The 72,089-nt window shown below is 31.5% G+C and overlaps 5 protein-coding genes across 6 annotated transcripts; 2 read left to right on the forward strand and 3 right to left on the reverse strand.

Annotated features, from left to right (window-relative positions):
• Positions 1-5,230: 5,230 nt before the first annotated feature.
• On the reverse strand, positions 5,231-8,466 carry LOC107947589 (cyclin-J18). The gene is made up of 9 exons (XM_016882191.2): positions 8,266-8,466; positions 8,098-8,174; positions 7,910-8,012; positions 7,740-7,838; positions 7,546-7,563; positions 7,248-7,318; positions 7,021-7,147; positions 6,716-6,776; positions 5,231-5,655 (listed from the first exon to the last, which is right to left on the reverse strand). The coding sequence occupies exons 1-9, from the start codon at positions 8,350-8,352 to the stop codon at positions 5,570-5,572; spliced, it is 729 nt and encodes a 242-aa protein (XP_016737680.1). The 5' UTR covers positions 8,353-8,466; the 3' UTR covers positions 5,231-5,569.
• A 1,902-nt stretch (positions 8,467-10,368) lies between these two features.
• LOC107946310 (anthranilate synthase beta subunit 2, chloroplastic) lies at positions 10,369-17,950 on the forward strand. Its single transcript, XM_016880571.2, has 8 exons — positions 10,369-10,680; positions 10,756-10,919; positions 11,884-11,954; positions 12,101-12,138; positions 12,236-12,346; positions 12,528-12,627; positions 15,258-15,393; positions 17,658-17,950. The coding sequence occupies exons 1-8, from the start codon at positions 10,566-10,568 to the stop codon at positions 17,763-17,765; spliced, it is 843 nt and encodes a 280-aa protein (XP_016736060.1). The 5' UTR covers positions 10,369-10,565; the 3' UTR covers positions 17,766-17,950.
• Positions 17,951-18,149: 199 nt separating this feature from the next.
• Positions 18,150-21,522, reverse strand: LOC107946311 (receptor protein kinase TMK1). The gene is made up of 2 exons (XM_016880572.2): positions 19,017-21,522; positions 18,150-18,857 (listed from the first exon to the last, which is right to left on the reverse strand). The coding sequence occupies exons 1-2, from the start codon at positions 21,283-21,285 to the stop codon at positions 18,340-18,342; spliced, it is 2,787 nt and encodes a 928-aa protein (XP_016736061.2). The 5' UTR covers positions 21,286-21,522; the 3' UTR covers positions 18,150-18,339.
• Positions 21,523-26,034: 4,512 nt separating this feature from the next.
• On the reverse strand, positions 26,035-32,770 carry LOC107918097 (histidine kinase 4). 2 transcript variants are annotated; one of them, XM_041106945.1, is made up of 12 exons: positions 32,666-32,770; positions 31,505-32,010; positions 30,849-31,082; positions 30,579-30,748; positions 29,947-30,165; positions 29,670-29,856; positions 29,534-29,585; positions 29,199-29,428; positions 28,845-28,943; positions 27,748-28,460; positions 26,808-27,314; positions 26,035-26,681 (listed from the first exon to the last, which is right to left on the reverse strand). In XM_041106945.1, the coding sequence occupies exons 2-12, from the start codon at positions 31,850-31,852 to the stop codon at positions 26,420-26,422; spliced, it is 3,021 nt and encodes a 1,006-aa protein (XP_040962879.1). In that variant the 5' UTR covers positions 31,853-32,010; positions 32,666-32,770; the 3' UTR covers positions 26,035-26,419. The 2 variants fall into 2 exon arrangements, with proteins under 2 accessions (XP_040962879.1, XP_040962878.1); XM_041106944.1 differs by having other exon boundaries at positions 32,576-32,711.
• Positions 32,771-56,232: 23,462 nt separating this feature from the next.
• LOC107946313 (G-type lectin S-receptor-like serine/threonine-protein kinase At1g34300) lies at positions 56,233-59,016 on the forward strand. The gene has a single exon (XM_016880578.2). It carries the CDS (start codon positions 56,476-56,478, stop codon positions 58,846-58,848), a length of 2,373 nt encoding a protein of 790 aa, XP_016736067.1. The 5' UTR covers positions 56,233-56,475; the 3' UTR covers positions 58,849-59,016.
• Positions 59,017-72,089: the final 13,073 nt, after the last annotated feature.

Below are 72,089 nucleotides of genomic sequence, written 5' to 3' on the forward strand. Positions count from 1 at the left end.
GATGAGTGAAGAACGAAACAAGAACAAGCCACAGAATATCAAGAACACAAGAGAGAAAGAATTTTGAGTGAATACTCTCAAGAACTCTTATTACTCCTCAAAACTCAAGTGATTTACAAATGAGGGGAGAGGCCTCTATTTATAGTAGAGCCTCCCCAAATCCAACGGTACAGATCAAGTACATCAACGGCTAAGACCGAAAGGTATCTACAAATCAAATCTCAAAGATTACAAAATTATATCTTCTAAGATTACACATTATATCTACGATTGTATATCCTTGAAGATTATGTTTCCATATGTGACAAGCTTGTAGATAGGCCTTCAATCTCTTCAAGCAATCGGTCAGTCTGATCGGGCCAAATGACCTCCATCCCACTTGATGGATCGCACGAATGTGTCATGGTTGCGGGCTCCCATGCGCAACCCATGACATTAGAGCGTGCTTTCAACCACATAAGTTAAAAACGTGTCCAGCAGGATGCATTTTCATTTTTTCTCTCCAAAATTGGCCTATTTCCTTACATGTCACAGAAACCAGCCTAAATCTCTAATTTTTTTTTAAAAAGATATTTTTTTTATAAAATTTAGCTTATGGTGGTTATATCTTTGGCTTATTCAATTTTAATGACACTTATTGCAAGTATTTCTGACAATAGTTGAAGTATTTGCCACACTAATTTTATTTGAAATAAATTTTCACCAAGACAAAGGGCTTTGTTAGAAATTTCACATAAATGAGTGTAAAAGTTAAAAAAGAAAAGTTTATTCTTCATTCATTCCTAAAAATTCAAACTTGGAAGTAAGGATGTGAGGTTTGGACATGTAGACTGATGTATTTCTTGAATGTTGATTTTAGAGAATTACCTGAACATCTTTAGTGAATTCACACAGAGAAAAAATTTTGAATTATTCAATGACAACATAATTGCATATTACATTAAGAGCTTTTTAATTCCAAATTGGCAACCCTTTTCTTCCTCAATATTGTAGTTACTTTTTTGTCTTGTCTTAGGAATCACTAGAGTTGTAAAGCCCCAAAAATGTATATTATTTGTTTGTAAAAATATGATATAAATATTTTTCTGCTCCAGTGGTTAAGTGTTCTAGGTGTGTGTATGAGATCCCAAGTTTAAGTCATGCCTTTGGCGAAATTTTGGATTTTTTTCTAATTAAAGCTTTATCCTAGTTCAGTGGGCTTAAGTTTAATTATTTGTAAAATCATATTAGAATGAGCTTGCTGGTTCAAGTGGTAAGGGAGTTGGAGTGTTGGAGGTTCTGTGTTCGAAACTCTGTACGAGCGAAAATGTTAATCTTTTTACTCGGTTTCCTGGAAAAGTTGTGCAGAAGATGGATTCTGAGTAGTGGATTGTTAGTGAGTAGTTAATTGAGAGAAGATAGGGGAGTTGGGATTTGGGGAGCTACCAGGATTATTTTTGTTTCTCTCTCTTTCTCTCCAGAATTCTGACGTCAGCTTTCTTCTTCACTATTCTTCTTCGATTTTTCGCGGCTTCCTATTGGATTTTTAGCAGTCAATCATCGCTCTTGCGTTTGTGACCCTTTTTCATCTGGTAAGTGATCTCTTTTGGCATTCTTCCTTTGATTTGGAATCTAGCAATGTTAGTTTATGGTACTTAATCGATGCATCCTATGTTTATGAGAAGATCAAGGGGTTGGGGTTTCCCAGTCGGTGCTTTAAACGTGCGGATTAACGTTGCTCGTCCTAAAGTAAGATTTTAGTCGATTTAAGTGGGTTGTCCATCACTTTTGATTACATTTAATGTCATTCTAAGTGTTTGATTTCGGGTTCATTTGGTCAATTTTAGGTATTGGAGTGCTCGGGAGTGTTTTTGCAACGAAATAAAACCAGGTGTGTACCCGGAACACAAAAATAAGAGATTCGGCGAAAAGCCGAAATTACTTGCTGTTTAGACAACAGCAGTAGGCTAACTTTGAAAAATCACCATAATTTGTGAAAAATGAATTAGAGGATTAGAAAAATATGGGATTAAATATATTTGAGTCTAGTTTCTCATAGAAGAAACGAAGTAGCAAAATAATTTCATATTATGGGATATTTGAATTTTAGTGAGATAGGATTAGAATGATTTCAGAATCCTCTGTCCTAACTTTGGAAAATTATTAAAAATTGTATAAAAATAATTATAGAATATAATTTATATTTTTAAAATTCTGAATGAGTCTATTTTTAAGAGAAACAAACGGGAACATCATCCAAATTCTGTACGAAAAGATAATTAAGTTTTAGTGCAGAAAGGTCAAAACTATCAGACAACAAAATAGGGGAAACTTTAAAGAATAAACTGTACTTACTGGCTAAACCAAAAATTCTAAAAATTTTATGATAAGAAGATATGTGAGTATAGTTTCAGTGAAATTTTGCGGATCTTAATTCAAAATTCTGTAGCTTAAGATACAAATAATTTAGTAACAGTGACTCAAGTAGACAGCTTTGAAGGATCATATAAGTAAATAGTGGACATATGGATAATTATCTAGTACAGGTTACAATAAAATGGATCACGAGGCCAATGCCAATTTGGGCCATGCGGGTCACACGAGCGTGTGGACCCGCACGGGCGAACATCATGGGCTTGTAGGCTCATTTTCACTATTTTATTGCTAAGGTTGCACGGGTCGCCTGAGTCAACTGTGGACCTACTATAGGGTCGGTAAGCTTACCTAGACCCCTAATTGACTGAAATCACTGTATGACTGATATGATTAAGCCTGATGATGTCCCACTGATTTGATATTGTATACCCTGTTTACATGCATGATATTATGTTATAGCATGTCATATATGTATATTGCATTGCATTTGGTTAGGGGATTATAATGTTTGGAGGAAGTGTACTGAAAGGCCTCGAGCCTAATTTACTGGCAGCTTAGCTGCAAACTACTGTCTAGTGCCGCATTCGGTACTACTTAGAGTGTAGGGATGGGTGGGTTGATTATATCCCCACATGGAATGTAGGGTAGAGGCTGGATGGGTAGAATTTTTGTGACTGCATATTTGTTACTGCTACTAATGCTGTGATGGGCTAAAGCCCTACTGCATGACTGTTTTTTTACTGAGATGGGCTAAGGCCCAAACTGGACTGATACTAATACTGAAAAGAGCTTAAACTCAGACTGTAATTATCTGTTTACTATTTGTTCATTTGTATGGGGATTACACACTGTGTTTACGTAAACTCACCCCCTTTTATTTAATCTATACAGGTAATCCCCAGATTTAGGCAGATCGGTGAGCAGAGGACTCAGTGATGGCCACACGACTTCTTTTACACTGTTTACTACCTATTTATGATTTTACTTTAGTTGGGGATATTTTGCTGTAATTGTGGCTTTTACGAATTTTGGTTTAAAATTTGGATTTTATACGGTTTTATGATTTAAATCTGTTAATGTTAGGTAAAACTTGGGTTTCAAATGAAATTAATGTTTTATCAAAATACCACGAATAAGCAAACTATTTAAAAGCTTCCGCAATAAAAAAAACGTTTTGAAATTGAATAACGATTCGTAAATGAATAATGTTTTGAAAACGAACGACACGATTTAAAGTTAACATAAGATAATAAAAAAATTGTGAAATAGAAAAGAAGATTCAGCGACGACATATTTTTTCGAAAAACACTACCATGTGACATCGTCAGATTCAGCCATTACGTCTAGGCCGGGTTTAAAGTGTTACAAGAGTAATAAATGTAAGTTAAGTCCAAACATTGCCTTTCATCAATTGACTTGATAAAATCCTCCTATTCGATTTCCAATAGGTATAATTTGCCACTCAATTCAACAAGGGTGGATGTTTGATGGTGCTACCTTCCACGCCTTCATGGATGTAAACTAGACTCTAGATTTCACCAAATACATTTGGGGTCAAGCTCTTATACCAATTGAAAGTGCACACATCTGATTTGTATGAAACTATTTTAATGAACTGTCAAAATAGATATTATAATAGTTGTTTCAATACTGAGTTTCGAGAATTAAGAACAGTGAAATATAAGTAAAGAATGAACAAAAAGGAATCCATGAAATCGATTATGCAATTCAGTTCAACAACCTAAATCTATAAAGCATTACCTGGAGAATAAATCCAATACGCAGACTTTCACAATATAACCTTAGATAACCAATCCAATCTACCTAAGCTCACCAAAGATTATTGTACCCTCAAAGTTGCACAATTTCTGTGTACTCACTCTCCACTCAAACAACCCTTCCCGGAAAAGGAAATAATCAATTAAACAAAAAGTGAAAGTAACAAAACAATATGCTCTCAGTATATTCCAATTCAAGAAGATATTCTCACAAGATCAGTGCTTATAATAGAGGATGCCAAGCTCTTTTTATAGGCAGACTTGTACTAGTTTTAATGCATCTCAAACTCTTCAAAGTTATACTCGAAAAAATAGCAGATATTATCTTCTTAATAGAACTCTTATCTGCGTTATCATATCCCTTTATCAAGTCTTCAAAGTCAATCAGCTATCACCTTCAAAAGTTTCCAGTTTTAAAGCTCTAACCATGAAGCAAGTGATGATCTTTATAGTACAAGGACTCTTAAGAGATAAACTAGTTTCCTTGTGGCATAATGATCCTTTATTTGTTACTTTACACGTGATTAAAGATGAAAGTTATTACAAATCAAAATTGTCAACTTAAAACAAGTAACATCACTGTCATGACAAGCTGGTGAATTTAGAATTGCAACAATTTGTTTGGACAGTTCAGACAATCAATATTGTTCTAATCAACACAAGAATCATACATGAATATTCACTTCTTTTTTTAAATGAAAAGTCAAAACATAGCAGAAAAGTTAAAATGGTTTTAGGTTGATCCAATATTTTTACCTAAGCTACCTATCTAACTTCTTTAGTAAATTATATAGTTAATGCATTCATTAAATTATCAAGAAAACTTGCACAGTTTAAAATTTTGTTTTTATCATTAAAGGGATAATCAATCATCAAAATTATTTACTGTCAGTTGAGTGGAGACATACTATAAAGCTGCTTTGACTATAGAAACTATTGAAGTAATGGTCAGCATGCAGCAACCAAGACCATCGAAGGCACAACATGCAGAAGTTGCTGGTTCATCTAGTCAGCAAGCTGTTTATGTTTCATTTTGTAATTTTAAGTTAGAGTAATGTAACTTAGTTGCTTTATAACTATGTTAGGTTTATGCTTGATGTAATTTTGATGTTGATTGAGCTGATAAATCAGCTTTGTTTATTTGTTCAAGCTAATTAGCACAAGTTACTATGTGTATTAGTGGTAGTAGGTGAAGTTTAGGTCAACCTACTGTTTTGTCAAGATTGTAAACTTGTTTATGTATTGGCTTTGTGCCATTTTTGAGTTTAAGGAATGAATTCAACAAGTTTTCATCCATATGCTCTCCATTCTTAGTTTTACTTAAAAATCCATTTGAGTTTTTCTGCTTTGTTTCTCCTACAAGTCACGAGACTTGCCAAACAAGCATTCTGCTGAAGCTTGCTGCTGCTGCCTCTTGCTCCAACAGAAACCATTGGCTAGCTATGGGGCTCAAACACATGCGTAAGAATGTCCTTGACCTTTTCAACAATGTCCTCTTCTTTGTATGAGGTTACAAATTTCACTGTAAGAAAACAAAGAAAAAAAAACATTTCTTAGTGCTAAAATTTTAATAGCATAATGCTAATTCAAAAACTGAATGCCTTTGGTTTACATTATAAAATACTTTTAAGAAGAATTCAATCAAGCAATAATATCTTGGAAGTTCATTATTGGCATGACTGAAAATCTGAAATGGTCTTGGTAAAAGAAATTTTTAAAGAGTCTACAGCGCCATTTAACAAGTATCAATTCAAATTCCAGCATTTTTTTCACTTAATCTTAAGTTGCAATCTCTTTGTACCAAAAGAAACTAGTAAATTTTAATCATGCTCTAGCGGGTATATAAAATCATGATTATGCTCATACATGATCAAAATTTAATGAAGATAAGATTGTTCTATCAAATAAAGTGCCAAGATTTAAGTTCATGGTAAACTAGGTCACACGTCTTTTTATGGTGAAAGTAGACGACATTAACGAAGGGCTTTCTGTTTACATATGGCAATTTTCCATGGTAAATTTAAATGTTAAATTTAGTTGAGTTTACGCTTGAGACTGACATGCTTTTTACTCATTGGACATGAGTGAAAAGGGAGAAGGGTTGGAGTAATAATCTAAAGTATACTACATCAATGTAAATCTATAATAGGACTAACTAGTTTTAACTGTGATTAAAGCCAACTTTTTTAGTTACTGAATCTAGAAAAACAGTTGTCTCATTTTATGCAAAATTCGAAATCTAAATTCTAATGCTTGACCAATCGCCTTTCTACTTGATGGTAGATGGTATTTCACATTTGAACTTCGCTAGGTTTAAGGCCATGATCCCCTACCAAATCCCCCTCCCCTAGAATACCGCGATTCAAATGGCAGCATTAACCTAGCTATGGCCTTATTAATATGACGCCAGTATCTAATACAAGGGGACTTATTGTAGGCATGTTCATACAAATGAAACCCCTAGGCCCTAGTTACCTTATCCCTAAAAAAAGATAAACATTGAATCTGAAAATGATTTAAATACATGCGGATAAAGAATAAAAAAAACTTGTGCAGTGCACGAGAGAAAACTGAAAAATTACCCCAGGGAAGAACTGGAAATTCCCACTGTTGTTTAGGGACCGTGACCACATATGAAGCAACCTACAAAAGGCCAACAAGCAGCAGCACAAATGAACGGTTTTAGTATATTTTGTTTGGATTGGGGTGAATACCAGATATTATGCGTCTGGCACGGATATGTTTTAACTCTTTTTTTTTTCCAAATTTTTCATATATTTGAAAGATCAAGAGTAACAATGTAACATAGGTTTTATCATTTTCTTCTTAAAGCACAAAATTGAAGACTGAAAGAAAATTATTGATTTATTTTACTATGAAAACATGCCAAGATTGATGCAGCCAGAGAACGTGGAGCACTAAAAAGAAGTGATGTCTCCTCCTTTTCGTAAAGAAGATCCATCACATCCATGCATGCTTCAAAGCTCACCAACCCCCCAACCTTTGCAACTCCCCTATAAGCAAAATCCAAAAAGATTTGATACTAAGATGATAGAACTTTTCAAGTGCTTCAAATGACTAGAACTGGATACTGGAAAGGAACCAGAATATTACTTGAACTGAATAAAAAACTCCTCAAGGAATATGAAAGCTACATTTGAAATCCCAATTTCAAAATTCAACACCTATACATTAAAAAGAAAAAGAAACGGAAAACATAACAAGAAAAAGAGAAAAGATCATGTTTAGTGAATTTGATAGCTACTCAAAAAATAATAAAATATAAACAACTTATTTTAATGTTTTAATTAGTAATTCAATTCAAGTCAACCCTAATTTTAAAACAGCTTATTTAATACCTAGCCCGTATAAACCAGAACAAATAACCTTATATTAAAGCCATAGATTTTACCTGAAGGAAGACCACCTCCTGCAAAATGTTTTACTACGTTAATAAATTTATTACAAATGATACCAGATATCATTCAAAGTTTGCAATCACGAGATTATTTCAACTTTGGTTAATAATTTTTTTAAAAGTTAAATCATCAAACGAAAAGTATTGAGAGATAAATCGTAAAATTAACCATGAAGTAAATAACTTACAGCTTCCACGAAATCTCTAATGGTAAAATGCTGATCCTTAATGAATTCGTCTCCCAACGATTTTAAACATTTTACGGAGAGAGCACGAGAATCGTGTATCTACAATAACAAGCGGGGAAAAAATTACTTCTAAAAAGAAGAATAGCGAGCATGAAATCTAGAAACTCAACTTTACTTGAAATCCATATTGAAATAAGTGAAAATAACTGCAGATTGCTCTCTTCCATGGATCGTAAAAGCCAGCTTCCAATCTTATTCCTCATTTTTATTAAACTGTAAAGGAAACAAAAGAATCAAACAAAATTTAATCTTTAAGAAGAAAACAATGAAAATGAAATCGAGGAAAAAGAAGATTTACGTGGTGAGAGAAGGGAGAAATCGATCAGCGAAGAGAGATAAGGCACTGTATTTCACTATCGGAGAAGCTCGCAGTTGCTTTCAAATCACAACAGCAAAATGAAGTTAATAATGAAGTAATTTTAGCTTTGTTCTAATCTTTACAGATATAATTAATTAGATTTCTTACATGAGAAGATCGAATCAGAAACTCCACCGATTTCTTTCGGAGTGGCTCCATTTCATTGGAGGAATCAGTTTGGCGGGAGACTTCCATTTGAACAAAAGGGAACAGAGGCGGAATGGCTTCTATTGAAAGTTCAAAACCAAACCTTCAATAGAGTCTTGCAGCAAGACCGGAATGGCTTCTATTCTTCCAGCTGCTATACCGCAGTTCAATCAACCTTACAAAATAATTAAAATTATTGTTATTTTACATTTTATTAAAAATATGAATTACTATTGAGAAATTATTTCTAATTATTTAATGACATTTTAATAAAAATTTTCCATATTAACATATACTTTTGCTAATTTTTTATCTCGAGCCCGATTCCAGAACTTTAAACTTTGAATTCCTGAACTTGAACTTGAAATTCAAAACTCGAACCCTAAACTATTCAGGGTTCAAGATTCAAAGTAAAAAAGTTATCAAAATTATGTATTAATGAAATAAAAAAAATTACTGAAATGTCATTAAATAATTAAAAAGAAACCATGGATGAGGCGATGAGAAGGTCTATAAAAATTATTGTTTTATCTTAAACATTGTTTTTAATTAATTTTTTGAAATTTTAAAATTTTTTTAATATGTTTTCTTTTTCCCTATAAAATTAAACAGTTTAATATTTAAAAATGAATATTACAAAAAAAATGTATATAAAAAAAAGTCTATGTGAGGTAGTTTATACACCACTGCATTTGACGCACCAATATATGTTGCATTATTATTGCGAGTTTAAGAAAAATATAATAAATTACCATAAACACAAATCATTAAGGAAAATCTTAACGTAGAATCTTGAAGAAATATTTAAGAATTTCCTACAAGGTAGATTTTTAGAAGAATTTATATTCTGAGCAATGATTGATAGCGCAATGATATAAACATATAATGGGCAATCATGTTCAAGAAATTTGTTAATCTAATAATTAAATAATCAAACGAGTGGATGAAGTTCAGAAAAATATATTTATTGTAAAGGAGTTGTATGAATTATATAACAAATATAGTCCTACAACATTATTTTTTTATGTAATTTGATTTTGTAAATTTGATCAATAAATTAAAATAAACGTATCTTTTATATATTAGATTTTTTGCATAAATTTTTCGTTTTTAAAAAATGAAATGAAATGAAAGTAAAGAAAGAAATTATCATTATCAGAATTATTATTTATTTTACATCCTTATATTTTCAATCATTTTAATTTATAATTAATTTATTTATTTTATCTAATTATTTAATATCTTATTTTTTTAATTTTCATCACTTTTAAAATTTTAATTATTTTTCAAAATTAATATTTTTTTATTATAAATTAGATCAATCCTAATTTAATTAGTAAAAATATTTTTTTTGAAATTGTATTAATATATATTTTATAATGAATTAAAAATATATACATCAAAATTATGCACAACACACACAGGATATTAGAAACTAGTATTATTATTCTAAAAAAAAAACGAGAAACTAATATTATTGAAGTGCCAGAATAGCCCAAGTGATAGTAGATGGGCAGAGGCCAAGACAAGAGGTTTTAAACCCACTTCCCTAAATATCAAAATAAAATTCTGTACTGGATCTAAAAGCAGAAGTGGTGAAGGTCACCTTTCACTTAAGCCTCAGTCATTAGTGTGTAGATCCCCCATTTCCGCCGGAAATAAGAGTTAAAACAAAAGGAGGTAAAAGAAAACCGTTTAATCGCAACAAAAAAAGGAGCACAAGCTCCCTGAGTTGCATACTATTCATGTGAGGTTTGGCGTCCAACTTCAACATCAGACCGGATTTCAAAAGTTGCATAGTCAAGATAGTGTATTTGATTTTGCATTGATTTTGTCTGATGCATACAGTTTTATTAATAAATTAACAGTGTTAATACAGAGATATCAACTTATTAATTGACAGAACATAAATTCAGTAACTAATTAGGTCAAAAAAAACTTAGAACCTAATTAAATACAAATCAACAAGTTGAAGACCAAATTATATATTATCCAAGTAAACACATTTAAAATTCAAAATAAACATCTAAATAAATTAGAAAGAAACAAAAACGTGTACGTTACACGCGGTTCATTTAGGCCCTAGTTGCAATTTGCAATGTCTTTGATGACACCTATTTAAGCAGAGAAAAAAAACGCAGGACTTGGAAGTTTTAGAGCAGATTCTCTTTGGAAGACTGAAACAACTGTACTCTACTCTACTCAACTCAACTCAACTCAACTCAGCGCCATCTTTGCTCTATTTTCTCACCACAAGAAAAATGGCAGCTAATATTATAACCCAATCATCTCTGCTTCAACCAAAACCCGCACTTTCTGCTAAAACCCTTCAAATCCCATCTCTGCATCGCTTATCCGGCCTCCCTCCTCCATCAAGTTTGTTTCTCTCTCTTTTTTTGGATCTTTTGTTGGTGTAAAAACTATCAAATGATTTATTCGTTGGTTTTACAGGGGTTGGTTTTTTGCTGGAAAAGAAAACGGGGATTGTTGGAAAAGCTGTATTAACATCGGCTGTATCGGACTCAACCTCGTCAGTTTTGGAGAACAAGAAAAACAGCAAGAATCCCATTGTCGTCATTGACAATTACGACAGTTTCACTTACAATCTTTGCCAGGTTTACTTGATTGCTTTTTAATTTTTTTTTATCATTTTCTTTGGTTAATCTGTTGCTTTCTTTCAGTTTTGTTTATGGTTTAAGACTTATTCTGAATTGATGTTTGGTTGGTTACAAATCTGTTGGAAAACAATAGAAAACAAAATAACAGGATATGATTATTGTACTTGCATGTGAGATTATGTATCTTGATTGATAGGGAAGACTTGATAATTTAATTGAAGTTAAGAAACCCGATTAAACGCAGTATAATAGGAAGAAAATGTCGTGCTTAGATTTGTTTCTTCTGATAAGAAGGTAAGATACATGCATACATTCATATGTATGCATGTATGTATATGGTCTAGAGAAAATTTATTGTTTTTGCTATAATTCTCCAGTTCTTTCTTTGCGAGGGAAGGATTCAGATTTCAATTGAGGTGCTTAATCATAAATGTAACATTTTTATGGCTATGATTGTCAAATGAAAGCAAATGTGAAGAAATATGATATATAAAAAGTGATATTCCTGCTGAATAATCTTATGGTGGGAGGAGTCCAATAGCATCTTTGATACCAGTGGTTACTCGGTTTGATGATATTGACCTATGAAAGTTAATAGCAGGCGACAATTTTTTATATTTATGGTACAGCAAATTCTTTGATCAGAGATTATTACCATGCGATCAAAAGCGATTTGTCTCCCGACAAGAATAACCACTGAGAAACTGTCCATTAGGGAATACAGTGACATCTGGCATTGAATATAGGGAATTGACTTCATTTGGCTCTTATCTTTCCCCGTTTAAGCAGCAGACAGGGCAGATTTGATTGTCGCCTTAATTAAAGATTTTTCTGGCACCAAATGCTTTATTCTTCTTTATTCTAAAGTTTTATATTTTGTATGATTAATCTCTTACTACTTTCCGAGTTGTATTCTTGACTACGAGCAGAATGTCCTCTCAATTTACCTGTAATTTTGTAGTATATTGGAGAGCTTGGATGTTACTTCGAGGTTTTTCGAAATGACGAATTAACTGTAGAAGACTTAAAAATGTAAGAATTAACCTTTTGACAAGAGCGACATTGTTTATTAATTTAGCTGTGTTACATGATAATCTCTCAGGTGGTTAAAGGTTATTTTATTAACAAATCTCTAAAGATTTGGTTCAATAAATGACAACTTTTTCTTTATATTGTAGGAAAAACCCTAGGGGAGTGCTTATCTCTCCTGGTCCAGGTAATAGTTTGCTATATAACATTTTAAACTATAAACAAATGAGGCATAAGAACCTGTCATATTTAAGCATGTTATACACTTTATATCCTTTTTATAGGAACACCCCAAGATTCCGGAATATCACTGCAGACTGTTTTGGAACTCGGACCTACTGTACCTTTGTTTGGTGTTTGTATGGGTTTGCAGTGCATTGGTGAGGCTTTTGGAGGTGAGTGTTCTAGGATGCGATAAGTTATTTTTATTCCCTTTTTTTTTTACATTATGTCAATGTTTATTCTAAGAAAGTTAGATTGGAGATTAATTCTTATTTGTAAATGTTTATCTCGGAACCTCAGCTGCTTGCTGGTGGGATTTTAAAATAATCTGTTTGACTTCATTGCGAAATGCAGGAAAGATAGTGCGGTCTCCCTATGGTGTTATGCATGGCAAAAGTTCTCCTGTATATTATGACGAAAAGGGGGAAGACGGTTTGTTAACTGGATTGTCAAAGTATATATTACTTCTTCAGACATGATTTCCCTTTTAAAATTCTTCGCGTGCTTAATTTATGTGCCATCTTTGGTCAAACTATCAATTTGCTCACTTTTCTTTTTCTTGAGATCTCTTTTACCTTTTTTAGGATCAATTTTCCTTAACAGCATTTTTCTCATAATAAATTTCAACCTTGAGGAAATTTTATGTACTTTATAGGCAAAATAGTAGACAAGGCATCAAGATCATCCTCAAAGGAAAAAGAAGCGGGAGGAAGAGATAAAAGGCTTAAGAATCCGATGGGTAGGATAGTCTGGACAAATAAAATCTATGAATATTCTAGTTTTAACTTCAAAGAGTTTCAAATTCCACTATTTCTTCCAGTACCTCTCTAATAACATAATCTTAGGATTTGAAAGATTCAAGTATATTTGTTATTATCTTTTAGGGGAGTCATGTCATATGCCTTCGTCTAAGACATGGTTTTTGATCTTGGTGTCTACTTTTTTTTACCCTTTTGCTCAAATGAACATATTCTTGGATCTTCATATAGCTCCAACTATTTACTTTTTTTCCTTTGAAACAATGTCAACTCGTGCTCACCAAAGCCAACTAAACAGCTTTCTTAATTACCAGCCAATCATCGGCTCATGTCTACTAGTTCAAAGTGGTGAGGTTCATGCTCAAATACATCACGATTTGCATAGTATCCAAAATCACAATGCTCCCAATTTAGTTGATAATATTCCTGATTTAGTTCTTCTCTGCCGTAACTCATAAGAGCTCACCATCACAACATTCTCATTGGAAAACTTCACCTTTTTCCCTTCATTTGTTAGCATTTTTTTTATCATCATCGATCCAAGATTGCTGCTCAACCAACCATCTATTTTGCAGGGGCCTAATGATCTTAGGATTTGAAAGATTCAAATATATTTGTTATTATCTTTTATCCTAGTTTTGAATTATTGTTTTATCTTATCTTTATTCTAAATGTAATCATTTAGAATTTTTCCCAAGATTGTTGCTCAAGATTGTTGTTTTCCCATCAATCCTTAGCATTTTTCTTGTCATCATTGATCCAAGATTGCTGCTCAACTAACTATCAAATTTGCAGGGTTCTAATGATCTTAGGATTTGAAAGATTCAAATATATTTGTTATTATCTTTTATCCTAGCTTTGAATTGTTGTTTTATCTTATCTTTATTCTAAATGTAATCATTTAGAATTTTTCCCAAGATTGTTGGTCAAGATTGTTGTTTTCCCATCAATCCTTAGCATTTTTCTTGTCATCATTGATCCAAGATTGTTGCTCAACCAACCAGTAATCTTGCGCTTAGGATTTGAAAGATTCAAATATATTTGTTATCATCTTTTATCCTAGTTTTGAATTATTGTTTTATCTATCTTTATTTTAAATGTATTATCTTTACCTCTTGTGGAGTCATTTCATAAGCCTCCCTTTACTTCTATATGAGATAAACAATCTTGACTCCTTGACAAAAGCAGTTTAGAGCCTCTAAGCTTTTCTTTCATCAATGTTTTAGATCTCTGGTTCAACTGTTTAGGACTCAAAAAGGTCAATGGAGCTCTTTATATAGCACGTTAGATATGTTGTTCATGCAATACCGCATGCTGCACATAACATGCATAGTTAAATAATATGTACTTATTGTTTTCCTATATTATTTGTGGCCATTGAAATAACGAGAGATATAAAAGAAATCTGATCTTCATTAAAACCTCATATAGCAAAAGGAATGTGTGAAAGGTAAGGAACAGCATTTATTTATTACTAAATTTTATGTTTGTCATGAAAATCATCATGCTGCTTCCTGGCCTTGGTCTAGCATTATAGGTATGAGATTGGCAAGGCAAGGCAAGGGGTGTTTGAGAGTGGGGAGTCAATAAAGCTACAGACAAAGAAGGCCAATCATTAAAGTTCATATAGTGTCTTTAGAGTGTAAATGAGACACTAGTACTTGCAAGCTATTTGAGTTTGACTCAAAAAAATTTTGAGCTCGATTTGGTAATTTTTGAGCCGAGCTCAAGCAGCTCGAGTTAATCGAGCTGAATTCGAGCTTAGTAATACTTGACTCGAACAGCTCGCGAGCCTTATCGAACTTTTCATATTTTTATATTATTAAATTATGTTATTGCCCTTAGTATATATTATTAACCCTAAGCTTAATTATTGAGTCGAGCTCGAGTTCGAGCTTGAGTACAAAAATTGGTAAACAAGCTTAATCGAGCTCGAGCTCAAGTGGCTCGATTATATCTCGAGCTTAAAAATAGATGTTCAATCGAGCTCAAGCCGAGTATTGAGCTTTGAATTTCAAATCGAGCAAAAGCTCAGCTTGACAGTATTCGGGATCGCCTCGGCTTGATTACACCTCTAATTGAGCATTTTGCACTGCTCATATTAAGAAAATAATCATCACAAATAGCTCCTCACTGTGTCCCCTAGTGCCCATATGAATGTAATGCATTGATCAAAACCTACCTTTTCTTTTATGTTATTATCCTTTTTTGCTAGACACTTGTGAAGCATCTGTCAAATTACTTTATAAGTTAAAACAATTTCCAAGTTATTTTCATTAATTACACCATGTTATTCTCTGTTCTTACTATTATTGCACCTTTCCAGCCCTTTCAATGCCGGCAGATATCACAGCCTCGTGATTGAAAAGGACAGTTTCCCTGAGGAAGCACTTGAGGTTACTGCTTGGACAGAAGATGGACTGATAATGGCTGCTAGGCACAAAGTTTATAAGCATCTGCAGGTAAGATTGCCTTCTCTTTTACTTGTAACAAGTTAGCACTATGATTTGCTGAATTAGAAGGTCTGCCTTCCATCAATTTGGTTACTAAACAGGTTGGCTGGTCAGAATTTATTTGCTGCAATAGAACCGATTTCTTCATTTAAATTAGTTGCAGTCATAACTGCAAAAAATTACTGTGATTAAACTGTAACTACCCTGTGTCTAGAATAATTGGAGTATGTTATTGGTCTAATTATGAATTTCATTCTTCTACTTTATGAAAACTGAAAAGTTAAGTCTCTTTATTTTAATTTGTCAATTTTTGGTCCTCATACTTCTATGAAAACTAAAAAAGTTAGTCTAATTAGATAATACTACTTAACCTTGTCATTAACTTGCTAACCAAAAACTCAAAAATTTATATGTGAAGAATTAGTTAAATCAGCATTTCAACGATTTATGTGCTACAAATTAACAAAAATCGGCAATTTAAGTTCTGGTGTTTACTTACAACTGGACTAACATTCTAGTCTTTCTAAAGTACAAGAATCAAATTCTGACAAATTTAAGTAGAGGGACTAACTTCTCGGTTTTCATAAAGTAGAGGGATGGTATTCAGAATTAGACCTATATTATTCTGTATGATAACCTAGGTATAAATTCCCAATTTGCTCTCATTCTTCAATTTTTTTTTTTGAAGCATTCGTGTTCGAAAGACATGAATATGGGAATGTAGGAAATGTAACCATAACCCTGTTAAATACATATCCGTATCTGGCATTCATATCTGAGTTAAAGTAACAGCCTGTGAGCATAATTTATCTTGGAGAATCATAGTATTGGAACTATGTAATTGATTTAAGAATGCTTGAATCAGAGTCTTGAATTCTTATCCTTTCTGCAATGTGTTCTAATCTTCTGTGTTTTTTTTTTAAGTTTATCAAGTGATATTTGATACCAAACATTTGTCTTTGGTATTGAATTTTTAATGATGTCATGTTGTGCATGTTGAGCATTTGCACCTTTTAAACTTTACGAGAACTATTAGTACTAAAATGCTAAATTAACTACCTGTTTAATGTTAAGAAATCAAATTAATTTCCGTTTTTTAGGCTTCTCTTCCTTTTATTTCTCTCAAATTCTCTTCCTTCTCTCTTTGTCTTCAGCGTCCTCTCATAACAATGTCACCACCCTTTTCCTTTTCTGTTCGGGACAGTTATATTCCTCTCCAATAAAGGCCCTTTTTTTTCATCAGTTCCATTCATATCCTCTTTGTTATTGTGCCTTGGTGAAGCCCTAAAAGGTGTCAACATATACCAGGTCTTCATGCCTGTCACAAGTTTCTGTATTTATCCAAAAGTTCATGTAGTAAAGGCTAGTTCTCATCTCCTTAGTGTCCTCTGTTCCAACAAAACCCCAAAAATTATCTTTAATGCCATAATGGGAATGATCTTTACAATTTCAGTGCCTTAAAAATAACACCATCAACACCCGTGTTTTCAGCGTACATGGAAACTAGCATAACTATTTTTACATCTTCAACCCCCCATCGCTACTAGGATTTTTGTTGCCTACCTAACCTCGTTTTCACAAGACAGCCAATAACGTTGTTTACAATTATATCTTCACATCTTCCACCAACATTCCAAATGTTATTGCCAATATCATGTGCATTTCATCGTCCAATTTTAGCATATGCTGGTGTCATTCTATTTTGAATGCCATATTACCATCTAAAAAGGCACTGGGAAAACAAACACTTTTAAATGCGTTCAAGCCACCCAAAAGATGCCATCAAGAATCTATAAATTGATTAAATCTACGTTTTAGTGTATTCTTGTATCAACACCATCTTATGAAAGAAGAAACTCCGTACAAACTTGGCCCTTTGTGGCTGTGGTAAAACATGTAAACTCCAACAGGCTTCCTTGGATATGATACTTTTATACTATGTTGCTACGACTCTTCATTTTGATTGGAGTATCCTTGTTTGACACGTGTATCAAACACCTAATTGGACATGGATATGGGGGTATGATTCTCCAAATATATGAAAAAAGGAAAAATTAAGTATACCCGTGTCTTATCAATATCTGATACTCACCCTTGGATCCAAGTAGCATAGCTTTTAATTTATGTCTTCCCTGATTGTTATGGTTTTTTGCTGCTTACCATGTCTTTTGAATCTTTAAGATAACTGTTTTTATCAGATATTTTGATTATTTTTGGTTCTTCTACGTTCTTTGCTAATTAACTTTGATGTACAAATTGATTGAAACCTGTAGGGTGTTCAATTCCATCCAGAGAGCATCATAACCTCTGAAGGAAAAACAATTGTTCGGAATTTCATCAAACTAATCGAGAGAAAGGAGGTGACAGGAACCAAGAATTAGAGGTCTTCTTCTGCATATAGAAATACTTGAGTTGTGAATGTCGCATATCAGCATGGCAACATAACCTGGAATCCTTTCTCCATTTCCTTTTCTTTCAGTCATATAAGTGTAGAACTTGAAACTCGGTGGCTTCATATTCATGTTTTGAAAAAATTTCAGAATGCATCTCCTTTTCTTTGTGGAAATCATCTTCCAGATGTCTATGCTTTTGGACTATCATTTATGTTTCTTACAGTTCCTTTTTTTTAGGAAAAAATAAAATAGAAGAAAAGAAAATCTTAGTCAGCCACTTCTTATCGATCTTAGTATTATATGAATAACTCGCTATTTGCTCCAACTAACAATCATTAACTTACACCTGAAATAAAGTGTTTGAAACTTAAATATAATAATTAAACCATTTCTTATTGATTTTGAGTTAATTTAAGATCTGCCATTTTTCTGAATTCATTTTGAAAACTTAAACAACAAATCAGAAAACTTAGAAACTGTTTCAGACTACAGAGATATAGCAAAAGAGAGCAAATCTTACAACTAGAAATGAACAATTCCAAAAATCAGAAATTGTGTTCTTTTATCGAGCGTCAGCTGATGTAAACGAATCTGCAAACCCGGAAGGCAGGCCTGTTATACTGGTCTGTGTAGTGCCTGCACTATCTAGCAATGACGAAGAGTCATCCAAATTGCTATTCTCAAATACTTGCCATTTTTTCATTGCTTGTGGTAATGTCAGTTCAAGGTTGACCCCATATACCGAATTGGGAGTTTCTGGTTTCCATAGCTCGGCTAGCGATGACAACACATTGACCACATGACTCATATCCGGCCTCTGGTAGGGCTCCCTTGCACAGCAGTGGCAAGCTAGTTCGGACACTGTTCTAATACTGGTAAGTTTTCCATCATCGAGATGAATGGTTTTGTCGATGACCTTCTGGAATGTGTCATTGTTTATGTACTTCCGACGAAACCATGTCACAAGGTGCAAACTCTCCTCAGGCTGAGTTTCATCTAGCGCCTTACGGCCTGAGATCAACTCCATGAGGATCACACCAAAACTAAATACATCCACCTTCGTGGTCACGCGTCCGGTAACTGTCAAAGTGTGAGCAATGTCAGTTCTAATGCTTTAGCTTTGTAAATTTGAAGCCTCAATGGAAGTAAAACAAACTAACAGAATATGAAAAGGAAAAAAAAAAGGACAACGTGCAGGCATTTACAATCACAAAATGAAAGAAAAACTAAACATGTTACCTGCATACTCCGGTGCCATATACCCAAACGTTCCTGCAAGTCTTGTTTCAATTGACTGTTTACCATCAGCTGGAGCTAGACGAACCAAGCCGAAATCTGCAACTTTGGCACGCATATCATCTCCAAGAAGAATATTTGATGGCTTAAGGTCTCGATGAATGAAACTCTGTTGTGCCAGTCCGTGTAGATACTCAACACCTCGAGCCACATCAAGTGCAATTGTAAGTCGTTGAGTCCATTCAAGTGGTTTCAACCCTTCATCCTTCCAGTTGAATAGGTGCCTACTAAGGGTCCCTTGAGGCATGTATTCATAAACTAGAAGCCTCTCATTTCCATCCAAGCAATACCCGAGATTTGCAACCAAATGGCGATGACGAACCTTACTAAAAACCGCAATCTCTGACTTAAACTCGGCCAAACCCTTGGCACTTATAACACCAGATTCCATCCTTTTCACGGCAATCTTTGTCCCATCATGCAATTCCCCTTTGTAAACTATTCCAAAACCACCTCTTCCCAATACGTTTTCATCACTGAAATTACTTGTAACGTTCTTCAAAACTTGAATTGAGATCGCCATGCAACCAGACTCAACCATGTGAACATCAGTAGGTCCACTGCTTGCCTTGCTGAAAGTCTCACTTGGACCAGTGATACTTGATCTGGAAACAGTTATCTTAACTCCTTGGTCACTGGAGTGATGACGATGAACGCGTACAGCAGTCAGACTTTGTACCTTACTAGTATACTTTCGTGTTCCGGCACACAAACAGATAACCGAACCAAGAAGACTCAAGCCACCAACAACACCAATCATAGAACCCAAAACTGTGCCTTTATTGGATTTCTTTTCACCATTTCTAGTAGAAATGCCAGCACTCTCTCCACCAGGGGACCTGGCTTCTGGTGTAGGGGCCTTATCTTTTCCGATATCATGGTTTCCAGCAGTAACTACATCGACATTATCCCTAAAAGATGGTATTTTCCCATAGAGCCGATTGTTCGAAACATCTAATAGAGCGAGATTCGGCAATGAAGCGAGCTCCATAGGAATGACGCCGGTAAGATTATTATCTGAAAGATCCAATGTTTTTAATGAAGTAAGCATCGAAAAGTTGCTAGAGATCGTACCGGTAAGCCCCTTTCTTGCGAAAAGAAGGGAAACAATGTTTTCTTGAGCACATACAATGCCAAGCCAATTATCACAAGGATCGTTCCCTTTCCATTCATCAGCAAAATTATGCGGATAATTAACAGATTGGAGGATCGATAACAATACATCAACACGGTGATCGCAAGCAACATTGGGATCATCCAAGCAAAATCTATTACTACCAGCATTCATATCAACAATCACATTATCAGCAAATTGAGGGGTTGACCCTTGAAGTTCATTATTAGTCAAATTCACAATATAAAGCGACTTTAAATTAACCAAAGACAATGGAACAATACCAGTGAAGTGATTATCTCTTAAACTCAAGTTCCTCAACTGAGTTAACATTGAAAAATCAGGTAAAGGACCTGAAAACTTGTTCTCATGTAACCATACCTCTGTCAAAGAAGACATGTTTTGAATCACTTCAATTGTGCCATTCAAACTTTGCCCATTTACCCATAAAGACTGAATCATTGAACCAGAGAACTCAGCAGGCAATTCTCCTTCAAGTTTGTTTAAAGCCAAATGAAGTTCAGTCAAGGATGGGAAAGTTTCAGGGTCAAAAAAACCTGGGAATTTTCCTTTGATATTGGCATTGTTGGCTGAGAAAGTTTTCAAAGAAGTTGCTTCCTTTAAGCTCACTGGGATCTCCCATGGTTCAAAAGGGTTGTTGTCAAGGTGAAGAGAAGTCAATGATGTTAAACCGGTGAAGAAATCTGAAGGGAAAGATGAGAAATTGTTGTTGTGGAAGTTAGCTTCTTGCAACTGGATTAAACCAGCAAGGCTTGGGATTGGACCATTGATTTGGTTGTTCATTACTTCAAAGATGGTGAGCTGAGTCAGGTTCTTGAGCTCAGGAGGAAGGGTTCCACCAATATTTTTGCTCGGTATTTGGATCCTAGTGACCCTATTCTCTTGACATTCCACTTTAGCCCACTGACAAGGGTCAGGGTCAGACCAGTCAAGTGAAGGTGGGATCTTTAAGCTTTTTTTAAGCTTTTCCATGGCTGACAAGTCCGGGCTTGGTTGAGAACAGACCTTCAAAGTGAAGAAGCAAATGACTGAAAGAAAACGTAAAACAAGACAACCGAGAGAATGGGGTTTCTTCATTGTAGTTCTTCTTTGTTTTTCGTGAGAAAAAAGAGAGAGAAAGTGAGGGGGATTTGGAAGGAATGTTGCCAGCTTTATGTTACTATTGAGATAAATGGTTTTCTTCCAGGGTTTACGGTGGCATTGATGATGATTTAGGATAGGATCAACTAAATTCAAAAGGATAGACGTAAGAAGAAAGAAAAGAGAAAGGTGATTGAGAGAGTGAAACGGCGGGGAATGAGGAAAATGACAAAAGGTTCGATACTTTTTTTTTTTTGTGAATTAGTTGTTATTTAATTTCATATTTCTGATTGTTAATAATTAATTCAGTTAATAAATTGGGGTATTGTGAAATAAAATATAAGTTCAGGTGGGAAAAAAAGTTCAAGTGTCATTTAAGTATTTTTGGATAAGTTTAGGGGTAAATTACATATTAACCCATGATAAAATAATCAAAATTTTTTGAAGTTTGGGGAAACTATACCCCAAGTTACTAAATTATTAGTAAGTTTAAGTTTAGATCACTCAACTTTAAAAAGTTACAAAATGGTCACTAAATTATTTAAAAAAATTTATTTAAGTTACTAGATAGTTAAAAACATTGCTATATAGCCTTCATTATTTGCACCGTCTGTTCAAATTGAAAGTTTTTTTTCCCTTTTTCTTCTACAAATTAATTTTTCTTCATAAAACAGTTTTAAAAGTTACAAATTTGCTAATCAAAATCCAAAAAAATTCTTCGATCTTTAACATTGGCTATTAGATTGAGTTGGATCTAAAGTATATTCTTCTATTCATTGATGGGAATCAATCCATCTTACCGATTTTCAAACTTTTTATTAAATAATTTTTAAAGAAGAATAATTAAAATATAAATTTACTAATGATTTTACTCCTAAAATTTTTACTTTTTTACTAGACTTGAAAATTCTGAACTTTAATTAACATTTTGGAAAGTGTTGCTTTTGTTCCAAGCCTGTGTTTGGTTCCTGAGAGAGGGAAAGCAAATTAGTTTGCACATGCAAATGGTCCTACCGTAACTACCATAAAAGGTACATAAAAGGTGAAAATCCCTCTCCGTTCTCTCCTTTTCTCAAAAGGATCTCCTATTGGACAAAATAAAATTGCTGTTATTTTAGAAAAAAAAAATTGAAAGCATATATATTTTTAGGTGATTGGATCTTAGAGGTCTTCTAGGACGTAATTAAATTAGTCTGTTAGTTATTAAATGAATCAATTAGTCACTATACTAATAAAAAAATTAAATAAAGTCAAATTGAAATAGAATTAGCATTTACTGTTCAAATATATACACTAAACTTTATCACATGAATAAAAGTATTTTACATTAAAAATTGTATTTATAAAATTATTCAACAAATGATTATTGGTGGAATGGTAAAATATTTCTATGTGATCTTGCTAGTCTTATATTTTATTCCCAAATCATCTTTTTCATGTTTTATTTGAAATATTATATAAAAGTACTAAAAGATAAAATTACCCGCTTAACCTATAAATTAGTGCTTAAACTATACCATTTTTCCTATTTTAATACATATTTCTTCATTAAAAGTGATACCAAAACTATTATTTCTCCCAAATTAGTACTTTCGTTAATCCAATTATGATTCAAACACGTTAAAAGTTGTAGTTTAAAAAGATAGCCAATTAAAAATCTCCATGTCTAAAAAAAAGGGAAAAAAAGTATTGTTTTCCCTTTTTATGAATGTATATATATATTTCTTTGTTCTCTTTTCTCTCACTGTGAGATCCTTGTTCTCTTTTTTCTCACTGTGAGATCCTTGTCAAAATGTGAGTATTTTAGGCTTTATGATTTTGACAAAGGTTTTTTAGAATTGGTCTAATGGTTGAAGCACTCAAGCCATCGATTTTCAATTCAATCAAACGAATTATTTAAAAAATTAATAAAATAAATAAAAATAATGAAAATTGGTTCAATCGGTTCAACCAGGTCAACCCCTCTATCTAGATTGATACCCTAACTGGTTCTCGGTCCAATTGGTCTGACATGATAGTTCGATCCAATTCTGAAATTATTGGTTTTGATCAATGAAAAAAATTTCAATCTTATTAGGTTGAGCAAACAAGCGGTGCAATTTGAAAACAGAATTAATCATCAACATCTCCACTTCGGAGGACGAATTTTGAGCATTGTTCGCATTGCGAAACATTATAAAGGAAGAAGAAAGAAAATGAAAATGAAAACATTTTTTTTTAAAAAGTATTTTTTTTAAAAGTACTTGATGTGGCAATCTATTATGGATTGAAACTTTTTTTAATGGATATAAAGTTTATAAAATGAGTAACGAAATAATAGTTTAAATATAACTTGTGATTAAAAAAGAAAATTTAGGTCCCAACTCAGGTAAAAGAGTATAGTTTAGGTACTAATTTGTAACTTAAACATTTCTTTTTAATTACACTTGACTAACGGTTGGACTAATGGAGATACCAACTTAGGAAAAAAACTAGTTTAAAATTTAGATACTAAAATGAGAAAAATGGTATAGCTTAAGTATCAAGTTGTGGGTTAAACTATTATAATAATACTAATTTTAAAGATATTTTAATAATTTCATAATTAAATTTATATCAGATCAATTCATAATACCAACTTAATCATTCATTATATATATAAAAGAGTAAACATTATGATTGAAATGTCAAATTTCAATTTGAATCTTGACTGAGCTTCAATCATGATTTAGGTAGGCCTTAAGTACTTTTAAATCGGCCGCTTACATTATTATATGTGATGAGATAAATGGAATGGTTGGTTGGATTTAAATTGCTCCAATTTATGATAATATATAAAATTGTTAAAGTTTAGGTAAACTCACAAATGTCTAATTCTAGTATTCAACATTTGTATTTTTTTATCTAAATTTATTTTATTAGCAATATTAATTTTTAAAAACAACTATTGGACAATTATGCATGGATATATACATATTTTAGAATTTGATTATTTTTTGAATTTTATATTTATTATTTTAAGTTTCTTTTTGTCCACTCATATTAGATTACGTGATACCTACAACATCGAATAAGAAAATATATATTATGAGAAATTATACGTAACACCCTCTTAAAATATCAGATGAAATTTTTTTTATTAATATCTTAAAATTACGTGCTCAAACTCTGATCTTGTAGTTTTTTTTTTTAAAGATTTTACATAAACTATTAAGATATAAATATCTTTATAATAATATTTGTTATTTGCTAAAAATGATATTTTAGTCATTTTTTAACTGAATTGGTGCCTAATTAACTTATGACACCAACTCGACCAAAAATTTTATTATAGTAAAGATTCTTACATACATGTACATATATATGTATGGGTCGTCACAAATATATTATTATATCTGTTCAAACTGAAAAAAGAATTCTTTAAAATTATTTAAGTTTGTATAATAAAATAATCTTAAAACTCAATTTTTTTTCCACAAAATTAGTTCATGATTAATAGAATCACTTTTAAAAACTATTATTAAAAATTTTAAACTCAATTTGTAGTACTAAACTTTTTTTAAAAAAAGAAGTATAAATACAGAACCTTTATTTTTTTTCCCTAAAAAATATGAATCTCTCAATTAATATTACTTTTTTTTTTTTGGTGTGATCAAATATTCCCTATATCCATTTTACTGTAAATAGAAATTAATCCTTTTATTTACTTAGATAATCCATTTTATCCATAAATTAAGGAGAATGAAATAAAAGTTTCTACTAATTTGACTGTTAAAACTAATTAGCAATTAGCAGTTATCGTGATTTGATTTATTAAATTCACATTATTGCCATTTATATAAATTAGATATTTATTTAGTAGTTGGAAAATGAAGTAATTTGTTTGTGTATGGTCACATGTGCTCATTTACTTTTGTTTTAATACTACATGTTTAATTAATGAGAAATCATAAACGAGTAAATTGCACTTTTAATCATCTATCTTTAGTTAAATTTTATTTTGGTCACTTTTCATAACTATATTTTGATCATTGAAGTTTTTTTTTGGCTAGAAAGGCAAAACTTGTATTTCATATAAGAAAACTTTATACAAACAGACATCTGTAATCTCTCATGTACAACATCCTTACGCAGACCGACATGTAACAAGATTTTAGAATACCTTACATGAAACTATAGATTCCTCATTTCTTTATCGTTCTCCTTCTATCCTAATATAAGAAAAAAAAAATACTAATTCCACCGCTCTCAAATTTTAATTCCATGCATGCTTTAGACCAGATGCATCCAGTTCACTCACAAGTCAAGATCACTTTTCTCGACTTCATTACAAGAGGGCAAATTGGAGAGCTTTTAACCTTTTCTTTTACAAAGACGTAGGCAGCAGTAGGTGAGAACAAGTCCTAAAAAGAAAGCCTTAATTTTACTAGGTACCTTTAGAGACCATATCTCTTCCTATACATTCATATCAAATCTATTTGCATCATTTCCATAATAACTCTCCTTTAATGCAAAGTACCTTGATTTCAGTGTACTCTCCATTCTTACAATCTGGCCACATTAGCACATCTCCCTCCCCCCCCCCCCACTAAAGCTAATAGGAATATCCAATGTTGCCTCCTTGGCTTTTTTATTAGTCATTTCTCAATATGTTCACATTTTATTATTGAAGTACTTGATTGATAAAAGGTAAATCTTTTTTGATTCTTGCTTAGTGTTTTTTTAGCCATTAAGCTTTAAAATATAACTATAAATACAAACCGAGTGTTGAATTTGTAAGATACTTCTTTTTGAGATTTGAAAACTCAATAACAAAGCTTTTACAACAAAATTCATAAAAATCAGAACCCCATTTTCGAACAAAAGATCCTAAGTCTCCAGATAGAATCAAATCATCCCCTTTGTAAAGATCTATACAAACAGATGGGGATGCAGTTTCCTGGGGTAGTATACAAATACTCTTGACTCTAATTGCCCGAACATGCATGCATGTTTGCTTTCGATGCAGTCCAGAATTCTCGGGAGCTCCAGGAAACCATATGCAGTGTTTTTAAAACCAAAATGCACCAGATGGATTGGGAAAATTTCGCTGAAAAAGTCCAACCAGCTTTTGGTTTTGTTGACTTTTCCAATGATGGTGCAAGGTGTTTGACTACAATTCCGACATTGGTTTGGCTTTGAAGAACTTGGCTACTGCCTGGTAGAGATTTTCTTCCTCGAAGGGCTTCGAGACATATCCATCCATCCCACATTTCAGGCACTCATCATAGGTGGCATGTATTACATCGGCTGTCATGGCTAATATCGGGACATGCCACTTCCCTTTCCGGGCAGACTCTTCATCTATGCTGCCACCGTTGATCTGTTCATTTGCTTGGCTCTCCATCTTTCGTATCCGACGAGTTGCCTCAAACCTGAAATAAAACTTAATGTTATTATGATGACATAGCACTAGATAAGACTTCTCCTTTTTCTTTCTTTTCAATATCCTGATTGTTGACTTCTTACCACAAAAGATATGATAATACATAATTACGTACCCGTCCATTTCCGGCATCTGAATGTCCATGAAGCAAGCATCAAAATAGTGTGGAATCTGAAGCAGTTTTAGTGCAGCTTTTCCACTGTCGGCACATTCTACAGCAGCTCCAAACTTCTTCAATGCACCAGCAGCAACTCTCCGATTTACCATATTGTCATCGACTACTAATATTTTCTTCCTGTAAAGTAGACTCCGAAGGACCAAGGACCCATTCAACATATCTTTTCCTGCCTGCCTCTTCTTCCCTATCCCAAGCACCTGTTGAAGACATGCAGCCACCATACTTGCCCTCACTGGTTTCATAATTGTAGTATCTGAAAAACCAGCCGCCTTTGCTTTCTCAAGCTCAGCATTCGTAATATTCGTCGCAAGAAGAATCATCTTAGGCAACTTAAACACATGTCCATTCTGCTTCCGATCCAACATCCCTAAACTCAAACCGCCATCCTCGCCAGAAAGCCATGAATCCTTCTCAACAAGAATTATATCCGGCTGGTTTTTAGTTCTGCAATATTCAATGAAGCAATTAGCTTTTAAAAATTATATTGGTCCCCTCCCCCCCAAATGATCCATAGTATTTGGCCTTCTTACAGCAATTTGATGGTTGGTTTCAATTTCTAAAACCATCTCTTACATTTTTATCGTTCATTATAAGCAAAAAACAAGTATTTCATGTCATAAAAGTGCCATGCATTCAGTGTCGCATTCTGCTTGGTAACCTTTTTTTCAACTTCTAAATGATGAAAAACATCTCTAATATTTCCCTAAAATAGTGTCTTTCCCAGGAAAAGTCCACTCTAACCCAGCAAAAATGTTGGAAAACAATTGAATCATCAAGTAAATGATGGCCACTATGAAAATTCCCGAAATATAAGACGTAATTGAATTTATGAATAACCTTCCAAATGATAATAATTCTAAACCAGAAATCGACTTACCCACATGAAGAGACGTTTTTCCCACATGCAGAAGCTGCCATCTTTACACTACTTCCAACTTCAACCAGCATACCGAGCCTCTTCAAGTGGTATCGGGTTACAGCAGCTCTAACTGGTTTCCCGTCAACTACTATTGCTTTCAATCCTTGGAAACTGGAAGGAAGATCTTCGGTATTGGATTTTTTGGTATCACTAAATGAAGCTTTTTTACATCTCCCGAAGGCTGCAGTAAATGAGAATGTGCTTCCAACTTGTGGCCGGCTAACAAAGCTTATGTGACCACCCATTAGCTCAACCAAACACTTGGTAATGCTCAAGCCTATACCTGTCCCACCGTAATTTCTCGAAGTCGAACTATCTGCCTGCATAAATGGCATGAAAACCCTATCCTGGGCAATTAAAGGGATCCCAATACCTGTATCTTCCACAGATACCATCAAAGTGACATTCTGAGAAGTTTCACCAGCAAGTGGCATGTTTATCGAGGCATTATATCGCGATTCTTCATCAGCAACTAAATACTTGAAGGAATCCCAACTGTTGCGCTCATCCGCTGCTTCATAACCACTTAAGGTTTTGAACTGGTGCGCACTTGATACCAGCACACCTTCATCTGATCCTCCATTCAAACAAGTTTCAGCTTTTGCCTCTGCCATGGGCTTCGAGTTTTCTGCTAGATGAACTTTAACAAATATGTGTCCCCGTTCTGTAAACTGTCAAACATACAATTTAAACGACTCAATTAATGCAAATTGATCCAAGAAAAAAACAACTAAACAAAATTTCTTTTTGGATAAGATCAAAAACCTCAACCAATTAGGTATATAAGAACCCCAAGAAAAGGGGCATGGTGAAAATTAACATATGCTTAAGTTACTCAGAATTGGGTGGGAGTGTCAGATAAGGGTCTGTGTTTGACATGGGTATGTACAATGTTTCCAAGTTTTTCTATGTATTTTGAGGGTCCTTAGGGGGTTGAATACTTATATCTGGATATGTGTCGGACATGAGTCCTTCAAGAAAAATGGAAAGTCAGAACAACAGACATATACTACCTAACGAGTGTTAAACAAATAAAGATAAAGCAACCCACTTACTTTAACAGAGTTCCCAACAAGATTCGTAATAATCTGTCTAAATCTTCCTGGATCCCCCATAACCATTTCCGGAACTTTATCCGAAACAAAGACTGCCAGCTACGGTTCCCAAACAATTACAACGCATTTGAGTCATCATATGCATCAGGAACATCACCATTTATTGAAGTCAACAATCCATCGAACCGAGAAAAGAAAGCAGGAAAAAAGAAGACATTGAGTTAGTTCAAGCATTATAAACCATAAGGTTTTTCCGTTACCAGTCAGATATACCCTATAAGCCTATAGCCTATAGGAACCAAACAACCCAAAAAATGAAGTATTAGATTTTCCATTAATTTTATCCAGACTTACCTCAACACCTTTGTTTCTAGACTTCTCAGAAAATAAAGAGAGCACATCATCTAGGATAGATCGAAGATCAAAGGGGACAGTTTCCATCTCCAACTTTCCAGCTTCAATTTTTGCCCGGTCAAGCACCTCATTTATCAATGTTATCAGTGCCTTTCCACAGACTTGAGCAGTCTGAGCGTAATCCCTTTGAGTTGAACTTAAATCCGTATCTAAAAGCAAAGCAAGCATCCCTGAAACCATTCAAAAAGCCATTGGAACATTGATGATTGAAATCAGTTAATGCCCTCAAATGTATGCTTCATCAAGAATAACTTAAGGAGATACACAGAACATACCAAGGATGCCATTCATGGGAGTCCTAATTTCATGAGAAACTGTTGCCAGAAACTGCATCAAGAACAAATCATAATTAGTTTTAGCTCGGAATCGGTAGTCAACAAAGTGTTGATAGATGTATTTTGAAAGACATACCTGTGATTTGGCAACATCTGCAGCTTCTGCTCGAACCTTCAGTTCTTGCATTTCGTGGAAATCATCTTCGACTTTAACAATGTGTATTGCGGCACCATATAAGATATAACCAACTAATAAGCAGATAACAAAGAATAAGAAAGCGGTGGTGAGTGCTGTCCACGATGTTGGTGCCTTCTGATGATATCTGCTCAAAAATGGCGACTAGTAAGCACTTCTAAAAACAACTGCTTTCGTTCTGCGAATCTTGTGAATAAGTAGCTGGTCATACACTTACCTACATATCATTGTATGCTTCCTGAATGGATCTCCGAAATCGAGCTTACTTTCATGCAACAAAGCCAAGTCACCATCTTGATTTTGGTGACCATACATGATCAGGTGATCAGAAGAGTTAGTAACATCATACACATTCACTAGTATCGCCTGATTTCCAGCAAGTTGCCCGAGCAGATTCTCAACAAGGGACTCCACATCGAAGGCTCCACCAAGGTATCTGTGTTCAGTTACAAGTTTATTTTTAATGCACAAGAAAATCTACTATACACGTAAAAACATGAATAAACCGCAGCAATTAGCCCAGTTAATGCATAAGGCATCCATGTTCATCCAGACTCCCAGAGGCAAAAAGAAGATCAAGATTTCTAGGCGTCTACTAAACAAAGAACAGTTGCTTTTCAATTTGACCAATGAACGTCAAAAGCATTTCAATTATCCCAGTTTATGCGATGCATAAGGCACTCATAAACTATCTTTTGTTGCTTTTCAATTTGACCAATGAATTTCAAAATTACGTTGAAGAATGCACCAACTCTAGTAGGCAAAGCTTACAAACACAACCAAGCACAAATAAGTTTCAAAAAGACAGAACTTTCATTTCCAATTTGAAATATAGGGAGTAGGACTTACCCAGCAGTTGCTCCAATGCGCTCTGCCACAGTTGGCCTCAGTGGGAGCTTGGATTTGTAGACAGGGAACGTCAAAACAACACCAAGATGATGAGAACCAAGAAGCCTGAAGGGTCTAGTTAGGACGGCTTTCCCGGAAGCCCCAGCCCTTAAGATGTTTTCTCGGTCTTCCTGTGCAATGCAACACGGGCAATGCCAATACTGATTTTAAACATCAGAGTAAGGTAAAGCTTAGAACTTATAAGCAGATTGTGGATAATAAATGGCATACCTCCCCTGACATCATATCAAGTGATTCGATATAAGATACAGTTTCTTGAGAGAATATCACCGGAGCATATTCATCTCGAATTGGAGAAGGTTCCCTCCGCATTGTTTTTATTGTCCAGCCATGCTGCCTCTCAAATTCCTCCCTCTTTGAATGCACTACTCTTTCTGCATAGGCCACCCCACTAAGCAATGGCCTCTCAAATGCAGTTCTTGCAGTGTACTCAGCAAAAGTCTCCTGCATTTATTGCAAAAAAAAAAGAAAGAATAAAACACCAAAGTGCACAATCAGAAAAAGCAATGATCAAAGATGCCATTTTTTGATATTGTAAAACTCATACAGATATGAACTAGAAAAACAAATCACCATCGTTGACCCAAAAAAAAAACAATTCACCGTCAAAAAACAGAAGAAAACACCCCAAAGTGCACAATCAGAAAGAGAAACTATCCAAGATGCCATTTTTTTATATTGTAAAAATCAGGCAAATGATGAACTAGAAAACAAGTTCACAATCTAGGATTTCCAAGAAACTATGAGATCAACCAGACCAAGCTCTAGAAAGGGGCTTTTCTTTCCTAACAAAATACAACAGATATAGAACTTTGATTCAAATAGAAACATATAAATTTCCAAATTCAAGAACAAGAAGGCTCAACCTGATCAATAGCAGATGGATTCTTGTAGTAATGAAAAGTGGAAATAAGGATGGCCAAGGCATGAACATGGTTAACGCTAACACTGAATTGATCTTGCAACATCCTTGCCCTCTCATCACACATGCTACTCAATACTTCCTTCCTCCTTACTTTGTTGTCAGCATCCATCTTTTTGTAGATCCAAGTGCTCAAAAAAGCCATCACCATTACCCAAAGCAAAAGAAATTTTGGTAACCAAGCTCTGTTAGCCTGAATAAATGTGTACCCTCTTTTGGTCCCCATTTGTTCATTCACTTTGACAGCCACCGAGTGGTGCTGGTGCTGGCTCTGTTGCAACTTTAGACCCATTAGTAAAAGCGCTACACAAATATCTGAACTTGTTCTTCTTCTTCCTCTTCTTCTTCTTCTTTCTTTGATACCCACTTCATATCTGAGCTAGAAAAAGCCCCCAATAAAACATGCATACACTATATATAAGGGTCAATAAATACCTTCTTTTTTTTTTCCTGAAACAAGGAGAAAAGATACTAGTTAAGCTAAAACTCCATGTTATTTATCACCATAACAATGTTTTGTGCGATTCAAGGACAAAAGGAATTTGGTGGGAAAAAAACAATACAAGCTTGAACAAAGAAATGAGTCGGAAAAATTAATTGAAAAATACAACTAGAGAAGAGATGGGAGACCCAGAACTCGAAAAAGAGAACTTTTCAATTCTCAGAAAGAAGCAAGCATGACTCTCAAAAGATGCAAAGACAGCTCAAATTCCAAAGATTTCTCATTATCTCTCACTACAAAATAATGGGTTCTTTTTCTATTTTCTGTTGCCATATAATAAAAAAAAAAAGGATTTCACAGAGAAACAGCACTAATCATGTTCTCTCCAAGTGTGGAAGTGTTGGTTTAGTTTTAAGAGAACAAAGACAAAGAAGAGCACGTTTACAGTTCACTGTTTTTCTTCGATATTAAAATCAAAATCTACAAATTGACCAGCAAACACTCACAGCAAAGCACAACAGAGCAAAGACCAAGGAAGACAAAAAAGAAAAAATGAAAGATAAAGTTGAAGACCTTTGGAGGAAGAAATGGGGTCAATTGAAATGGTATAACAGGCACAGGTCATTGAATAATAGTAAAATATTTGTATAAACTACATGGTACCAAGTTTTTCTTTGGTCGTCCTTTGATCGGTGCAGTCTGCAGTGGGGTTCCCTTTTTTTATTAAAAATTGATATTAATTTAATTTCAGAACAATTATTTAATGTTTCCAACTTTCTTCATTGCTTTTTAAAGCCAAAACTGAATCGAATTTTTTGGATTTTTTGCAGATACGCTGTTGTCTCCCTCTAAGACAAAGCCTATATTAAATATTTAAAGCCAACCACCCCTTCTCTCTTTTCCGTTTTATTTTTCTATCATAATGTAAATTTTAAGCTAATGGTATTTCTTAACTTTGGTTGACAAGCAGTTTGAAACTGACAAGTGAAGTTTGTATCTAATTTCATATTTAATATAATCTATTATTTATTTTTTCATAGTTTTATATTTAATGTAAATGTATAAATCACTCGTAGTGATTTTTGTCATTACCTTCTTCTTTTTTAAAGGATGTGAATACCTTGTTAAATTTTTTATTGTTAAGGTTAAAATATATCATCAGTTGCTATACTTTTGATAATTTTTAAGATTTAATCTTTATACGTAAAAATTTAAAAATAAGTCATATTTTTTATTTGAAATTTTCGATTCATTCATTAGAATTGTAAGTATTTTCTGTTAAAATTTGTCAACTTAAATTTTTGATTAGTTGACAAAATCTACCAACAACGATAATGTTTAAACCAAAATTTTTAAATTAAAAAATAAAAAAATAAATTTTTAACTTTTTAAATATAAAAATAAATTCTCAAATTCTATATAAATACAAACATCAACAACATTTTTTAAAAATGATTTGCATTTATCTTTTTAAGGAGTTTAACAAATGTTGATCATGTATTATATATAAATTTTTATTTTAATGAGATCTTAGGTTCATTGTTCATACTAATAATGTATAAAATTACGTGTCAGTTCTTTCGATTGAAATTTATTTTTTATTTTAATTTAATTTTCATTATACATGACTAGATTTATTTTAGTATAATTTTTTTATTATATTCTACTAAAAATTAAGATATATAACTACTCATAGTCTCTTCTCAACTCATAAATAAGGAGATAATGCATTTCAATATACTCGAATCCATATCCTCCTACATTGACAACCATATCTATATCAATTGAATTAAAACTCAATCAATAAATATAAATAATTATTTGATATATGCAATTGAATTTTTTTTATAAGAACAGTAAGAAAATAGTTACATATCCTTAACTAATACGAAACAATAAAAATAAATAAACTATAATAAAATATTTTAATTTCTACATGTAAAATTTTTAAAAAAAAATTACCATTAATATATTAAAAATATATGGCATCCTTTAAACTAAAAGTAAAAAGGAATATGATGAATATTACACAATAATTTAGAAATGAAAAAAAATATTGAGATGTTAAATGTTATTGGAGGAAGGGGGGTTACCTTCAACATGTGATTTGATTGTGTTTTTGATTTCTTTAAAATATAAAACTATGGCTCTGCTTTTTCTATTCTTTCTCTCTCTAACGTGTATGAGATCGTAGAGATAAAAAAACATATAAAAATCATTACTATATATATATGATGCAAAATATAAATACAGTTTTTTTTTTTAAATGGCTTAACTCAACGCATAAATAAAAATATTATAATAAATAAAATAAATTTAAAGAGATTTCGGAGGGTCTAAAAATCAGCATCACATATCTTTTAGAAAATGACCTGCGACAAGCCACGGATCTTATTCCCTTCATTGATTTGACATCAGTACCCTGCCCTTTATCACTCTATTTTCCACTTTACCCTTTTGCATTTTAGACTTTTCCTTATAGGCGACCTGACCAATAGAGGAAATTTGGTAAGTAGTTCCTCATATTATTTTTGAAATTGAGAGTTTAGCTTAATTGCTGATTATTCTTTCTAATAAAATTTGCTTCCTATGTTGAATAATTAATAAGAATCAATAGTTTAATTGTCTATATGTAATAAATAAGTAAATATCAATCGTTTAAGTTTATGGATTTTTAATTAGTTAAATTTTAATAAATTAAAAAAAATAATTTAGATTCTGAATTATATTAATTAAAAAAATTAAAGAAAAATTGTTTTAGGGGTTAAGGATTACATATCAGCTTTTGTATTTATTCCGACTCAGATTAAATTGTACAATTGTTATTTGATTTTAATTGTATAACATATTTAATAAAATATTTTGATGATACTTAATATCAATGTCATTTTTATATTATCTAAATATTTTTAATTTGTTAAATAATTATTATATAATCAATTTTTAAATATTTTAAAATTTTAAAATAAATTATTAAGAAAAATGGGAAATAAAAAAAAAACACGTTCCGTTTGTTATGGTTTATCAATGAGGGGCAACTAAAAAATGTGCTTTCCAAATACATTTAACCTATACAGGCATAAAATCTTTAATTTAATTTAATTAGTGAAATTATTAAGTGAATGATATTTAATTTTTAATAAATAACGACTCATTAAATTTAATTTGTATATTTAAGTTTATTTTGTTCTTTGAAGATAATTTACTGACTTAAATGATATTTCAGATTGTAATGATAAGAAATATTTCATATTTTAAATTTACTTTTATCATAATGAAAATAGATTTTTCATCCTGGGTCTCATAAATTTTGATACTTTAACGAAAAAATAATGAAATTCTCTTCTTTTTCCCCATAGTTTTCAAGTAAAATAAAGTTAAACAGATTAACGAAATTCAAGGCTTTGATTTCTTAATTTATTAACTTTTAAAAGATAGGATAAACTATAAAAATACTCATTTTTGTTTGCCTCAAGTTACATTTTAGTCACTTATGTTTGAAATGTTACGTTTTAATCACTTACGTTATCGTTTTGTTACAAAGTGATCACTCTACCGTTAAACTCCGTTACCCCCCTAACGACAATCCTATGTGGCAGTCCAAATGAATTTTAAATATCAACTTGGATGTCCAGTTGCTAGGATGAAAATAAGTTTTTAATTAAATAAATTTAATTTAGACTGTCACATATGACATCAAATTTGGCATTTAAAACCCATTTGGACTGCCACGTAGGACCGCTGTTAGGGAGGTAATAGAGCTTAACGGAGGAGTAACCACTTCGTAGCAAAACGATAACGTAAGTGACTAAAATGTAATATTTCAAACATTAGTGACTAAAATGTAATTTGAAGCAAACAAAAGTGACTACTTTTGTAGTTTACCCTAAAAAATAACATTTAATAAATTTTAAAAAGAGTTACTAATGAATTATTTTTTATTCTAACTTAACATCTTTATTTTAAAAAATAAGTTGTTATACAAAAATTAAGAAAACAATAGTAATAAGTAAAAGGTAGATGGAAGGTATCGGGAACTTTTTTTTCATTTTTCATTTTTCAATTTCACTTACAATGAGCTTTATTTGTAAGCTCCTTTACATTCAATGAAGTAAAAAAAGTATACAATCTCTCATTGTACGTTGTCTTGTTAAAAATCTTTACCAAAAAATTCTAATGGAACAATATCATGGTTAAAAGAAAATAGTGTAACATACTTTGGACTCCCTCTAATGATGATGTCACTTAACATTTTTGAGACAGGGCATTCCAATTTTGTATATCAGCCTTTCAAATGTTGTGGTTGGTAATATCATGCTAAACATATCTACTAAATTATCACTAAAACTAATATGTTAAATTTCAATATCACCTTTCTTTTCAAGATCATGAGTGAAAAATAATTTTAGTGAAATATGTGTTGTTCTATCTCCTTTAATGTATCCTCCCTTTAATTGAGCTATATATGTTGCATTATCTTCATATAAGATGGTTGGTGCATTTTCCTGTAGACATAAATTACACATATTCTGGATATGTTAAGTCATTAGCCTTAGCCAAATACACTCTCAGCTAGACCTATTTATGAGTCGAGCTACCCACTAGGCCTGAAGGCTCACTTGAAAATTGGGAGGGTTTAGGCAAAAATATTTGACTTGAAAATGGACTTGGACAAAAAAAATTAGGCCCGTTTAAATATATGGGTCGGGCTCGGGCTTGAACATTCAAGGCCTAAGCTTGGCCCGACCCGACCCGATTTTAAGTTTATAATATTTTATATTATATTATTTTCATATATTATGTAATTTATAATACTACTCTAATGTAAACATTAAAATAATGTTAAGATGACTATATAAAAATATATTAAATATTATTTAAAACAATATAAATAATTTATAAAAAATAAAAAATTTTAATACGGGCCAGACTAAAATGGGTTTGGGTTAATCTTTTGTAAATATGGGTAGTAGACCTGTCCATGGGCCCGGGCCCGGCCCGGCCCAAAATATGGGCCTAAAATTTTGCCCATGCCCGGCCCGAGAAAAATATCATAAGCCCGAGCCCGGCCCGACCCGGCCCATTTTTTAATAAACATTAAAAATTTATTTTAAAAATAATAAAAATAAAAATATTTTAAAAGTATTTTAAAATTAAAAAATAAAAATAAAAAATATATATTTATTATATTCGGGCTGGGCTGGGTCGGGCCGGGCCCGGGCCCGGGCCAAAAAAGTGGTGCCCGAGGCCCGGCCCATTTTTTAAACGGGCCTCGTTTTTTTGTCCAAGCCCATATTTCGGGCCTCCCATATTTCAAGCGGGCCGTCGGGCCGGGCCGGGCCGCCCGGCCCATGGACAGGTCTAATAGGCTTGAGTAAAATTTTAGGCTCATATTTTGGGTTGGATAAGGCTTGGACAATCATAAAGTATGTTAATATCATGCTTAAACTCAACTTAAACCCAGCCCAACATTGCCCATGAACACCTCTACTCTCGGCTAGCCTCATGCATTACAATTATTTCTACATTATTTTGTAACACCCCTATACCCGGTTCAACCCAAAGAACCTGATATAGGAATATTACATTTGGTGTCAAAGTGATTTTGGCTAATCACTAATATATTTGAACATTAAAAAAAATTATAACTTATATTTTAGTCCCTACTACTTGGAACACACTTGATCTTCCTAAGTTCATTCAATTCTATTCAAAATTTTGAAACATACCCTCTTGGCACTTGGAGATGTGATGTGATGGATGCTCACAACCTCAATTACAACTCTTCAAAATCACTGTACCTAATCTGCGCACGGAAAACAAAACCATACGCTGAGTAAAAACTCAGTGGTATTTCTATAATTTGAATATTTAAAAGACAAAATAATATAATAGACATAATTAAATTATAAGGACATATTAATGTCTAGTATCATAATTATCATTTTTCATTTATTAAACAATATCTTAATTCACACATTTGCTATATAAATGGTTATTCACATATCAAACCATATTTATTCGTACGATGGCATCAGTCATGCAATACTCAATTCATGAATACATCATTTCATACCATACTCAATTCATGAGTATATAACTCATATATTTCATATATTGCCAACATATTTCATATTCTATTTTCAATTTACTATATCACTTCCATTTCTCATACCATGCAATTTCAATATCAATTATAGAATTTTATTATTTATTTATCCCTATTAACACTACTCGGACTTGGACGGATACACGGATCCCACCAACACACCAATTTGGCACCCAATGCCTCATCAGATAATTCGAAGTAGTAAATTGACACCCAGTGTCTCATCGGTTAAACCAAAGTAAATAGGCACCCAGTGCCTCATCGACTCAAAGTCGAAGAAATCCCTAAACTCTTCCAATCTTATGGCACGCCATCTATTCCGGCTCAGCCCGATACAGTTAATAGGGTTTCAATTCGCTTTTCAAATGCAACAAATATCCAATATTCAAATTTCACATTAATATTCATTTCAATTCAAATAATCAATATATTCATAATATATATAAATTCAATCCATTCAATCAACTTTTAATTCAATTCAATGTCAAAGTGTCGAATACTCACCTCAACACTTACCATACGTATTAAATAAAAAACAACAACAATTAATAACTAGTTTTGGATTATAGAAATACAAACTAGAAATTCTGAGCTATTCCTCGTCGACTTTATCTTTCCCCTTTTTGGTCGAGGGTTCCGGTACGACGCTAGCTACAGAATTAAAACAATTAAAATTCATCAATACAACATAATTCAATTTTAGATTGAATATTTTAATTTTTACTCAATATTTGCCTAATTTTCAATTTAGTCCCTAAACCGAGACTAACTTTATTTCTTCATATTTAATTCTATATTTTCATTCAATTTCCACTTTAAACTAAATTTAACTCCTTATTGTCACTTAATCCCTAAATTTCAAAATTTCACAATTTAGTCCATATTACTCAAAATTTACAATTTATTCTACAATTCAATCATTTTTCATTTCTAACTTAAAAATCTATCAATTTAATCCCTAATACTAAAATTATTCAACATAGACAACACTTAAAAAGTCAATAATTTCTAAAATTTCGACATGGGACGGGTAGTACACACAGAGATTCCAAAAACATAAAAATTACAAGAAAAGAGACTAGATTGACTAACCAATTGAACTTGGAACTTTGAAACCCCTAGCCTTGTCTTTCTCATTTCTTTCTTTCCCTTTTTTCTTTTTCTTTCTTTCTTCTTTTTGTTTCGTTTTGCTTTGTTTCTTTTTAATTCATTCTTTTATTATTTTGTTTTATTATACATTAATATGTTATTGTATAATATAATATATATAATTAAAACTGAAGATTTATTTTATAATATATATAATAAATTCACAAATAATCTACCTTATGCCGCCTTATTTTAAGATAATGGCATAATTGCTTATTTAGTCCCTTTAATTTTTCTTTAATCTATAATTCAACTTCCACCCTTTATACAATTTAATCCTTATACCTAATTACTTTTAATTCATGCAAATTCACTTAACCAAAACATAACTACACAACTAGCTTCGTAAATATTTTTAAAAATCTGATTTACGAAAATGGAGTTCCGAAAATATATTTCTAACACCCGCGACTATCAGGTCGTTACAATTCTACCCTCTAAATAAATTATGTCCTTAAAATTTACCTGAAAAGAGGTGAGGGTACTGAGATCTCATAGTTTCTTCCGGTTCCCAAGTCGTTTCTTCAACACTATAATTACGCCATAATAATTTCACTAACGGAACTCGCTTATTACGCAATTCTTTCACTTCTCGTGCCAAAATTTCAATTGGTCCTTCTCCGTACGACAAATCAGGTTGAATTTCAATATCCTCTATCGAAATAACATGAGATGGATCTGATCGATATCTTCTAAGCATTAAAACGTGAAAAATATCATGTATTTTCTGCAATTCCGTAGGCAAAGCTAAATGATATGCAACTGGACCCACTCTTTTCGTGATCTCATACGGTCTAATAAAACGAGGACTCAGTTTCCTGTTTTGACCAAATCTCAAAATTTTCTTCTAAGGCGGAATTTTAAGAAATACTTTATCGCCAACAAAATAGTCAATATCTCGACATTTTAAATCTGCATATGATTTCTGTCTATCAAAAGTTGTCTTCAATCTATCTCAATTTTTCTTAACAATGTCTTCTGTTTCTTGAATTAATTTCAGCCCGATCATTCTTCTTTCACTCAGTTCCATCCAACAGACAGGTGATCGACACCTACGACCATATAAAGCTTCATACGGAGCCATTTGAATACTTGATTGAAAACTATTGTTGTATACAAATTCAGCCAAAGATAAGTAACACTCCCAATCTGATTCAAAATCAATAACACAAGTACGAAGCATGTCTTCCAAAATCTGAGTAACACGCTTATATTGTTCATTAGTCTGTAGGTGAAAAACTGTGCTAAAATTAAGTCGCGTACCAAGAGATTCGTGCAATTGTTTCCAAAATCTCGAAGTGAACCGTGGATCTTGAGCAGAGATTATCAACATAGGAACACCATGCAATCTCACAATTTCTTGAATATAAACTTCAACAAGCTTTTGAAGTGACCAATCAGTCCTGACCGCAATGAAATAAGCCGATTTCGTAAGTCGATCAACAATCACCCAAATAGCATTTTTCTTACTTATCGATAAAGGTAACCCCGTTACAAAATCCATTCAGGAATATAAATAAGCTGAAGTAATCCGGTGGGAACTTGATGTTCTGCCTTAACTCGCTGACAAGTTAAACATTTAGCCACATATCGATCACATCTCTTTTTATTCTTGGCCACCAATAAGATTCTCACAAATTACGATACATTTTTGTTCCTCCAGGATGCAAAGCAAAAGGACTATCATGAGCTTCGCAAAATATCAACTATTTCAATTCAGAAACATCCAGAATGCAAATTCGGTTACGAAATCTCAAGCAACCATAATAATCAATGCTGAAATTTTCTAATATACCATTCTAAACAATTTCACTTTTCTTCGCCAACTTTTCATCTTCTAACTGTGTTGACTTGATCCGATCAAACATCACTGGTTTGATTTTTAGTTCAGCTAATAGGCTTCCATCGTCATTGATACGGAATTGGGCAAACATTGCTTGTAATTCAATTGCTGCTTTCCTACTCAACGCATCAATTACAACATTAGCTTTACCAGGGTGGTAATCAATAACACAATCAAAATCTTTCAGAAGTTCTATCCAATGACGCTGTCTCAAATTCAATTCCTTTTGAGATAAGAGGTATTTGAGACTCTTATGATCGGTATAAATATAACACTTTTCACCATACATATAGTGCCTCCAAATCTTTAGAGCAAAAACCACAATAGCTAGCTCTAAATTGCGTGTCAGATAATTGCGTTCATGTATTTTTAGCTGACGAGATGCATAAGTAATCACTTTCCTGTCTTGCATCAAAACACAACTAAAACCGCTCAAGGAAGCATCACTATAAACGAAAAAACCCTTTCCATAATATGATCATCTAGAGCAAAAATATCTTCATTATCACTATTTTCATGTACTTGAACCTCTTCTGGGGTTCTCTGATCAATTATGTCTTTGGCCTCTTTTTGGGCACTCGCATCTATAATATGATCATCTAGAGCATTTACTCCTTTCTTTTTACAAGGATTATTATATTTAGAACTAATTGGTCTACCACGCTTCAAGCAGGGCTTACTTTTATTTGCATTAGCAGATTGTCCTACAAGGACATCAATTTTTATTGGAGCAATTTCAGTTGGTATGTGAGATTTAGTAACTTTTTTTAGGTCAGTAAATGCATCTAGCAACTAATTTGCAATATTTTGCAAATGTATTATCTTTTGAGTTTCTAGTTCTCATTGGTTTGTTCAATGATCTAAATGAGATTATGATGATGCATCCATGTAATTTCCTTTACCAATTGTTTTCTTTCTCCCCCTCAAGTTGGGAATATTGTTTCATCAAAATGGTAATAGACAAACTATGTCGTAATCATGTCATTGGTTTAAGATTCTTAATCATAGAAGGGGATTCATACTTAACATATATTCCCAGCCTCCTTTGAGAACTCATCTTTGTGCATTGTGCTAGAGCAATTGGAACATATACCGCACATCTAAAAATCCTAGGATAGGAAATATTTGGCTCCTGGCCAAAAGCCAATTGCAATGAGGATAATTTATGATAACTAATTGGTTTAATGCATGCAAGTGTTATAGCATGTAAAACAACATATCCCCATTTAATAAATGATTCAACTAGACCATTTTGTGTATGAACATGAGCAACAAGACTTTCAATTGTTATTCCAATAGGCATACAATAGTCATTGAAAACTTGAGATGTGAACTCGCCAACATTATTAAGACAAATTGTCTTGATTGTATAATCTGAAAATTGTGCCCTTAATTTAGTAACTCATGTAAGTAATCTTACAAAGGCTTGGTTGTGAGTTGATAATAGACACACATGTGACCATCTAGTAGATTTATCTATTAAAATCATAAAATATCTAAATGGTCCACATGATAGATGAATAGACCCACATATATCACATTGAATACATTTCAAAAATGCAAATGATTCTATCCCAATCTTATTTGGTGATGCTCTAGTAATTAATTTTCCTTGAGAACAAGCAACACATGAGAATTCCTTGAATTGAAGAATCTTTTGTTTCTTCAATGGATGACCATGTGAAATCTCAATTATTTTTTACATCATTGATGATCCGGGATGGCCTAATCGATCATGCCAACTAGTAAATGCATTTGAATCAATAAACTTATGGTTTACTATAGCATGTGTTTCAATTGTACTAATAGTTGTATAGTACAAACTTGAAAATAAGGCATGTAATTTTTCTAAAACACATTTCTTTTCAAATATAATTGTTATAAATTGCAAATACTTAATACTTTTCTCATTTATAGTCTCAATATGATATCCATTTCGATAGATATATTTGAAACTTAACAAATTTCTCCAGGACTTTGATGAAAATAGTGCATCATTTATAATAAATATTGTCCACTGGGGTAATAATATCGTAGCGGTTCCAGAGCCTTCAATTAATTTTGCATTACCAGATATAATGTTGACATTTTCATTGCTTGTAGTTAAATGAGGAATTTTTTTCCTATATTTAAGTATAGTATGTGTTGTAGCACTGTTTGCTAGACATGTGTCTTCATTTTTTTTTATCTTGGTTTCAACCAAAAGATCCAAATTCTTCATTAAAACAAAATACATCATAAGAGATATTGTAAACACTCAAAAATTATAATAGAAACACACTAAAAGTACACTAGAAGCAAAATATAATATAGCAACTCAAGGATAAAACAAGAATGAAAATATAAGATATTAGAGTGAGAAGTGATACCTAGAAATTTGATCAGCTTTGTTCTTTTTCTATCGATTAACACTAAAAACCTAATGACGATTTATAAGTCTTAATAGTTAAAATGACATATTTTAAATTTGTTAATAATTGTACGTAGGATCAAACTTTACTTTCTATATAATATCAATCAAAAAAGATAATCGTACTGATAACGTGTTATAAAAAAGTTAAAAAAATAATAGTAAAAAGTAAAAGATAAATGAAAGGTAGGAGAGAAATTTTCTGATATTCCAATTTCAGTTATAAGTAAATGATCTTCTTAAATTTCATTGAAATATTTAAGTTAATAAATGAATTAAAGAGTTTTATGTCATGAATTTAATAAAAGTTTAATGGGTTATAAACATTACAACATTAAAAAAGAATCAAGTATATGTATATGTATATGTATATGTCTATACTAAGCTGGCTCTGATTTGAATGAATCAATTTGTTAGATTTACGTATTAGGAATTTTTAAAAAAATTATAGTAGGTGTATCAATTTTTAAAGAAAATAAAATTTTGTTTCCGCTTCGTCGTCTCTGGTTGTAGGGAGGATATTTTTAAATTTTAGTTTATTTATTTTTAATCACTCGACATTTTATTAAATTTTTTTTCATAAACAAGAGTAGATTAATTAAAACAAGGTTCAATATATGGGAATCAACAGCAATAATAGAAAAGTTAGGAGTTTCTAAATAAATAATGGTGTTTCCATTTATGTCAGCAGTAGATCTAATTTATTTAGTGTCTTGTCGAGCCAGAATGTCAATGTTACGATTCTCTTCACCAAAAAGGCTTAAGCCTTAAGGCTTCTGGATTCTGAATTTATTTCTTATTTCAGTTCTTGCGAATTAGAGTCATCAAAATCACAGAACAGATTCCGAATTTTCCCCAAAAAGCCCTAAACACAAGAAAATACTTTCAAAAAAACAAAAGGTGAACTCTCTCTCACACACATTTTGGTTTCGAATTTGGAAAGGAGGAAGAGAAAACATAAAAAAATTCATCAACATGTAAAAGAAAGCTTAAAGCATAATTTCCCACTAAATTGTATATATTTTAAATTTTGGTTTTTTTTAGCTCAATTTGGTATGTTAAGTTACATTTAATTTAATGATGTTAACAAAAATTGACTGACATGTGTTTATTAGAATGCACTTGGTACTTTCACCAAATCAAGTGTGATTTGTGGCATCTGTGTAGATAAATATTATTATTTATATATAAACTCTATTTTAGAAAATGGTAAAAGTATATAAATATAAATTCTATAAAAATAAAAAAACCAAACTTTTATAAAATTAGGTTTAATACACATTTTAGCCCTTGAAGTAGAGGTGATCATGGATTGGGCTACCCGGCCCAGCCCGCCCGAAAAATGGTAGGGTTCGGGTAAAAATATATACCCAAAATATGAGTTTGGGCAAAAAATGAGGCCCGTTTTGGGTGAAACTTTTTTGCCCGGGCCTGGCCCGGCCCGAATTATATATTAAATAATATTTTTTTTTATTTTTAATCAAATATATATTATATATATTAAATATGGGCCGAACCGGGCTCGAGCTTAACAATTTTCTCTCGGGCTAGACTTGAACAAATTTTTAGGCCCATATTTCGGGTCGGGTCAGGCCTAAAACCCGAACCTAAGATTTTGTTTGGGCCCGGCCCGAACCCGACCCAGCCCGGCTCATGATCACCTCTACTTTGAAATATACCACTTATTAAATTAGGTTTATAAAATTTTATAAAACTAAACTTTCGAACATTAAAAATTAACGATTGAAATATCTAATGATCACCTCATGATCACATTGACTAGAGCTTAGATATGGTCTCTTGGAATGATATCACATTTATAATTTAATTAATCGGAATTTATAAATGGTAGATAAATTTGGATAAGTTTTTTTAATTATTTAAATAATAAAAAATAATATTATTTCAAATCAATAATATTTTTAATTATTTCAAATAGTTTTTACTATCTCAAGACAAATTATTTGTCTCAAGACCAAAATCTTAAAAACTATTGTTGAATGTTTGACCATTCTAAAAAACATTGGTACAAAATAAAAAGAGCATATGCATAATGATAAATGAAGAACGCTTACTCCATAAATTAAATACGGAACCAAGTCAAATAAACATGTTGTCAGTAACACTAGTAAAGTACTAAAAATTGATATATTTTAAAATATTAAAAAATTGACATAAAAATTATTCAATCATTATTAAAATATAATTTTTATAAAAAATGATTGCAGTACTATATACAATTTTTATATCAATTTTTTAATATTTTAAATATGGTTAGAAATGATATACTTTATTCTAAGATATAATAATTTTACTAGTTTTTAAATTTTTAAATAATTATTTATAATATTTTATGGTTTATAATCATTTTTATAATTTTTTTACAATAGTTTACAATTTCTAATAATTTTTAAAAGATTAAATCATTTTTTTATTTTTAGGAGGAGCCAAAATACAAATTTACCATTACTAATTTATTTTTTTATAAATTATGAAGAGTCTAAATAAAAAAAATGATTTTAAAGGGTTAGAGCCCGCATATATATATATACTAGACAAATTGCAATAAATTTTTTTTTTGCTTAACCAATAAGATGAATTGCAAGCTATTCTATTTTTTTTCATCTTGGCACTTAAATTATTTTTTCTTAAATTGATACTTCTGCTAATTAAACATTAAATCTATTTTAAAAGAAGCTTAAGCCACAAATTATTTGCACAAATGGAAATTTATTGGTAAAATGATGTACTTTAAGTACTACTTTATGGATTAAGTATTGAATGTTTAATTATTTTTTAAAAATTCCTATTAAATTTATTATATATTTTTAATTTCAATACAGATGAATGCAACATGCTTATGTTCTAACCGGTCGAAAATGCCATGTTATACATTTTAGTAAGCGCCACATGTTAATCCACTTTTTCAACCCCAATACATTGAATCGATTAACAAAATAACACTTTGAGTATCAATTTAGTTGAAAAGAAAAAAGGTATAGTGTAGGGCTAAATCAGTCTTTAAATCTAAAAGGAATGATGATAGATGGAACAACAATGAACGGCCCAAAGCATACTTTACTGTTCAAAATAATATTTAAAAATCAAGTCATTTATGTTAAAGGTTAATCTAATATGAACCCGTGTATTGACATGATAACCAGAGTGTTTACTTTCCTATACTTTTACTGTTTCAGGTATGGTTTGAGTTTAAGTTGCGCTAATTATATTACTATTAGAGTTTTGTCTCCCTCCTGTAATTCACCAAAAAAATTAATATAATATTTTTAGACAGCCAAAAATAATGTTAAATATACCTTAAATTTATATATATGTATATTATTATAGTTAAATTTAAACACAATTTTATTATTAAACAACAAATTTTATAGACATTAAATATTAATGATTAATATGTAGTTTGTTCCATGAACTTATTTGAAAGCATTTAGTTGGTAGCTGAAATTTTATTTTAGATCTAATCTGTATCTGAACTTATATTTCGTCACCTAGGTTGTTACCTCTATACTAACACCGTTAGTTTATGCTGATGTAGCACAGATAGCCGATCTCTTGATGATGCGAGGCAACCTCTTAATATAACATGAGAAAAATATATAATTAAAAATTAAAAAAAACACTTCTAAAAATATATATAAATTAATAAGAGAAAGCATAATTTTTTTCGCATAAAAAATCTAGACTAAAATTTATAATTTTATTAATTTATTTATTTTAAATATTTTTTATTTATTTTAAATTAATGTTCGTCACATACTATATTGTAAAGTTACTATATGTCACCATTAGATTACGGCGAAGAAATCAACCTGAATAACAGAATATAAATTTAAATACTAATTAGATTAAAAAAATTTAAATACCAACTAAATATTTTTAAACAATTTTAGAAGATAAACTACGTATTAAAGCAAATATTAATTTAAACCAGCCTAAATTCATAAACTAAAGTGCAAAATCTGACCCTTGGTGTAATGAAAGGACAAGGGACTCTAAAGATATGTAGCAGTAGAATAGCTTTGGGTTTCCTTTACTTATTTAGGCTTCTCCCTCAATTCTACTCTTTTTTCTTTTTCCTTTCCTATGTAAAACATTGCCCACTCGGTGTGTGGGTGTGTGGTGCTATGGGAGTGCCAGTGAAACCTCTCCCCAAAATAATGCCTAAAGTGTTTATGGGTAGGTTGAAGTCGAGTTTAGGATAATATTGACATGTTTTATGTTTGTTTAAGTTTGGGTTAGATTTAAATATATATTTATATTACTTTTAATTTAACATTTAATAATTTTATATATTTTTTATTTATTGAAAATTTATATATAGCAATTTTAACATTTGTTAATGTTTACATTATAGTAGTATATAATACTACTATAGATTTAATTTTTATGTGTTATAAAATATATAATATATAAAAATAACATAATATAAAATATTAAAAACTTTAAAAATGGACCGGGCCAAGCTCGGGCCTTGAATGTTTAAGCCCGAACCTGACCCATATTTTAAAAGGTCTAATTTTTTCTGAAGCCCATTTTTAGGCCAAATATTTTTATACAAACCCTTTTAAATTTTGAGGGGGCCTTTGGGCTTCGGCGAGTAGCCTGACCCATGAACAAGTCTACCTAGAACTATCCATAACTCATCCTCAACTTTTAAATAGGAGGATAAACGTGTTTTAGCGCACTCGAACTTACGTCCTCCTGCACTAGCAATAAGGCAGATGTCAACTGAGCTAATACTTAGTCGGCTCTCCCTAAAATAAGCTTAAGAAAGCGATAAAAAAGTCGATTGAGTCTTAATTTAATTAACACTGTTGTTGTTAAAGTAGTTTTACAATGTGGAGTTTAAGCATGCTTAAATGCATTTAATTAGTTTGGGATTTGGGAACTTTAAAAAAATTTAAGAAATGTATAAAGAAAAGGGGCTTAACCAACAAATTGGTACATAAATTATATTTTTTCATTTTGGTACTTAAACTTTTTTTTAGTCACAAGTAATACCTAAAATTTTTTTTCTCAAGTTCGTACCTCTATTAGTTCAAACATCAATCAAACCGTTACGTCAATTTTTTTTTAAAAAGGCTTAACCCACAAATTAGTTCCTAAACTATATCATTTTCTTAAGTTGGTATCTAAACTTTTTCTGTCATTAGTGGTACCTAAACTATTTCTTCATTACCATTTTTACATCAAAATATTATATTGATTAAAAAAATTCCAGCTAATAATATACCTAAACTATATTATACTATATTGATTAAAAAATTCCAGTCAAACCGTTAACGTCAATTTTAAAAAAAAATGCTTAACCCACAAATTAGTATCTAAATTATATCATTTTTCTTAAGTTGATACCTAAACTTTTTTTGTCACAAGTGGTACTAAACTATTTTTCATTACTAATTTTACATCAAAATATTATATTGATTAAAGAAATTTCAGCTAATAATAAACTGTTACATTATATAAACTTTTAAAAAATAATTTTTAAATTCCTTTATTTTCTTTTACATTATTTTTTTTCACAAAGCCAACAATGCTCAAAATTTGTCCTCTCGAGGTTGAGGCGTTAGCAATTAATTTTGTTTTCAAACTTCACTGACTACTCGTTCGACCTGACAGGATCAAAAAAGTTTTTTCATTGATCAAAACTAGTGTTTTCAAAGATAAGGGTTGAATGGATTGACTCGCAAACTGATGGTCCGATACTGATCGGTTGAATTGAGCTAAAAACCCAGTTGAATTGGTTTTTCTCTATTTTAAATCTATTTTATAAATTTTTAATAATTGATTTGATCAAATTGTACGAACCAATCAAACTAAGAACTAGTAGCCTGATTGATTCGACCATTGATTAGGTTTCGAAAACCATTATCAAAATTATAAATCCCAAAATGTTCTGTAAAAAAAGCATAAAAGGAGAGGAAGAAGGAATATATATACAACCTAACCTATATTTGATATTGTAATATATTGTTTTATTTTTATAATTTTTATCACATAAAAATTAAACTTATAATAAAATTTAATGTTATAATGTCAATATTAAAAAAAATGTTAAGTTGTATATATTTAAAATTTTAATAAAAGAAAAACACATAAAATTATTGTATAATAAATTAAAAGTAGCATGAATTATTATTATTTTTTATTTTTAAGAAAAATAAGGACATACTTAAATTGGGTTTAGACTTTATCAATCATTTACAAATTTAAGTATACCAGACTTAAACAAAGAAGAAAAAATTGTTAACGCCATAAAATAACTTGAAACCCAATCTCAATTCTCATCCAACCCACCAACAACGCTAATCGCAGTTGCTCCCTCATGTATATATAAAAGCACCATTTTATCTTTATAAAAAAAAAAAAGTGTTCCTTCTAACAGGTATTTTCTTAAAATAATTCATTAAGAAATTTCTATATAAGTTAATCTTAATTTGCTCTTATAATTCCATAATGTGAGAAAGGAAATAAATCACTTCAATATTCTTGGATAACAAATTGAGACATGGCATATGGCGTATTGCCCAATTGGCCATCTAGGGTTTGTTAAATTTATTTCCATAAAAAAAAAGTTAGATTTGTGATGGGTGTCGAATCCACCAATATAAACCTACACCTAATTTTGCAAATTTAAGCAGTATAGGGAGTAGGGGCGATCCCTCAGAGACTGGGTTTACTGCAAATTGTTGCTCTCTTGACCAAATTTATGTCGGGGCAGTTGTCGTGCCCAAAAAATTTGGGGAGGATAAAATCGAAAACCTAGAACCTGAAATAAATAAATAAAATGCGTAAAAAGTAAAAGCCAAAAATAAATAATAAAAAGCAGTTAAATAAATCTGAAGAAAATTTAATTAAAATAAGCTCAGCTTTAGGCACGAATTTTTCCTCGTCTTTGAACCGATCCTCAAAATTAGATGAACTCCTCTTTTCCAATAAGCTAGTTATAGCTATCAATGACGCCTCAGACACCAACTCTTCCTTGTGTAAATTAGTTATGGAGCGTCCAATAACTAACCCTTACCAATCGAACAACCATGAAACGTTCGTGATTTAGAACTCCGGCAGCTTTGCGTTCTAAAAGAACCTAACTCGAACCAATGCCCTCAACCGCGTGGGACATTTAAATCTGGCTACTACTTCCCTTGACGGAACCAAACAACAATCTCCACTTGGCACGCCAATGTGTTCACAGAAAACCGATTAGAAACGTTCCTTTCGGAATTCCAACTGTACGTCTAACCACACTAAATCAAACGACGTCTTTTTTGACTTAATGTTGATCTGACTTTGTGAGTTGACAAAATCATACTCTTAATCAAGAGAAATAATAAGTATTGGAATTTTAGGAGTTAATTTGCTCGGGTTCGTAACTCATGGATCTTGACGAGGCTAACTTCAACCTAAAGCTGAAAATGGATTTAGTTGACTAAGGTTTGGGACATGTTGGTATTGGTCATAATTGGAGAATGTTTGAATAAATGAAAAAGAAATGAAATAAATGGGTGAAGGTGACGCAAGATTTGGGTGCTAAAGCTAGAAACTAATAGATGGAAAAATATAAGGAATTGTTTTCAGCAACTAAATTTGCAAAAAGGAAAGAAAAGCTTGAATTGCAAAAGAAATAAGTTTGATTGAAAACTTGATTAATGACTTCGTTCAAGACTTGATGATAAAAATGAATAAAGTAGTCCACTATTTATACTAGTAACTTTGCTAAATTAAGAGCCAACTAGTATAGAAAATCAAGGAATAAAATATTAAAAATCCCTACATAATCTCCTACTAAGTCAACAAAAATTTCAGCTAATTAATCTTGGAAAAATTCTGCTTTGGCCCTCCTTCTTTGCTCCTTTCTTCAAACTAGCCCAATTGTTTTCTTTTTCTTCTATTTAGCCCCAAATTGCACCCATGCACAAAATTCAACAAAAACATGGAAAAATTAGTGGTGCACTCTCATAAATTACCCAATTTAATTACATAAAATATGTAACTTTAGCATTTAATCAATGTGTCAAACATGTATGGCCCAATTGCTCTTGTGAATGAACTTAAAATCGAAGATGAGTACCGGTTTGGCCGGTAATCAAACAAGTATGGATTCGACAGCATAGAAAGCATGGTAAGGATTAAGGAAGCAGAAGTAACGATGTTTCAAAGCACGAAGAGAAGCTGAGAGTTGCATGATGATTCGGGTGAAATGTGAAAAGTTCGAAGAAGAGTATGCGGACAATTTCTCGAGTCGAGAAAAGACGAAGGAAGAAAATGGAAGAAGTAAAAGTTTTGGAACATTCACATTGTGATTATTACACATTATATATTTTTTAACTAAATATTAAACACGCAAATAAATTTTCAAATTTTAGAACTTTAAATCTTAATAAAAACCAACTAAAATCAAATTGCTCATTGTTGATTCTATATTTGAAAGAAAAATGCCAAAAAGAATAAAATAAAATAAAAACACCGCATGCTCAGGTGTGTTTGAATGTATTCCATCATGTTTTTGACAATATTAGGTCAAGTTAAACAACTGAATCATAAATTATAAATATAAATAAATAAATAAATTATGCTTGCTATTATCATAACAATAAAAGAATCGAAACTGATCAAAGTTTGGTGCAACAAAAGAAAGTACTCTCAATATCAGCACCGAAGCACCAAAGGAAAATAAAAAAAGCAGTGTTGGAAATGGTTGATGGAAGGATAAAGGGGAAATATGGAAATGCTTAGGCCACAAATTACTGTTGGGACCATAGAGATTTTAAATTGCAAAAGCCAAAATGCCATTTGCCAATGAGTCACGGCAACTTGTACTGGTTGGTTTCCCTTTTCGACATTATTTCCATCTTCATTATGTCGGTCAAATCTATAAAATATCTCTATTAATAGGTATACACATCTTTACTCAGTTTCTTTTCAATATAATAATATTCATAGCGATGTTTTCCTTTAATTTTTCGATTTTTACATATTTAGAAGATTATATATTTATGTTGTTGATGTAGGGTAAAGCAAAGGTGGTTTTTAAGTCATTGTATGGTGCCTGAAGATAGAGAAAATCAAGAATAGTAATATTAGGACGAAGGGTGTAATGCAGAGGGTTGCCTGTACTTTTTTTAGACATGTCTTGGGGAGGCTTCAATGTCTAAGTCAATGTTTGAGCACGGCGCACATGTAACTCTCGGCTTGTTACGTGTTCTGCTTCATCGGTTCTTTAGTTTTGCTCCAATAATTTATATTTGAAAATGGGGGACGAAGAAAAACATGTTTAGGAGAAGTTGGAAGTTGCTCCAGCCTTAGCAAATTAATGTGGAGTCTAGATGGACGGTTGAGTACGGTACGGTGTGTTTAATTATTGTCGAAATCACTTTTTTTTGAAAAATCAAAAATTTTGTTATCGACTTATTAAAAATGAAAATGGAGAGCCGCCACCGATCTTTTATTAAGGTGTGATCGATTCACCATTAAAAATAAATTTTAGGTCTGCGAGATTTGAGAAAATAGGTCCGGGAGTCGGTTACGCACGAGGAAGGGTTAGCACCCTCGTAACGCCCAAAATTGGTACCAAATCATTGTTTAATGTCTTAGTGTCAAAACTTTGAAAAGATTTTAAAATACGATTCTTTGAAAAAAAATTTTGAGTAAAATGAATTGGACGATGAGATTTACTTATTTCAAAGAAATAAATCGTCACACTCAGTAAGTTAAAGTGCAACACTTTAAATCCTCAAAATTAAATTTATCTCTTGACTTTTAAAACCTATGTATTTTGAGAAGGATATCCGATTATTTAGGTCAATCGAGAAATCAAAACCCAGTAAGTTAGGGTTCAATTTCTTAAAATTCCTAAACACCAAATATTGCCTTTATTTATTTGTTAGAAAAAATTCTCGTCTCGAGAAAGCAATACGTCATATCCAATGCGTTAGGACACCACGTATCGAATTCTCGAGAATGAGCTTTTTATTTGGAATTTCTAAGTTTAAATTGAAAAAGGGATATTCGGTTATATAAATCATCAAGGAGAATTGAAGCCCAGTAAGTTAGGGCACAATCCTCTCGAGAATCTTGGATACCGAGTATTTGAAAACTTATGGATAAGTCGATTTCGATATTTAAACCAAATACAACTCTTTAGACGAAATAAAAATGTGAATGAACGATAAATCAGACCACGAGGTGCTAATTCGCAAGCTAAAACGTATAATAACGAACGACAAACAATCAATAAGTACAAGTGAGCAATACAAAACACACGAATTCCATGATTTCATATCACATATTATACAAATATTAACGACAACATTAAAAATTGAATTGGAGGTTAATATAATGATATAAAAACAGTACCATACATATAACAATAATTTAGCGTAAGTTAATGAGAAGATATAAAATAATATTATATCAGAGTTTATTTATATGAAGAACAATTAAAAATCGATGAAATATAAAGGAGAATTTTTTAAATAAAATGAAATACGTTAAAGATATGTACAAGTAAATAATAATAATAATACTAATCTTCTAAGTAATAATGCATAATAATTTTAGAATAATAATACACAATAACTTCAAAAATATGAATACATGATACAAGATGAAAAAAATAATAATGCATCATAAGTTTAAAATAATAATATGTAGTAAACTCAAAATATAGTACATAATCATATGATAACTCTTATGTTGAAGTATAAATATTAAAAATAATATTAGATTTAAAATTACCTACATTTAAATAATAATGGGATAATAAATATTTAAGAAAAGAAAATATAAAACAACTTAATAAGGGTCAAATTTTAATTTAAAGCAGAATTAAAGGTAACAAATGGAAATAAATCAAAATGCGGGGGCTGAAACGAGATATGCGAATAACAGGGGGACCAAAAGGGAAATATTCTCGTCCCTCAAAACGCGGCACTTTAGCGTGGATTAAAATGAAACAAAAATGAAATAAGAGATTAAATTCGAAAATAAATAAAAGTACTGGATTGAAGCGCCCTTGAAAAGTGGAGGGACCATTTGTGCAAATAAGCCATTGAGATGAAACGCGCGGATCCTTCCCTCGGGTCGGGTCACCGCGCGGGTAATGGCCAATACGACACCATTTTGGAGCCACTGAGTCTAACCCCAAACGGTGCCGTTTCGAATACCTCCAAATCTCACTCTAAACCCTAAATCAGAAAAACCAAGTTACTTTCCTTTTCTTTTCAGAACAATCAGCAAACCTATGCCCCGTCTCTTCTTATCCGCCGCTTTTAGCCCAGAAACCCTTGCCGAACTCCAATCACGGCAAAGGAGACAAGGATTCCACGGCGAAAAATGAAGGTAATCCCTTTTCTTTTCTCTTTTAGTATGGAAAATAGAAAGAAGCAAAGAAAAATAATAGAGAAAATGCAGAGAAAAAAAAAGAAATAAATAAACAAAAAAATCGTGAATCCTTCTCAAATCTGATTTTTTATTCAGTATGTGTGTCCGAAAAAGAGGGATACAAGGGGTTTTTGTTCTTATAGCCTCTTTCGGCCAAATAAACTAATCAAGAAAACCAACTGAGCCTGAAAATAAAAATAAAAATCAAAAGAAAATCCCATTCATTTCTATTTTCTGCCGTGTTTTTGTTTGCGTTTGCAGGTACATCATACAGCGTCAGGGGGTGTGGCGCGTACGGAGGAGTGGACGTGGTGGTGGCGCACGTGGTGGTGGCGCACGTGTGATGGAAGGCTCTGGTGGCTGCGGCGCTGAAGGCTCGTTGTGGCTGCTAGGGTTTCGGCGTTTAGGGAATGTTTTGGGCTAGGTTAGGGCTGGATTAGGCTTTGGGCTAGGCTAGTGTTTGGGCCATTGGGCCCGTGTTTGTAATGGACATTTAGAAAAAAATGGACTGCTGTCATATATTTTTTTTAAATTGTTTTTAATTTGGTTTTATTTTTTTGGGTTTAGGCCGGGCAAAATTTGGGCATTACAATTATTATAGTATCTAATCTTATCGCCACCATTATTTTTACAGTCTTAACATCAACACCGAGTGTCCGATTATGACTATCTATATATTTAAAGAATTAGCTGTTACAAATTTTGAATGTACAAATCCAAAAAAATAAGAATTGAGTATGAATTTCACATGATTTGGTTTTTTTTTACTACTTCCATAAAAATAATTCAGTATCAAGGTTACTATACCTTTATATGATTGTCGTTTGTTTCTGATTTGGGCGTATTGTGTAGGGTATTCCATCATCATAGCCATAGGCGGCATTGGTTACTTGCCACAAGACCATCACAAATTTAGTAATGACTTAATTTATCAATTATTTAAACTTTGACCACTGGCTGATTTCCCTTAATTATATATGTGAAAGGAAAGCTTCTAACTATACAATCAACATCCTCTCAAAGTCTTTGTTCATCTGCACGATAAAATATCTAATAATAAAAAGTTCAATTTTATACTTAAAAGGTTTTTTTGTCCATTAATTACTTGAACTTTATTTTTTAATTTAAATTGGTATTTATGACTTTTTTAGTTCAAATTAATATTTACAATAAATGATTTATTTTAACCGATTTAAATTATAAAACCAAAATCAATTACCAATTTAAACCAAAAATATTAAATTTATGTACCTAATTAAACAAAAAAAAACGAAAATACCAAATTAAACCATGAAACAAAGTTCAAATACCAAAATATATTTTACCCAATAAAAACTTCCACCCAGATTTCAAGTCAAGCATCACACAGTTCCCCCATAAATGGATTAATAAATATATTAAAATTTTTGTAACCAAGCAAATCCATAGTCAAAAAGTCTTACGTTTTACCAAGTCAATCCATTCAAAGCCGCCATTAATACTCGACTTTAACTCTGTTCATTCTATAAAGAAACTATCTCCAATTTCTCCATTAACAAAGCAGCCATTGAAACACCATGTCTTTGCTTTTCTTCTTCTTCTATTTCTTGGCTCTCTTCCTCTGTAACCTTCCGCCATTGTTGTCTCAGCAAGACCAATCATTCAATTTCTCGGATTTCCCATGGACTCCATCTCAAAACAAGTTTCTTATCTCCTCAAACAAAGTCTTCGCTGCTGGGTTTAAGTCAATAGGTTCTTCTGCAAATCTCTACACTTTCTCTGTTTGGTATTACAACATATCTGGAAATAACACCCTTGTTTGGTCGGCTAATGATGATTCTCCGCTGACCCGAAATTCGTCTCTTGTGATCGGGGACAATGGCGAGCTTCGTTTAATAAACTCTTCGGGCCAAAACTTGTTGCCGGGGCAGCCATCAGCGACTGGTAATCGGAATTCGACGAGGCTGGTATTGGAAGATGGGGGAAATCTGACTTATGGGAATTGGCAGAGTTTCAATTTTCCAACCGATACCATCTTACCCAACCAGACGATGAAAACAAATGGGACGACTATTCGTTCACATAACGATAAATTCATCTTCCAGAACAGCAAAAGCCTTGTTTTCAATTCATCTCAATACTGGGCCACTGATAATCCGTTTCTGAGACTGGAATCAAGTGGGAAAGTGGTTCAAGCTAATGGGGCGACTTTGGTTTCTTCCGATTTCGGCGAACCCAATCGTTTACGAAGACTGAAATTGGATTCCGATGGAAATCTCAGGATTTACAGCTTTGATTTGAGATCCGGTAAGTGGGAAATCGTCTGGTTAGCCGTTCAAGAAATCTGCACCGTTCATGGAACTTGCGGGCCTAACGCTATTTGTATGAACGATGCAACGAACTCGGATTCAACATCTTGCGTATGCCCGCCGGCATTCAAGAAAAAATCGGGTGATAATTCTTCATGCGAGATCAAAATCCCGCTGGGGGAAAACACCAAGTTTCTTCAGCTGGATTACGTTAATTTCTCTGGCGGCGCAGATCAAAGTAATCTCAAGGTTCAAAATTTCTCCATGTGTCGATCCAGATGCTTGGCAAATCCAAATTGTTTGGGATTTGCGTTCAAACTTGATGGAAACGGCTACTGTGTGCTCCAGATTGATCGGTTGTTGTTCGGGTATTGGTCTCCGGGGACGGAGGCCGCATTCTACTTGCGCGTCGATAAATCCGAGACAGAACTATCCGAGTTCAGAGGCATGACGAGCTTGTTAGAAACGACATGTCCCGTGACTATAAGCCTTCCTTTACCGCCTGAAGAATCCGATACAACGACGAGGAATTTAGTGATAATATGTACCCTTTTCGCTGCTGAGCTTATATCTGGGATTTTTTTCTTTTGGGGGTTCCTGAAAAAGTACATCAAGTATCGAGACATGGCTCGAACGTTCGGACTCGAGTTCTTGCCTGCAGGCGGGCCTAAACGATTCACCTACGCTGAGCTGAAAGCAGCGACAAATGACTTCTCGAATCTTATTGGGAAAGGAGGGTTTGGCGATGTTTATAAAGGGGAATTACCTGATCACCGCGTTGTTGCGGTGAAGTGCTTGAAGAATGTGGCCGGTGGGGATGGGGAGTTTTGGGCAGAGGTTACCATCATCGCTCGAATGCACCATCTAAACCTGGTCAGGTTGTGGGGTTTTTGTGCCGAGAAAGGCCAACGAATCTTGGTGTATGAGTTTGTCCCAAATGGTTCACTCGACAAGTACATCTTTCGATCCACTCCAGTCCCCTCTAATGAATCGTTGGCCCAAGTCCCCAATGCCCCTATTCTTGATTGGAACATCCGATACAGGATCGCCCTCGGGGTGGCAAGATCGGTTGCATATTTACATGAAGAATGCTTAGAATGGGTGTTACATTGCGACATAAAGCCTGAAAACATACTTTTGGGGGATGATTTTTGCCCCAAGATATCTGATTTCGGGCTAGCAAAGCTGCGAAAAAAGGAGGACATGGTTAGCATGTCGCGTATACGGGGGACTCGAGGTTATATGGCACCAGAGTGGGTGAAAATGGATCCAATAACACCGAAAGCCGACGTTTATAGCTTTGGGATGGTGTTGCTAGAGCTGGTGAGTGGGGTTCGAAACTTTGATATGCAAGACTCATTGTTGGATAATAGTGAAGATTGGTATTTCCCAAGGTGGGCATTCGACAAAGTGTTTAAAGAAATGAAAGTGGAAGATATTTTGGACCGTCAAATTAAGCATTGTTTCGACAATCGAATGCATTTGGAGTTGGTGGATCGAATGGTAAAGACGGCTCTTTGGTGCCTACAAGATAGGCCAGAGGCTAGACCATCAATGGGGAAGGTTGCTAAGATGTTGGAAGGGACTGTGGAAATTACGGAACCTAAAAAACCCACAATCTTTTACTTGGTAGACGAATGAGACTTTAGGTGTTTTTTTGAAAGAGTATTCGTCTCTCACATCTAAGGCTATAGTAGGTGGATATCAAAATCTTAAAATAATATATATTTAATTGTTTATATTTGTATCTGCTCTAAATTTATTGTGGATAATAATTAGAATATATATTAAATCTTAAAATAATAGATATTTGTATCTTGTACATAATCATATATGTGTATAGGGATATATTCATCAAAAAACAAAAATCAATATATCCCTATTGAAAATAAACTTATATTAACGGGTGAAAGCAGAAAATATTTTTAGGGGTCAAAATTAAATTTTAATTTTTACGATAATAAAAATACAAATTCACAATTTAAATAACCTATACTTTATAATTTTTAAAGGATTAAATTGAATTTTTATCATTTTTAGAGAGGGCCAAAGTATAATTTTACCTCTACTAATTTAAAATTTTAAAAAATTTAAAGAGCCTAAATAAATATTTTTCCATTTTAGGGGGTTGGGCCCTGCTTATATTCAATATTTACACTTAAGTTTAAGTATCAAACTAAGCTTTGACAATAGATTCAAGTATTTAATTGAGACAAAAAAAATTATATATCAAGTTAAACATTGAAACTAAATTATGAAAAGAGTGAACTATCAAAATAGTCATTTCTATTTACCTCAGGTTACATTTTAGTTATTTATGTTTGAAATGTTACGTTTTAATGACTTACATTAACATGTTGTAATATTTTAGTAACTGACTTACATTAACATGTTGTAATATTTTAGTAACTGAGTCGTTAATTGCTGTTAACAATATAACGGTAACCTGACATGGCCCATTAAATCATAATTTCAAATAAAAATTTTAGGTTAAATTATACAATTGGTCCCGATATTTTTTCGTTTGGTCGATTTACTTTTTTTCTTTTATGTTCTTTTAACTTTTCTTTTTTTTCTATTCTCTTATGCTTCTCCCTTTGTTTTCCTCCTTTCTCCATCTCTTTAACATAGTTTTTCTATGTTTTTCATTTGTTAAAACTTTTTTATATTTATGAAAAAACATAGAAAAAGTACATTAAAAGAAATGGAGAAGGGAGGAAAAACAGAGAGAGAAAGAGAAGAGAATAGAAAATAAAGAAAAAAAGAGAGGAAAGTTCAAAGAATATAAAAGAAAAAAAATTAAATGGTTCAAAACGAAAAAAAGGGACAAATTGTATAATTTAACTTTTTTTTTGTGAAATGATAATTTAACGTGCCACGTCAGTGTATCGTTACACTGTTAACGGCAATTAACGTTCAGTTACTAAAATGCTACAACATGATAATGTAAGTGACAAAAACATAACATTTCAAACATAAGTGACTAAAATATAATATGAGACAAGCAAAAATGACTATTTTAATAGTTTACCCTTAAGAAAAACCAAATAATAAGTTAACGAGAATGCAGTGTAGTAGAAGATAATTATGAATAAAAGTATTGAATAGGGCAAACTTTTTCAAATCATACAACAATAACATACACGAGGGCCTGGGCATTCGGCTATACGACATGTTATTAATGTTATATTCACACCTTCCTTTTTCTTCCCATTCAAATCACCAACTCTTCTGTTCTTGCCTAAAACATATTGAAAATATAAATAAAACCCAATATTAAATAAAATTAGACATCTTAAATTTATTTTAAACTTCATATAAAAATTTATTTTATAAATTCATCTTTTGAAACAAATGCGAAAATGATAATAAAATATATGGAAAAAAAACATACATTCATAAAGATCCAAGTTGTCAGCAAATATAATGCATAAAAGAATGAGATAACTTGAAAGAAATTTGGTATTTGCCATTGTATGAAATGAAATTTTGATAGTAATTATGTTGAGAACTTGGGTTTATATATATATATATGCGGTTTTTGTTTTTTTCAGAGTGGCAGAGTCAAGGGGGTTGGCAAGGGCTTTGGCTCCTTTAAAATAGAAAATTTCTCATTTAAGCCTTTTATAATTTATAAAATTTTAAATTGTGAATAGTAAATTATATTTTGGCTCCCAAAAAATGATAAAAATTTAATTTAATCTTTTAAAAATTATAAAGATATAGACTATTAAAATTGTAAAATTGTATTTTATTATCATAAAAATATACAATTTAATTCCGACCCTCAAAAAATTTTTCTAGCTTTGCAAGCAACTTTTTTTTTATTAAAGTGGATATGATTTTTCACTAATATGAAAGAATTATTGTATTCGTATCTGCTTAAGATCTTGGGTTTATACATATGGCACTTAATCTTTTAAGGGTTTCTTTTGGAAAGGGGAATATGAATTTTTACTAATAAGGAAAAATTATTTTGAACCTTTTTTAAGTTTTTATAGTTTTCACCCATCTATACTATTATTTAAATTTTTTATTGAGTTGGTGTCATCAAATTTTAATTTAGTTAAATAAATTATGAAAATATCATTTAATTATAAATAAATTATATCATTTTAAGGGTACTTTTGTCTTTTTATTATTTTAATAAAATCAATGGACATATCTCAAAACTATACGTGAATTATGGTTTAATGTGTAATTGTATACATGAACTTTGATTTTGTGCAATTTTATACATGAAATTTTGATTTGATCTAACTCTTGTAAATTATTAACACAATTATTCATATAACATTATTTTATGTTTATATATTGCATATGTAAATAATTATATTTATTCAATATAAAAATAAATTGATGTATTTATTTCTTTACATGTGCATCATTAAATCAAAATTAAAGTTTCAAATATACATTTGAACCACGATTAAAGTTTTATGTGTATAATTGCACCAAACTAAAGTTCATATATACAGTTGCACATTAAATCAAAATTCATGTATAATTTTGATATTTATCCTTAAAATCAATATAAATTTTGCATATGTTGAAATTTGAACTCATGCCACTAGCATCTATAAAATATTTTTTATCACTTCAACAAAAAAAAAATATTTTGATATTTTTATACATTTTCAATGTTGTTACATAAATTGTTTGTTTAACTATACTATTAAATTTGTACGTGTTAGGATTTGAACTAAGGCCACTAGCACCTATAAAATCCTTTTCTTTTTTCTTTTTTTTTTAAATTTCATCAAAAGCTTTATTTTGATACTTTAAGCTCTTGGTTGAGTTGGTGTGACGAGTTAATCGGATACTAAACTATCCTTATATATTTGAAAAAAATTATATCTTACAAATGTTACTTTTGTCTTTCTCTTCATTTTTAGTAAAAATGAGTATAAATTTTGCATATGTTAGACATTTGAACACATGTCACTAACATTTATAAAATGTTCTCTTTACCACTTTAACCAAAGTTTTATTTTCGTAAATTTAAACATTTCAATGTTATTACATAATTTGTTACGCGAAATTTAAACTCATTTTTTATTTAAATTCCGTAAGTATTGCATATGTGTTGCTATTATTATTAGTTTCGAACATTACATTTTATTAATTATTGTATGTTATTTTTAAACTGTGTTCTAAATAAGTAGTTTCCACGTGCATACGTTGTGATAGAATTTCTAGTACTTTTTTAAGATCTTAGTTTATATATAGCTTTGGATTAATTATTTTGAATCTAAATTTCTTCGTCAATATGAAAAAATTAAAGGCATAATGTCAGATTTAGCTCTTAATGTTTATATCTTTTGTCAATTGGGTCATTATTTTTTCTTTTGGAGCTAAATTTGGTTGTTAATATTTCAAAAAGAGTTAAATCGCTTTTTAACAGAAATATTGACTAAAATATTAAAATTTTAACGATGTTGGTATGACACCAGCGTAGCAATCCACATATACTTTATGCTAACATAACACTATTTGTCTTATATATATCATGTCAACAAATAATTTAAAATTTATAAAAAAATATTCAAAATTTATAACTATAAATTATAAAAATTCAAAAAATATTAGCATAGAGTACATGTGGATTGTCATGCAGACTAAAATGTTTAAAAATTTAAAGTTTTAGTCAGTATTTTCGTTAAAAAACTCTCAATTTCACTCTTTTTAAAAGTTTATGATTAAATTTGACTCCTTTTAAAATGTAGAGTGCCAACTTTAACTAAAAAAAAGAATAAGGGTAAAATTGACAAAATATATAAGCATTAAGGTTAAATTTGATATTATGTCAAAATTAAATTCTTATATATGTATAACACTTTTTTATGAAAGCGGAATTTTGGTTATTTTGAAGTTGAAAGTTAATCGAACAGCTGAATATATTTAATATAATTGTACTTTTCATGAATGTAAATCTTTTAATAGATATGAAACCTCTAAATATGGTTTAACAGTTGAAAGTTTCTTTTACGTTAAACAACTATAAATAGTTAGAATTTTTTTAATTTACTACAAAATTTAAGTACATGATCTTAATAAATAGAAAATGAAATGTGGTTATTAGATTATTAAAATATTGATCATACAAAAAGGTATGTAAATATATGCATATTTTATACCTATATAAATGAATTCCTTCCCTATATATGCATATTGTAACGGGCCAATTTTATCCGGCATGAATAAAATAAAGCAAACCAAAAATAAAAAAAATAAAGTCCAAAATAAGAACAGTCCATTTACAACAAATATAGCCCAATATACTACAAGCCCAGTGGCCCAAAACACTTAAAAATTTTTAGAAAGTTAGAAACCCTAGGGTTTCCTGTATAGCCATAGGGAAATGTATTCCCCTGAACTGAACTCGGTTCGTATGAGCCTATAATGGGTGAGGATAAAGGAATCTGCAGGTTCAAGTACCTTTACTTTAGAACCAAACCACATATAATGAGCCCTAAGAACCTATCCTATGTAGAGCCACTGTAACACCTCTAACCCTTATCCGTCGTCAGATTAGGGTTACGATGCATTACTAAATAAGATACAACTTTCAAACAATTCCGAATTGTATATAATCATAATTATATTTAAACAAACATGTCACAAAGCCATACAAGAAAATGTACATTAAAATCTTAAATAAGAATCATGAATTATCACATCGATTCAATAAAAATTCCTGAGTAATTAAATTCCTTATGTTCAGCTGTTCACATCAATTTATATTCACACTTTGCCAGTTACCATGTACTCTATTCGACTAACCTATTTAAACTCATTTAAAAGACAAATATACATCATTATAAAAGAACAAAGCTTACGCCTGAACTCTTAATGAGCCATTTCCAAATAACCATATTTCAATATCATCACCAGGCTAAGAAATACATGTTCGGTCATTATAACACATTACCTATAACATATTTATACTTTATTGACATTCATCAATTCGCATACTTATCAATTTAAATATGAACATCAAGCTGAATCATATAATCACTTATATTTTCAAACCAAACATATTTTAAAAGCACCACATGAATTTACGATATTTCTAAATACCTAATTATTACATAGCATAATTAAAATTCAACTAACATGTCAAAACTCATAATTAAATATCACCTTAATAATTCATTCGATTGCAAGCTCAATTCATGCTCCAATATAATCAATTTCAAATATAAAAATTATACACATCAAATATCCATTCAAAATCACATAAACTCAACTTAAACAAAATGATCATGGATAACTCATTTTTATTTTCTTTTAAAAAAAAACAAACCGAACCTGTATAACCAAGATACATCCAAACATATTATCAATACAACCCGAATCAAGCTATCCTACACTTCCAAAATTTATAAACATGCAACTCAATTAATTACTAATTCCATACATTCCACTCATATTATATATATATCATCTCATTCACCATATTATCAACAAAACATAGCTACCGTATATTACATATAAATAAGCCATAGCCAAAATTATAAAATTAAACACTTAAGAACCCATAAGACAAAAACCAAAACAAATACTAATGATTAAAGACAAGCCATTTTTCGCATGGCTATATACATACAAGTTCCAAAATCAATTATTTTATCCAGACTATACATGCCATAAGCTCAAAATTTAACTTAGTAAAATATCGAAGAAAACAGTCGATAGTGTGATAGGCTTGCTGATGATCCCCGAGCTCGTAACACGATTCTAAAATATATAAAACCGAGGTAAACAAAAACACACATAATAAGCTATTAAAGCTTAGTAAGTCATAAGCAGAAATTCATATATATATTTTTATATTAATACTTATTCCATCATTAAGTTAAAATAAACCAAAGATCCTAATATTTTGTATCATATAACGCTTTAAATAAAATCACATTAAATTTTCATATAAACAAACCATATGGCCAAATACACATAAATATTTAGCAAAGCCAAATATTCAATAAATCATTATGCCAAAATATGTTTATACTCAAATGGTTTACTCATACTCTATATTTCATTTGAAACTATTATCAATTTAAAAATAATCAACCTACCTTAACACTAATTAAGCAAATGGCTAACACATACCTGAACAATTTAGCTTTCTTAACACCTTTATTTGCTTTTACTATTGCTCACATAAGATTTATAGAACATAGAGCCTTGTATAAAACACCGGCATAAAGCCTGCTAGGCACAAAGCCTGATACATTTCACCGGCACAAAGCCTGCTAGACATAAAGTCTGAATTAATTCACCGGCATCAAGCCTGCTAGGCATTAAGCCTGAAAATCTCAAATACAAAGATGATCTTTCGTATAATTTACAACATTAAAATTCAGTTCAAAGAATTTGTAACCTATATTCGAACCATACACATATGTATGTAAAATTCATAAATTAAATTCAGCTCAAGAACTTTATAACCTATATTTGAATCACACATATATATAAAATTCGTACATTAATTTCAGCTCAAGAACTTTAAAATATATATATATTCGAACCGTATGTATATATATATTTCATAATATTAAGTTCAACTCAAAGAACTTGTATCATACATTCAACTATATATATATAATTCATAACTTTAAATTCAACTCATGAAATTAAATCTTACATTCGAACTACATATCCATGTAAATTCTACTATTAGTTTCATATCATTGAACTTAAAGCATACTTTAATTAATATACATGTAATTTATACCATTAATTTTAACCTCCCAAAATCAATTTCTATGTTCGGCTTTCACATAGAAAAATCATCAAGTTTTATTCAATTTATATACTTTTAGTACCAGCTTACTAAATGTATGATAGATATATTTATATAAATTCCAATTTAATAACATTTAAATTGCTATTAGACTTACCTCGGATATCGACAAACACAGTCGACTACTTTTGACTTCCCCCGATCCAATTCCGTTTTCTTCGTTTCTCGATCTAAACATATTAAAAATTAACTCTTTTATTCAATAATTTTATTCAATTTATATACTTTTAGTACCAGCTTACTAAATGTATGATAGATATATTTATATAAATTCCAATTTAATAACATTTAAATTGCTATTAGACTTACCTCGGATATCGACAAACACAGTCGACTACTCGACTACTTTTAACTTCCCCCGATCCAATTCCGTTTTCTTCGTTTCTCGATCTAAACATATTAAAAATTAACTCTTTTATTCAATAATTCATTTAGTTTAGTCCAAAAAAAACAAATGGGCAAATTACCAATTTGCCCCTGACATTTCACACTTTTTACAATTTAGTCTCTATTTCAAAAAAATATAAAATTAACAAACTTTCATTGTACCATAGCTTAGCCGAATATTCAATAAGCGTGCATGACATATATTTTACATTTTAGTCCCTCAATTTACACTTTTCTTAATTTAGTCCTTAATACACATTTTTATTAAAATTACTAATTAAAACATGAAAAATCTAACAACATATATTTATTTTCCATCATCTAACAACAAAAACAACAAGCTCTCTTCAATGGCATATCACAAAATACACAACCAATTCAAAAATTCAAGCATGGGCTTTAAAGATAACTTAGCAACGATATCAAAAACGTAAAAATTATCAAAAATTAAAACAAAACTAACCTTAAATTAAGCTTGTAAATTGGCCGAACCTAGCTTATGATTTTCTCTTTTTGTTTTCTTTAGTTTTGGTCATAAGAAGATGAAGAATAATGAATTATATTTTGATATAATTTAACATATATTAACATATTACTAGTTTACTTATTTAACCTTTGTTTATAAATTTATATACCTTATAATACAAGGTCATTCTTGACCAATACCACCCACTTACTTAATAGTGGGCTAATAACCTATTAAGGACTCCATATTAAAAAGGCATTAGCAATTTAACACTTTACACATTAACTAGCCTTTTTATTTTTTTACGCGATCAAGTCCTTTTTCTTTAATTAAGCACTCAAACCATAATATTAATTCACGAAACTTCCACACATGCAAATTCACACATAATAAACACCAAATAAAATACTAAAATATTTTTCAGACTCGGATGTGTGGTCCCGAAACCACTATTCCGATTAGAGTCAAAACCGGGTTGTTACAACCACACCAAACCTTTAATGGTCACCCGATTAGGTGCTCTATTTATTTCTTATTTCTTGCTTCAAATTCTAGTTTGTATGAAATATACTGACTTGTTTCGTTTTGTTTTGGCTGTGATTGCATTGCATTTTCATCATAGAAAAGGGTGTTGATTCACGTTCAGTGCTAAATAGAGAGCTTGTCATGGAAAAAGAATTTCTTGATAAAGTGGAGGACAATGTGGCCGTTCGAATATGATCTGAGAAGACATAACAAGAAAAGCGTGACAACCTGATGGAGGGATACATGTCAGAATTATGGGATTTCACTCGCATCAATGTGACTCAAAATAATCTCCAAGAGTTGAAAGAGGTATAGGACCAATGGGATGACGAAACCAAACAACTATTCTACTGTAACTTTGGTGATTTACCTTATTTACTCAATGGCAAGGTGGATAAACACTTGTTTCGAGCTTTAGCTCAATATTGGAATCTCACCTACAACTGCTTTACTTTTGGGAAAGTAGATTTGGTGCCTACTGTGGAGGAGTACACAACTTTACTTCGTTGCCCGAGGATTTAAGTCGACAAAGCTTATTCTAGAGCCGTCAATGTCCCGGCTTTCTTAAAGAAGCTAATGAGCATTACGGGGATGAGTGAGCAATGGGTCACAGCTCGGATTAAGCAAAAAGGAGATAGTAAATGTATCCCTTGGAAAAGTTTGCGAGATTTGATATTGGCACGTCCGGACACGAAGAAAAGGGTCGATGTCTTCGCCTTGAGTATCTACAGGTTAGTAATCTACCCCAAAGCACTAAGGCACATAGATGAGGCAGTTTCAGATCTATTTGACTGACTTGACAAAAAGGTCACGCTCGTCCCAGCAATTTTGGCTGAAACTTTCATGTAACATCCATAACCCGTATCCGTCGCCGGAATAGGGTTACAAGGCATTACCATATAAAACACAGCTCAAAATAGTCAATTTACACATGCTTTAAAATCCCACCATTCGAAACATATATACTTCTTACTCATATCATTCAAAAATCAAATTATAAGATAACTCATCACATTACAAATTCCATGCGCATACATTAAGACATCCAAGCATTTTTTTTACTTCTTAAGCTGAATATCAAACATATTAATTCATACTTCTATTCATGTGCATAAAACCAAACAATCCATATCGCTCAGCTTATTGTCCATCAGAAAATGCAGCATAATCAATTTCACTAAATAGTCACGTTTAGCATATAAACATCTTAGCCACAAATGCATTTAACCTTATCAAATATGCACTATTTTTTTTAAAAACTCAACTAATAAGACATACATGCCTAACTTCCCGTTTAAGTACAAAACATTTGTATGCTTTGCCATTCATCTTATCTTCTATTCGGCTAGCAAACTAACCATACAATTTACACCCAATTCGCATGCTAATTATTAAGCCTAAAATACATATAAAACCAATTCATACTTTACTCACTTGACTAACATTAGCCATTTTCCAAGTACTTTAGCCGATTCAAAACGTGCCAATTCCATACAGTATAAATCATGTCAAAATTTCATATACACACCCAAATCAATTTATTATATATATCTAGTCATGCAAATTAACTTCTATATAACATTTAAATCACATGCAACCTTTGCCATCCTATATTAAGCCTAAATAGTCAAATTTGTAACACCCCTAACCCGTATCTGTCGCCAGATTAGGGTTACGAGGTATTAATAGACATAGCACAATTGAATACAATTAAAACAAAGTTTTAATTCACAAAGTGATTTAAAGAAATAAATATATTTTACTAAATAAAAAAAATAACTAATTATACATAGTGAACCATTCAGTTTAAAACAAAATGACATCTCATATTAAACAGTCAAAATTTATCTGAGTATGTTCGAATATAAATATTTATACATATATATATTTATGCAACATATATTAAACCTATGTTTTCATGTTTGCGAGTTACAAGTATATATGTCTATATCGATTATCAAATCCTATAAATATAAGTATATGTACTATCATCTCTTAATTTACTAAAGGAAATTTGGTTTGTCTTATGATCTTCAAATAAATATATTTATACTTCATAAAATACACCAACCAAACATGCAAAGTCAAACATCATTTTAATCTCAAAATATTCTAAACCACAAAGCCAAATTTTCACCTATCAAGTTTATATATAAATACCAAAACCGCATATACATATTCATAATTATTTATACAAAAACCATTTACAAAAGTTTTTCATTTCATTACCTTATAACAATGCATTTCATATCCCATTTTAAATATATATATACTATCATATAAATTCAACCTTTAGTCCTATGAATTTAGCTTCCCATTTGTATAACCTTGATCAAACTCAATTCCAACAACTAAAACATTTATATAATTGAACATTCATTCAATCTGCTTATAATATATTAGTAAAACATTTCCAAAATTTCGCATATATACTTCCATTTATATGCATAATATATATCTATATATATCTATATATATATTCATCTGGAACTAACTCTAACAAACCACACAACCATGCATAAATATAATATGTCTCGTATAATACTAAACCTCAACCAAAATATGCATAATTATTCACTAGCATATAGCCTGTTAGGCTTGAAGCCTGACTTAGAACACCGGCATTAAGCCTGCTAGACATTAAGTCTGAAAAATTTACCGGCATTAGGCCTGCTAGACACAAAACCTGAATATCACAAATACGAAGATAATTCCTCATATAATTCTTACTAGCAATACACATGTTCGAAACATTTATGTATAATTCATGTAAACATTAACCTCACTTCAAGAAATTTGCAAACCATGTTCGAATTATATAGGTATTTAAAATTCATACTTTTAATTCAACTCAAGTAATTGTATATACATTTATATCCATTCGAACCACACACATTCATATATATAAAGTTCATACCTTAAATTTATTTCAAGAATTTATATATATACATACACCTATACTTGAACCTCACACATTTACATGTATGTTTTTCACATCTTTAATTCAACTCGAAAACTTATACTTGTATATATGTATATATATATATTCAAAACTCACATATACAATATAACATACATACCTTTAAATCAATTCCAAAAATTTATACAAGTATATATATATCCGGACCTTATATATATATAACTTCCATACTTCAACTAAATTCAAGAACCTATATGTGTATACATATATATTCGAACAATATATATATCATTCACACTTTAATTAAATTCATTCTATATACTTTTTATCACAACTCATTAAGAATACAATAAATATACACGTATATATGCTGATTTAATAACATTAAATTGCTAATAGACTTACCTCGGAAGTGTAAAATCGAAACCGGACGATTAGTCGATAACTTTAGCTTTTCTCCGATCCAACTCCGATTTCTTTGGTTCTTGATCTAAATATATTCAAAATGAGCTAGTTTAAATATTATTACATTCAATTTAGTCCAAAAACACATAAATGGGCAAATTACCATTTTGCCCTTGACATTTACACTTTTTGCAATTTAGTCCCTGTTGCATAAAACACAAAATACACAAAATTTGTCCACACCATACAAGGGCCGAATGTTCCTAGTGTTTAGACAAGTCCACACATTTTATTTATTTCATATTTTAGTCCCTCAAAATTTTAATTTCACAATTTAGCCCTAAATTCTCAATTTCACCAAAAATTCAAAGACAAAACATGTTAATCTTTCACATATCTTACATATTTAATCATCAACTATCACAAAGCTCAAACATTCATCAATGGCATATCACAAAATCAACACCAAATTCAAAAATTAAAGCATGGGTCTTGTAGTACACAAAGTAACGATCTCAAAAACGTAAAAATTATCAAAAATCGAAACAAAACTAACCTTAATCAAGCTATGAAAGTGCCGAACTTTAGAAAGCCATAGTTGAGTTTCTTTTTGCTTAACATTCGGCTTGGAGAAATATATGTCTATTTACTTAATTAACCTTACTTACTAAATATAAAATATATATACATTAAGGTTAGTCTTGACTTTAACCGTCCACTATCTATATAGTGGTTAAATTGCACCTTTAAGCCTCCCGATTTAAAAGACAACAACAATTAGATGCTTTTAAATTAAATCCCTAAATTTTTATTTTACGCGATTAAGCCATTTTTATCAAATTCAGCACTCAAACGATCAAATTTTCATACGAGATTTTCACAATTAGTAATTCACATACTGCAAATACCAAAAACAAATTTAAAAAATTTTTCTGACTCGGATTTGTGGTCCCGAAACCACTTTATCCGATTAGGCTCAAAATCAGGCTGTTACAAAATCACAATAATGACATAAACATTTTATAAACTTAAAAGAACACATACAATGCAAATATTTCATACTTACAATAATAAGTCAATTACCATAATCGATCATACCACTATGTATACATATTGCACATTTTGTAATTCAAGCATTAAAACCATTAGTCTTTTACATACCGAATTATCAAATAACTTATCAACCGAATATGTATATAATAATATATCAATTTCCATTTTCAATCCATTTCACCAATGTACTCATGCCATTACAAATTTACTCAAATTAACCATTTAAATTTACCAAATATTCATAGCATAACATAGTCCACACATAATGAATACAACCAAATTCAAAATTAACATATAACTAAATACTTAACTACATG

This window comes from Gossypium hirsutum, chromosome D12, assembly GCF_007990345.1.
Source record: "Gossypium hirsutum isolate 1008001.06 chromosome D12, Gossypium_hirsutum_v2.1, whole genome shotgun sequence".
In the NCBI taxonomy this organism is placed as follows: Eukaryota; Viridiplantae; Streptophyta; class Magnoliopsida; order Malvales; family Malvaceae; genus Gossypium; species Gossypium hirsutum.

Excerpts from the sequence above, each read along its gene's own strand:
- LOC107946313 (XM_016880578.2), top strand. The coding sequence starts at position 56,476 with ATGTCTTTGCTTTTCTTCTTCTTCTATTTCTTGGCTCTCTTCCTCTGT.
- LOC107946310 (XM_016880571.2), top strand. The coding sequence starts at position 10,566 with ATGGCAGCTAATATTATAACCCAATCATCTCTGCTTCAACCAAAACCC. Across the intron at positions 10,681-10,755 it reads CGGCCTCCCTCCTCCATCAA|GGGTTGGTTTTTTGCTGGAA; the intron begins GTTTGTTTCTCT and ends TTGGTTTTACAG. Across the intron at positions 11,955-12,100 it reads ACTGTAGAAGACTTAAAAAT|GAAAAACCCTAGGGGAGTGC; the intron begins GTAAGAATTAAC and ends TTTATATTGTAG.
- LOC107918097 (XM_041106945.1), bottom strand. The coding sequence starts at position 31,852 with ATGGGTCTAAAGTTGCAACAGAGCCAGCACCAGCACCACTCGGTGGCT. Across the intron at positions 27,315-27,747 it reads AAAAACGTCTCTTCATGTGG|AACTAAAAACCAGCCGGATA; the intron begins GTAAGTCGATTT and ends TGAATATTGCAG. Across the intron at positions 26,682-26,807 it reads CAGATGCCGGAAATGGACGG|GTTTGAGGCAACTCGTCGGA; the intron begins GTACGTAATTAT and ends GTTTTATTTCAG.
- LOC107946311 (XM_016880572.2), bottom strand. The coding sequence starts at position 21,285 with ATGAAGAAACCCCATTCTCTCGGTTGTCTTGTTTTACGTTTTCTTTCA. Across the intron at positions 18,858-19,016 it reads TATGGCACCGGAGTATGCAG|TTACCGGACGCGTGACCACG; the intron begins GTAACATGTTTA and ends ACACTTTGACAG.
- LOC107947589 (XM_016882191.2), bottom strand. The coding sequence starts at position 8,352 with ATGGAAGTCTCCCGCCAAACTGATTCCTCCAATGAAATGGAGCCACTC. Across the intron at positions 8,013-8,097 it reads TTTCTCCCTTCTCTCACCAC|TTTAATAAAAATGAGGAATA; the intron begins GTAAATCTTCTT and ends TTTCCTTTACAG. Across the intron at positions 5,656-6,715 it reads ATTTCCAGTTCTTCCCTGGG|TGAAATTTGTAACCTCATAC; the intron begins GTAATTTTTCAG and ends GTTTTCTTACAG.